The sequence below is a fragment of the Schistocerca piceifrons genome, chromosome 7, assembly GCF_021461385.2.
Source record: "Schistocerca piceifrons isolate TAMUIC-IGC-003096 chromosome 7, iqSchPice1.1, whole genome shotgun sequence".
NCBI classification, from domain to species: domain Eukaryota; kingdom Metazoa; phylum Arthropoda; class Insecta; order Orthoptera; family Acrididae; genus Schistocerca; species Schistocerca piceifrons.
In genome coordinates this window covers 230,282,238-230,354,326 of record NC_060144.1, presented here as the reverse complement: position 1 = coordinate 230,354,326, position 72,089 = coordinate 230,282,238, and the positions used below count along the sequence as shown (strand labels likewise).

Here is a 72,089-nt window from a genome sequence, read left to right as displayed (position 1 = left end):
TAAAGTAGTAAATATATTTTGTTATTTGGGAAGCAAAATAACTGATGATGGTCGAAGTAGGGAAGATATACAATGTAAACTGGAAATGGAAGAAAAGCGTTTCCGAAGAAGAGAAATTTGTTAACATCGGGTATCGATTTAAGTATCAGGAAGTCCTTTCTGAAAGCATTTGTATCCAGTGTAGCCATGTATGGAAGTGAAACAACGATGATAAACCGTTTAGGCAGGAAGAGAATAGAAGCTATTGAAATGTGGTGCTGCAAAAGAATGTTGAAGATTAGATGGGTAGATCATGTAACTAATGAGGAGGTACTGAATAGAATTGAGGAGAAGAGATATCTGTTGTAAACCCTTACAAAAAGAAGTGATCGGTTGGTAGGACACATTCTGAGACATTAGAGGATCACCAGTTTAGTACTGGAGGGAAGCGTGTGGCGTAAAAGTCGTAGAGGGAGACCAAGAGATGAATACAATAAGCAGATTCAAAGGGATATAGTTTGCAGTAGTTACATGGAGATGAAGAGGCTTGCACATGATAGAATAACATGAGAAATTGCGTCAAACCAGATACAGTCAAACCAATAAAAACATTTAAGAAAAGATTTTGTAACATAACGCGCCGTCACACAGTAATTCAAGTCTTTTGGGAATAAAGTACCTGGTAGTAACAGAGTGCGTAGAGATAGCAGCGTGACCGTGTGTCTAAGGACAGGGAGCGTCCGGGATTCATAGCCGTTGATTGAAGAATTAAGTTCTGTTGGTAGCGCTACGCCAGTTTATTTGAATAAACGTCTGTTAATATTTAGTGGAATATTTAAAAGATAACTGGGGATTAACGAGGCACAGTACTTGCAATGTTTATTTCTCAGGAATACACGTTGAAGTACGTTATTTCAGCAATATTTTACTTTTCTTGGTGTTTTTGAAAGTATGGGTGACTGCGTGAACCTTGATTTTATTAAATGCAGTTCGGGATCTCTACTGAACTGAAGATTACACGTGAATTTAGTGCAGTGTAACTACTCCATGCAATTGATGGACATTTTTTGCACTTCAAATTTTTGACTAACGCTCGTTTGACAACACCCCACGCACAATACTGGCGACCGCATGATCTGCTATCGATTTTGTAATAAGGTGTAATATGAATGATACTGCTCCGCGTTTCACTCCCAGCAGTTCAAGCTATCTTCTTAGATTCCTGCCTAACCACACAATCGGAAACCGCTAAATGTTTATTTCACCCTTCTTATTCTAATTAGACAGAAACGCAAAAAAAATCGAATACTGCAGAACCAACTTGTATTACTTCCATAAGAAACTCCCAAATGTGTTAACAACGCTCTCACGAGAAAACAAAAACATATTTTCATGTGACGAGATGCGAATGTACACCGTCCGACTCCTGAACCCACGAAGTTATCTGTTTTAGTAGCACTTAGGCGTATGGTAATTTCTTCTGTCTTGGTTATCGTAGTATCTCTTGAAGTATTATGTCATTGATGTACTATTAACCGACATTTAATGATAGTGATGACGGGTTTGTGATAAATAATCAATGTTACGTTACCTTGATATGACGTACTGTACGACCGTGTCTCGTGCTTAATTATTGACGATAACAACTCTCACCTGAAAGAGCACTCTTACCTTGACGATTATATGGAGGATGATCGACGACAGTGAAGCTGCTGCGCTAGTATTATTAGTCTTAGTTGTAGAAATGGGGAATTTTGTTAAAATTCAGTAAAGGGGAAGTTGGTCGATGAAATATGGGGCCACTGGCAGTGACTGGTAATAATCGGCAGCCAGTAGGCCAGACAGGGTAAACATGGCGTCGAGCTGTGGCGGCGTATTCCCCGTACGATTTGTTTGGTGTGAAGCAACAGCGAGGTAGGGAACTGCAGCATTGGTTGAAGTTGTTGCGATGTATGAGGTGGGGGCACTAGGCCAGAGCTAGGAGGGCGATGTGTAAGAGGCTGACGTAAGGGAATCTACCCCTGGCACAGTTTCTGTCTCTCACTGGCACTACGTCTGAAGTGAAGGGAAAAATCAGTATAAATAGTCAGGCACTTTTATCTAGAGGTGTGTGCCAGGTCAGTCGAGAGTCGGGACGGACCTGTGCTGGTCAACGCATATAGGGACCAGTATGGCTGCGATGTTGTAAACATTCTGTGTAACCTGTTCTTTATTTCTATGTACTTGTTCGAGCTGTATTGTGCTTCTGGGGACACAACACCGGGGGGGGGGGGGGGGGGGGGGCACAGAATGGCATCCTGGTACTTGGAGATTACACGGACTGCCTGAAGGAGGGCAGTGACAGTGGTGTGCAGCACGTCCACGAGGGGTCACTTTCACTTCCCACCTGACATACCGGGGTCCGGGCGAGCCGTACGTTGCGGAGGGCGCCGCAGCGCTGCAGCAGCGCCAGAGGCGGCGGCGGGTGTTGCCTTCCAGCAAGCACCACTAGAAGCAACTTGCGGCACAGCATCCAGGAAGGTGTCGTTCAAGTCCGGTCCTGTCCTGAGAGTAGCGGCGGCCTGAGGGCTACGGGTGACCAGTAAATCCACATTCGTTCCATGGGCGGACAGAGCATACCGAATGGGGCGGGGGCAGCGAGGACCAGGGACTAGCAGTCTCAGGAATCAAGAACAGCCACGCGGTGCAAGACGCTACGAATCGACGAGTGCGGACTGGGCGGGCCTGGCTCACTCCCAGCTGAGCGGCCGTGATGACGGAGCAGCGGTGTCGGAATACCAGGAGTTGCTGAGCTGGTTGGACTCGCGGGACAACGCTGCGGGCGGCACGCCGACACTACACTACAACCATTGTAATACTGCAAATTATGTGACTAAAGAAACGCTTGCGAAAGCCGCTGTATCACTCTGCACTACGCCTTGACGCTATTGAACTTGCTCACCCTCCTGACCAAATACGGCGTGTTGAGTCTCGGCTTCAGCTCGGCCATGTGGAGTCTCGTGATCGACCATCGACGCCCCACATCAGTGGTGCCCGATATGGTGCCGGTTACAATGCTGGTACCAGATTTCTACTCCCACGTCTTACGTCAAGCAAGTAGCATTGACGTGTGCCTGTGTAGTGCGGTAGTTGGGGTGTTTGGCTGTGTTCGTGATGGGTGGTCGTACACTTCTTGTTACTTCTTGTCGTTCGGGAAGTGTTCGTCCATATCAGTACAGGGAGGAAAGTAGTACTGTCACCTGCGCAAGAGTACGATGGGGATTTCTAACGTTTGATTAATTATCATGTGTTATTCTCTTCTGTTTTAAGGGGTTAAGCGTCAATTAGGATGGACTTTCTGAAGATGTCTTTTGTAAGGCCAGAGGAGCCTGTAGATTTATCTGAATTCAGGGGAAATGGGGGACATGATGACATAGCGCCTAAGCGACGTAATTTTTGCAACCCATCAGGTCACGGGTTACCGTGTACAAATGGGTGCCAAAGAGTTCTTCTACTTGTAACAGATTTGGCACACAATTGTTCAAAATGTAGATGGGCGATGATTCGCCGCAAGAACTAAGTTTTAGGAGAAGCAGAGTGAAATTAATACTAACAGTAGAACTCTAAGCAAGAATGATGGAAACATGGCAAGCAGCGGAGGCTGCGGCAGTGACTACAGCGGAAGCTGTAGCTAATCTAACTGAGGAAATTCGAGTACTGTCGGAGGCAAGGATAAGTGACGAAGAAAAATATGAAGAATTGGTGGGGAGATTTGAGGCATTGCAATTAGGGGAAGGGACATCGGCTGAAAGTTAATTGCAGGTTGGGGAGTGTCATAGCCCAAATGACCCGACAATCACGGAATTTAACCCCTTTTCGGGTAAAAGAACAGAGGATGTGTCGGTATTCCTTAATGACATTGTCACAATGGCTGAGGCCAATGTGTGGTTGGATGTTGTAATGTTGAAAGTGGCGCAGTTACGCTTGATAGGAGGTGCCAAGTGGTATGTACTGTACCATTAAATGTTGAACCACGTGGGGACGTTTGCAAAGCTTCAGGCTGGGTTATGCCAGAGGTATCAAAAACAGAATAGTACCAGGTTTTTCGGGAAAAATTAGGTGCGTTAGTTATGAGAAGAAATGAGACTGTGGAGGTTTTCTCAGACGGGATTAGAAAGCTAATTGCACAAACGTTCGTACTGTCACCGAATGGGGAGACGAATAGAGTGCTGTTGCAGGAGGCCGAGAACAGGGCGTTAGATGCGTTTTTGCGGGGAGTACCGCCGGAGATGTCACGTCGGGTGCGAATGGAGAATCCCAGTGATCTTGCGGCGGCTCTAAGGATTATCACATACTTAGAGGAGGTAGATTAGGTGACGAAGCAAAGGGTGGAGCAGCGGAAATTAGGTGTTTTGGTTGTGGCCAGGTAGGGCGTATTAGGAGGTAGTGTCAGAATCAGTTGCGGTGTTACCCATGTGGGAAAATGGATCACCGGACAGTGAAATGCGGGAGTAAAATTAGGGAAGAACGTCGGCGACAGCAGCCGTTAAACGAGAACGGGACTGTTTCAACCGTCGGAGGGTGGTCCCACTGAAATTAGGTAATGCGCTTGTAGGTGCACAGACGGAATGCTGCTTATTAGGATCGGTGAACGGAAAGGAACAAAGGATTCTGGTTGACACGGGGCACACGTGTCTGTCATTAGTCTAGACCTGGTTAGCAGGAGAAGGCACGAGCCACCACGTTATAGGTTACGTGGGGTGGGGGATAAAGAAAGTGGAGGCCTTGGGTAAGATTGTACTTCAATTTCTGATCGCAGGGACTAAGGTTAGTGAGCAAGTAGAGGTGTTACCATGTGTCGGTGAGGGGTATTTGGTGATTCTCGGACTGGACTTCCTTAACAAACATCGTGCGAAAATAGATCTTTGGCAACAAAGAGTGGAACTCAGTGGAACAATGTTTTGCAAGGCGCACTTAACGCGAAGGTGACGTCAGATAAACTGCAAACGGATTCATTAAATGTCGATCAGCAGGATAACATACTGGCAAGTACAGTGAAGGTAGTCTGGGTTTCGAAATGGTTCAAATGACTCTGAGCACTTTGGGACTTAACATCTGAGGTCATCAGCTCCCTAGAACTTAGAACTACTTAAATCTAACTAACCTATGGACATTACACACATCCATGCCCGAGGTATGGTTCGAATCTGCGTCCGAGGCGGTCGCGCGGTCCTAGACTGAAGCGCCTAGAACCGCTCCGCCATTGGGTTTCGATAAATACGGACTTACCAAAGGAGACGCTGTATATACTAAAGCCACTCTCGAGTTGGATAATGCTCACTGTTTTGTGCGGAGGAGTTTAGCTCACGCAAGTTATATGGAAGGAGATTATAGGGTCCCTGTAAGTATAGATAACTTCGGCAGAGCGGATTTTAGCTTGTCGAAAGTATAGTTATTGGCCACATTGGGGGTTTCTGATGAAGATGACCTCGATAGGGAGAACTTAGAGGCGAGCCATAAGCAAAATCTCGATGTAGCGCAGTTGAGGGTAAAATTACAGCATTTGCAGGGAGACGACAGGGTCGCGTTGGAGGAATTGTTATCGACATTTAGAGGTTTATTGGGAACGGAGGGTAGGTTACTGGCTACATCGATTACGAAGCATCACATACCAACGGAGGATAATACATCAGTGTTTAGGAAACCACATAGGGTAGCACGTCATATGCAACTGCTACTAGAAGAGTTTATAGAGCAACAACTACAGGATGGAATCATAGAGCATAGCGATAGTCTGCACTCAAGCAATGTAATTCTCGTACCTGAGACGCCAGTGGATGGTACGAGGAAATATAGGTTTTACTGTGATTATTGGTTTCTGAACGCGAAAACCATTTCGGATTCATATCCGATTCCAGATATCATGGAAACATTGGACAATCTGATACAATGTAAGTATTTTACAGCGATGGATTTCCGGAGTGGATACCATCAGTTGGAAGTAGCGCCAGAGGATTGGGCAAAGACAGCTTCTACGGTTCCTGGGGGACACTGTCTGTATATACGTTTGCCTTTCGGGTTGTAGAATGTACTGGCAAGTTTTCAGCGATTATTAGATGGGATTTTGAGGGGATTGAAACCAAACACTTGTATGGTCTAACTTGATGACATTACAGTATTTTCGAAGAATATATCAGAACAGGTATAGCGTTTAAGAGAAGTCCTTGGAAGATTGTGGTTGACATGGTTAACATGAAGTTTAGAAAAATGTAATTTTACATAGACGCAGGTCAAGTATTTAGATCATGTAATCAGTGAACAAGGGGTTCAAACTGATCCTCGGTTAACAGAGGCAGTTCAAAATTTTCCGACACCACGTACAACGAAGCAATTACAATCGTATATTGGAGTATGTTCATATTATCGTAGATTTGTAAAGGATTTTGCTAAAATAGCCGAGCCGCTAACAAAGCTTTTAAAGAAAAGGGTTAAATTTCAGTGGACGGAGGAATGCCAGCGACCTTTCGATGAATTAAAAATGAGATTAGTTTCTGGTCTGGTGTTGGAGTTTCCGAATTTTGAAGAACACTTCATCTTTTCACGTGACGCTTCAAATGGCGCAGTAGGATGTGTTCTGGGGCAAATGGTGAATGGACAGGAGCATCCAGTGGCGTATGCTTCCAGACAGTTAAATAGGACAGAACGGAATTATTCCACAACGGAAAAGGAAATATTGGCTGTAGTATATGGAGTAACGTATTTTCGTTGTTACCTTTATGGTAGGAAGTTTAAGGTCGTGACAGATCATGCAGCATTGAGATGGTTGCTGGGACTCAAGGATCCTTCTTGTCAGTTGACACGGTGGGCTCTAAAATGAAGTGAGTTTGACTATGGAGTAATTCATAAGCCAAGAGATAAACACGGGAATGCATATGCATTAAGTCGCAAGTTAGACACATTAGAAGTAATGGGTGAAAGTGTCGCGGAATGGCAAAGGGCACAAGCAGAGGATGAGGAGTGCCAGGGTTTCAGAACTCAACCACATTTCATTGTGGGCGGAAATTTGTTATGTAGTGTGACCAGGTGTGGACCATGGGTAGTGGTACAAAAGAGTTTAAAAGAGGAAGTCTTAAAGAATGCCCATGATCATGTGCTCTCATGCCATGGGGGTCGTCGAGCAACGGAAAGATGAATAACAGAACGATTTTGGTAGCGCACTCAGAGAAGGGATGTGGAACAGTATGTAGTAAATTGTGTACCGTGCGCGCAGCGAGCGCATGTGACACACGCAATAATTCCATTGCAACAGTTACCAGACGATTCAAAAACTTTTGAGTTTATCGGGCTAGATATCTGCGGACCATAAACAAAACAATGGCAAGGAATCGTTACTTTCTAACTACAAATGATCACTTTTCGCGGTTTCTAACCATGGTCACAATGCCAGACCAACAGGCAAGTACGGTAGCACGAGCTTTAGTCAATAATTGGTCAATTAAGCTTGGGGTGCCTGATACCATAATTAAAGATCAGGGAACGCACTTCATGTCCGAATTAATGACACAGTTGTGTTGGCTATTGAGAATTAAAAAAATATGGACCAGTCCATTTCATCTGCAGGCGAATGGGAGAACGGAGTGAGTACATAAGACAATTTCAAAAAAGCGTTGCAAAGGCAGGGGGAACAGAATAAGCGGTTGGGACCTTTATCGCAATACAGTGTAGGTCAATGGATACTGATCACGAATCCATATGCACCTAAGGGTAAGACGAAAAAATTCTTGACGAAGTACCACGTACCTACCAGGTCAGCTGCCAACAAAAACATCCGATGTGCACGTAAGTAGAGTAAAGACTTTTAAAGGAATGGTGGACAGATTACCTCAATTACAAGGAAGTGACCCAATTGCAGAGGCTAGGCAAAGCAAACGGAAGAAGAAGGTCACAGCAGAGGACAACAGTGGATGCATAATGTTCCGTATGTGTTACAGTCAAGGAGGGAGAAATAGTTATATGTGTAATATTGTATGGCATGTTTACATTTTGTGGTTTTGTATCAAGGGATAATATACGTTTTTTGTGAGTTTTCGTGGATCAGATAATAGTTGCATTTTTCTTGTTTGTTGTTTTAGCTTAATTTTTTCATTGTATGGGGGAGACTATTATCAGAGAGTTCGATAGGGGCAAAGTGAACTATTGGGAATGTTTGAGGATATCGTACGATGTTGTTGTGACTTGTAGTGGGAAGGGGTTCAGGAGATATTACCAATGCAGAATCTGACATATATAAACTCCACGTTAAACTCAGAGTTTTTGGAAACGTTGCATTCCTTTACTAATGCACAGGAAGTATCTGTCGTTGTTGATACAGTATTAGAACACGTTCGAATGTTACAACAGCATCGCACTGACAGAATAATGACAGTGAGCATTTCAGCCACAGGATGTGCCGTTTTCCTAATTTTCTTGAGTATAGCTTTGTGGAGAGTGTGGAAATGTGCACCAGTAGAGGAGGTGAGAACAGATCAGTTGCCAATGGCATGGGAAATCAGTGTAAACAGTGTATAGGGATAGCGTTAATATTTTTATGTTCTCATTAATCTTTTTCTGAAGAATATAAGTTTTGTGAACAAGGTTTGTTTACGCAGCCCCAGACCACGTCTGTTATATTTCGATCGGGACGAATCTTGTTGAAAGGTCGGAGGTGTGCTGCGCTATTACTACTTTTAGTCGTAGAAAAGGGGAATTTTGTTAAAATTCAGTAAAAGCGCGGTTGGGTGATGAAGTATGGGTCCACTGGCAGTGTGTGGTGATAATCGGCAGCCAGTAGGCCAGAAAGGGTAAACATGGCGTGGAGTTGTAGCGGCGTATTGCACATATGATTTGTTTGGTGTGAAGAAACAACGAGGCAGGGAACTGCAGCGTTGCTCGAAGTTATTGCGATGTATGAGGCGGGGATCTACGCCAGAGCCGGGATCGCGATGTGTAAGTGGCTCACGTATGGGAATTTACCCTTCTCATAGTTTCTGTCTCTCTCTGACACTGCATCGGAAGTGAATGGAAAAAGCAGTATAAATAGTCAGGCACTTTTAGCTAGAGGTGTGTGACAGGTCATTCGAGAGTCGGGACGGACCTGTGCTGGTCTACGCTTATAGGGACCATTCTGGCAGCGTTGTAAATATTCTGTGTAACCTGTTCTTTATCTCTATGTACTTGTGTATTCCGCCTCCGAGGACACAACACCGGGTCAGGACGGAACGGAAGCTGGGTACTTGGAGATTGCACCGTCTGCCTGCAGGAGGGCAGTGACAGTTGTCTGCAACGGTTCCAGGACGGGCCGTGTTGCTTCCCATCTGGTGTACCGGGGTCCAGGCGAGGCGTACGCTGTGGGGGGCGCGGCAGCGCCGCAGCAGCGCTAGAGGAGGCGGCGGATGTTGCCATCCAGAAGGCACCACTAGCGGCAAGTTGCGGCACAGCGTCCATGTGGACGCGGGTTCGAGGCCGGTCCTGTCCTGGGAGCAGCAGCGGCCCGAGGGCCACGGGTAACCAGCACATCCACCTTCGTCCTATGGTCGGACAGAGCATGCCGAATGTGGCGGAGGGCGATGAGGACCAGGGACTGTAGCAGTCTCTGGAATCGTGAGCAGCTACAGGGCAGCCGGCCGGAGTGGCCGAGCGGTTAAAGGCGCTACAGTCTGGAACCGCACAGCCGCTACGGTCGCAGGTTCGAATCCTGCCTCGGGTATGGATGTGAGTGATGTCCTTAGGTTCGTTAGGTTTAAGTAGTTCTAAGTTCTAGGGGACTTACGACCACAGCAGTTGAGTCCCATAGTGCTCAGAGCCATTTGAACCAGCCAGCTACAGGGCACAAGATGCGACGCATCGACGAGTGGCGACTGGCTGGGCACGGCTGACTCACAGCTGAGCAGCCCTGATGAAAGGGCAGCAGTGTAGGCATACCAGGAGTTTGTGAGCTGGAGAGACTCGCGGGCCAACATTGAGAGCAGCACGCCGACACTACGCTGCACCCATCGTAGTATAGTAAATTATGTGAATAAAGAAACGGTTCCGAAAACCTCTGTATCACTCTGTCCCACCCCCTGGCGCTACTGAACTTGCTCGCCCACCTCACAAAATACGGCAAGTGGGTCCTGGCTTCAGCTCGCCCACCTGGAATTTCGGGTTCGACTATCAACACCCCGCAACAAAGCCAAGCCACCGGTTCGATGCATCCGTCGCTGTGCACGTGTGTGGTCAGGCATTGTCATGCTGAAAAAAATGGCGCTCCAAGTCTAGATGCCTAGAAACTCGATTACAACACGCTGTTCCTCACGCGATGACATATTTACATTACACACTGCCATGTTACGTGATATTTGTCTAAGTCCTCTGGTGGCAGAGGACTGTGAAACGATTCTTGTAAAGAAATGTACTAAATTTTATTTGAGAACCCCAGAGATCAAGGGGTCTAAGTGACAAAATAATAGTTTTGAGAAAACGTAAGTCAGAGTTTAACAGTTTTCGTGGGAGTGGACATGAGATTTTCACCGTTTCGAACATTTATTACCAATGATAATAAGTAAGTAGAACATAGTTGAACATAGTTGATAGTTACAAATAATAGACAATACGTACTTAGACCCCTTTACCTCTCACTTACAATAGAGGAGATCCCGGGTTCGAGTCGCGGTCGGGGCACACATTTCCATATCTCCCCGTTGACTTTTGTCAACGCCTGTAAGCAGTTAAGGGTGTTCATTTCATTGTAATTTCACTCTAAATATTACTTCCCCCTGCTCATGTGGAATATTTTCATTACATTTGCACCTACACGCGTGACTGTATTCACGTAACTTTTTAGCCCTATGCAGTGTCATATTACGATCAACATAAGCCTGTCCGGTATTCTTCAATGTCATCCTCTCCTGATATTTCTAGCTGTGCTCCCTTCACACACTTTTTGTCCTGGGCTGAGGTTCAGGGGGAATAGCATTGGCCGGCAAGTCCTCAATTTGACCAGGTCTTCGTTCTGCTTCTTCTTCTGTGCCGTCTAAAATTTATGTGTGCTAAATCAAGGTTTTTGTAATATCAGTTAACAACGTTGTGGTATCTTAAATCGTATTACATTGAAACAGATACAAAAGCCCCAAGATTGGCGATATTTTATAGAAGCTCGAAATTTAGCGCGGACGTCAATGCGAGGTGCTATAACAGTTTCCACAACGAAACGTTGTCTCTAAACCTGCCAGAAAATCCTAAGAGATTCTGGTCGTACGTGAATTATGTTAGCGGCAAGAAACAATCAATGCCTTCTCTACGCGATAGCAATGGAGATATTATTGAAGCCAGTGCTGCCAAAGCAGAGTTACTAAACACAGTTTTCCGAAATGGCTACAGAAAAGAAGACGTAGGAAATATTCCAGAATTCGAATAAAGAACAGCTGCCAACACGAGTAACGTAGAAGTAAATATCCTCGGAGTGGCGAAGCAACTTAAATCACTTAATGAAACTAAGTCTTCTGGTCCAGACTGTATATCAATCAGATTCCTTTTGGAGTATGCTGATGCATTAGCTCCATACTTAACAATCTGTAACACTTCTGATACTAAATGTAACTGGGTTTTCTCTTTTGATGGTAGTCAATTGTCAGGATGAGACTTACTGTAAAGGGCATTTGATTCTATAGCAATATGTTAGGGTGAAAATACTAAATAAATTTATGTTTCTCTCTTAACAACAGCTGGGCAGGGTGGGTTCTCCCTTGGCTCGGACATGAGGTAGAATGAAACAGCATTTTTACATAAGATATCTTTTATTGAACGTTTTGTACAACTGTTCCCTTACTGGATGTTCTGGCTCGGAGAGCGGCAGTTGTGTCGATTGCGAAGCCTTCTGCTGCAGCAGCAGCGGCGTCTGATTACGCGTGGTGGTGTGTATCTCGTGTCGCCGTCTCGCCCAGTTGAGTGGAGACGCGCAGCGTGACGTGGCAAGTTTAATTATTGAGAACGAAGTCCTGCATCGGTGATACCTTGGATGTGGCGTCACAGTTCTTCTCTTCTCTAAGCGGCCGCGTGTGTCAGTGTTGTGCGTCGGCCAGCAGAGCGGCCCGGTGGGGGAAGGCTAGTGTCCCTGACTCGAACAACGGACTCCAGCTCGACAGTCTTCGGCTGTTCGATCTTCATTCCAGCTCACAGGTGACTGTTGATGTGAGGCCGTCTCCTTCCCATCCTCACGAGTCACCCGGGTATGTAAAAATCCGTCTTTAAATACCTTCTAACTTCTGTCTTCTGGCGACGAGGCTGCTGCTTGCTATTCCATTACAGCAGCGGACTTAGTGCGTCTGTGTATGATGTAGTCTCTTCTTGCATGACGGTCTTCAGCACTGAAACTGACTGAAAACTACTGCTACTCTTCTTGTCGGGCCCACTGCGTCTCGCATATTTATTCACTTCAGTTCACTGGAGGTGAACGACTTCACGGTCATTGCCTCTTCTGTCACGTTGAAAAGCTTCTCGAAGAATCTTCTTAACGTCGGTCATTGGCTCTTGGAATGTAGGCGAGGGCCTTTGATCACATGTGACAATTGAGAAACACGTGAGCCGGTCGGGCGATGCCCTGACGGCTGAATCGACAGCGTCCGCTTATGTGGGGAGGGCGATGGCTTCTTCTGTCCTTGCTGGCTTCATGGTCATTGTCTCTTCTGCTCTGCTGTTCTGCCCGCTGTTTGCCAGTGTGTAATTCTTCTAAACTAAACTAAGTTTTTCATTTATTTTCTACTTTCTACTTCACTTCACACTGATTTCACTAATTTATTTACCTATCTTAAGTACCACTCAACAAATCATATACAACTGTTCGCTCGACGAAAGATTCGTACCCAAAGACTGGAAAGTTTCACAGGTCACACCATTATTCAAGAGAGGTAGTATGAGTAAATCACTAAATTACAGGCCCATATCGTTAACGTCGATATGTCACAGGATTTTAGAACATATATTGTGTTCGAACATTATGAATTACCTTGAAGAAAACTGTCTATTGGGACATAGTCAACATGGGTAAAGAAAACATCGTTACTGTGAAACACAATCAGCTCTTTATCCACATGAAGTATTGAGTGCTATTGACAAGGGATTTCAGATCGATTCCGTATTTCAGGATTACTGGAAGGCTTTTGACATTATACCACACAAGCAGGCTTGGTTCAAATGGCTCTGAGCAATATGGGACTTAACTGCTGAGGTCATCAGTCCCCTAGAACTTAGAACTACTTAAACCTAACTAACCTAAGGACATCACACACATCCATGCCCGAGGCAGGATTCGAACCTGCGACCGTAGCGGTGGCGCGGTTCCATTTTGTAGCGCCTAGAGCCGCTCGGCCACTTCGGCCGGCACACACAAGCAGCTCGTAGCGAAATTGCGTGCTTATGGAAGATCGTCTCAGTTATGTGACTGGATTTGTGATTTCCTGTCAGAGAGGTCACAGTTCGTAGTAATTGATGGAGTAAAACAGAAGTGATTTCTGGCGTTCCCCAAGGTAGTGTTATAGGCCCTTTGCTATTCCTTATCTACATACACGATTTGGGAAACAATCTAAGCAGCAATCTTCTGTTGTTTTCAGATGACGCTGTCGTTTACCGGCTAATAAAGTCATCAGTAGAACAAAACAAACTGCAAAAAGATTTAGAAGAAATATGTATATGGTGCGAAAAGTGGCAGTTGAGCCTGAATAACGAAAAGTGTGAAGTCAGCCACGTGAGTGCTAAAAGGAACTTGTTAAACTTCGGTTACACGATAAATCGGTCTAATGTAAAAGCCGTAAATTCAACTGAACACCTAGGTACTACAATTACGAACAACTTAAATTGGAAGGAACACATAGAAAATGCTGTGCGGAAGGCTAACCAAAGAATGCGTTTTATTGGTAGAACACTTAGAAAATGTAACAGACCTATTAAGGAGACTGCCTACACAACGCTAGTCCGTCCTCTTTTAGAACACTGTACGTGGTGTAGGATCCTTACCAGGTAGGACTCACGGAGTACATCGAAAAAGTTCCAAGAAAGGGAGCACGTTTTGTATTATCACGAAATATGGGAGACAGTCTCACAGAAATGATACAGAATTTGTGGTGGAATTCGTTAAAAGAAGGCGTTTTTCGTTGGGATGGAATCTTATCCCGAAATTCCAATCACCAAATTTCTCCTCCGACTGCCAGAATATTTTGTTGACACCGATCTACATAGAGAGGAACGATAAAATAAGGGAAATCAGAGCTCGTGCAGTAAGATATTGGTGTTCATTCTTTCCGCGCGCTATTCGAGATTGGAATAACAGAGAATTGTGAAGGTGGTTCGATGAACTCTCTGCCAGGCACTTAAATGTGATTTGCAGAGTATCTATGTAGATGTAGATGAACATGTAAACGACTCTTCCCACAAATGTGATATGCTTTTAATAACGCGACACTCTAGTTCATAAAGAAGTGATCTAATGTATAAGATTCTTTCGCAGCGAAGACTAAAGCGGTTATATCCGTGTTGAGCTACAGTACCATTTATAATCCCCAACCTAAGTGTAAGACTCCTGCACTACTACGAATACTGGATAAAAATAAAGGAAACAAAGCAGAATAAGAAGGAAATTTTCACTCTGCAGAGGAGTGTGCGCTGATATGAAACTTTCTGGCAGATTAAAACTTTGTGTCGGGACCTTCGCCTTTCGTGGGCAACTTCTCTATCATCTGAGCTCCCCAAGCACGACTCACGCCCCCTCCCCACAGCTTTGCTTCTGCCAGTACTTCGTCTCCGACCTTCCAAACTTTACACAAGCTCTCCTGCGAACCTTGCAGAACTAGCACTCCTGAAAGAAAGGATATTGCGGAGACATGGCTTAGCTACAGCCTGGGGGATGTTTCCAGAACGAGATTTTCAATCTGCAGCGGAGCTGAAGTGTATGTTTGTAAAAAGTTTATGGTAGCAGATGTTTTTTCAGACCTTCCAGGACGGAATGCCAGGGAAAACTAGAAAAGCTTGCGATTCGACTAAGAAGGGACGACGCAGAAAAATAAGTGCACTCGTTATTTAAAATTCTACCTTTCTGTTATTGAAAATAATAGTGTCTTTCATTCTGTAAACGTCAGTGTTTGTTGACATAATTTTGAAAAAAAAAATTCCGCACATATATATAATTATTCCTTGTAAACTGTACATGACAGCACGGGAAAACACGGAGGTATTAATCATCCTTTCTCTGCCAAGGGAGAAATTTGATCCGTTCATATTCCAAAAGGCTTGCTAGTTAGTTACTGGAGATTTTGGGCGCAAAGTCTTTTAAACAACAGCCTGTTGTGAGAAACATTTATTGTTGTAACTATTATCGACTGCTAAATAAATGATACAGATTTCATAGAACTGAAAAATCCCATTGTACATGTCTGGTTATTAGTCATTTACAACGTCAGCATTCGAGCCATCATAGGTCAATTGACGCTGTGTTGGTATTTTGTACATGTATATAATAGCGTGGATTCGTGACATCGTGAATATGCAGTATCCACTGCATTAAACTACTAATACCAATACGACTATATATATGAAGCAAGAAAACAATTTCCGTTGCTGCACTCATTTGTTGTTTTTGTGGTCATCAGCCCGAAGACTGGTTTGATGCACCTCTCCATACTTGTATATACTGTGCATGCCTCTTCATCCCTGCATGACTAACGCAACCTACAGCCATTTATTCTGTTTAGTGTATTCGAGCTTTGGTCTGCAGGATTTACTTCTCACACTTCTTATCATTACGAAGATGAGAATTATGTGATGCACCAAGATATGTCTCGTCAACCGATTACTTCTTTTAGTAAAGTAATGCCATTTCTTTTCCTTCCAGTCAGGTTTTTTGTTCGATCCACTTCCGCTTCCTTCTCTGCTGAGGTGACAAACGTCGTGGGACAGCGTGCATGCACGTATAGACCTACAGATGGCGGTAGTACCACGTATACAAGGTATATAAGGACAGTGCACTGGCGGAGCTGTGCCCCTCCCTGATGATGCCCTCGTCCCCTCCATCTACCCCTCCTACCAGCTTTGATCCTCCCCTTCCCCCTCCTGTGTTTTTCCTCCAGGGCACCCTCTTTCCCTTCTCTCCCTCCTCACTTCTTCCCCCCAACTCACTCCCACCCATACCTCCCTCCCCAGTCTTCCACACACCCCACTACCCTCTCCCCTCCCTCTCCCTTCTTCTCACCCACCACCCTTTCCCATCCCCCTCCCTCCTACCATCACCACAACCTCTGGCAGGCCCCCAGGTTTTTCGTGTGCACAGTGTGTTTTTTGTATGCCAGAGATCTTTGCCACTGTGCTAGTGTTTGTCTTCCTGTCAGTTACTCAGTGTGTCTCCTTCAGTGCTCTTCCGTTCATGTGTGAAACTCTCTGTCTCCGTTGTGTACAGTGCTGAACGTTTTTATACAAACAGTACGTCCGTGAACGTATGTCTCCTGTTTTTATTCTCCATGAATGTTTGTTCCTATGTCTTCCTGATTTATGTATGTTTTTTCTGTGGCCGAAGAGCGGCATAGATGGGCTGCTGCCGGTCAACCTTTCTGTAAAGGTTTTAAAATTACAATAAAGAAAAAAAAAAGCGGAGCTGGCACTTGTGGTCAGGTGACTGATGTAAAATATTTGCAACATGCTTAATGCTGCAGTACAGACGTTGACAGAGTTCCAGCGTGGAACGGGAGTTGAAGCTAGATGTATGGCACATAACGTATCTGAAATAGTTAGGGTTTTCATTATTCCGAGATACTCAGCGTCAATATTGTTCTGAGAAAAAAATTTCAGGCATTACCTCTCACCATTTACAATGTAGTGAATGACGACCTTTACTTGACCACCGAGAGCGGCGGCGTTTACTGACAGTTGTCACTGCTAATAGACAAGCAACATTGCGTGCAATATTATAAAAAATCAACCTGTGACGTAGGTGGAGCGATTCCTTTAAGAATGTGCGGCGAAATTTGCCGTGAATGGGTATGGAAGAAGATGAAAGACGTGAATGCCTTTGCAAACAGCACGACATCGCCTGCACCACCTCTCTTGAGTTCGTGACGATCTCGGTTGGACGCTAGATGGATACCGTGGCCGCGTCAGCTGAGTAAAATTTCAGTTTGTGAAAGTTGATGGTACGTTTCGTGTGTGGGTCAGACCACATGAAGCCGTGGAACCAAGTTGTCAACAAGTTGCTGTGCATGCTGGGAGCGGCTCCATAATGGTGTGTGCTGCGTATAAGAGTACATGGAACAGACTGGGTCCTCTGGTCCAATTGAAGTGAACATTGACCACAAATGGTTATGTTCTGCTTCTTGGAGACCATTTGCGGCCAGTCACCCACTTCATGCTCCCAAGCAAAGATTGAATGCATATGGATGGCACTGTGTCATGTCACGATGCCACAACCGTTCGCGGTTGGTTTGAAGAATATTGTGGACAAGTCTAGTGAATGATTTGGCAACCCATATATCCCGACATAGAACATATGTTGGACATAATCGAGAGGTGGTTGCAGAGACAGGATGACTCAATATTTCTGCAGGGAACTTTCTACGATTTGTTGAGTCCGTGCCATGTCGAGGTGATGCATTATGCCGGGCGAAAGGAGCTCCGACACGATATTACACAGTGTCCTTGATATTTCTCGCCTCAGTGTATAGAAAGGAATTTCAAAAACTTTTTGTTTCAAGTACTTGTCGTCCACGTTTCACACTACACATAGCTGCACCCAGACAAATACTTCCAGAAAATATTTCCTAACGCATTTATATTAGATGTTTCAGATACCTTTTCATGCTATCTTCTTACTTTGGCCACCGTCAGTTATTTTTTACCGCAAACGGTAAAATCCTTCTACCAATTTTAGCGACTCCTTCTCTCAGCTTCCGCTGATTTAATTCGATTACATTGCATTTCCCTTTCTGTACTTTCCTTGACGTTCAGTTTATCATCTCTTTTAGATACACATTCCATGCCGTTCAACTGCTCGTCCAAGTCTTATGCCGTCTCTAACAGAAATACAGTGTCATTGGCAAACACCAGTTTCGTTTCGTACCCCTTATGCGTGTACTGTAACTCCATTTCCTGGATCCCCCTTTGATTCCTTCACAGCTTGCTAAGTTTAGCGATTGAAATGCGTCAGAAACAGCCTGCAACATCATCTCACTCCTTTGTCAACTACAACTTTCCTTCCACGTGGTTTGAGTCCTATAGCCGCAGTATGGTTGCTACATGAGACGAAACTGACATTTCGTTCCTGGTTCTTATTCCAGCTACCTCCGAAATTTCAAAGAGTTGTACTCCTGTCAGAGACGTCAAAAGCTTTCAGTATCTCTACTATAAGTCTCACAGTCAGTACTACCTCGTGTATTTCCTATAGTGCTCCGCAACAGAAACTGATATTCCAAGACATCGGTTCTGCCAGTTTCCCTTGCTTTGGCAGATAAGTTATGGTATTATTTTGCAGCAATGACTAATTAAACTGATGCTTTTGAAGTATCACATTTGTCAGCAGTAGGAATTATTCCATTCTGCCTGGAGACTCGGTATTTCGCCTAATTCTGGTGATCAGACGTATCCGGACAGCGGTATGTATTAATCATTTCTACCTCCCTGGATAGCCGTGTGTTCTAAGGTGTCTTGTCACGGCCCGGGTGGTTCCCCCCGTCGGAGGTTCGAGTCCTCCATCGGGCATGGGCGTGTGTCGTCCTTAGCGCAGGTTGGTGTAACTCAGATTAAATAGTATGTATCTTAGGGACCGTTGACATCAGCACTTTGGTCGCATAAGACCTTAAAACAAATTAATCATTTCTTTCATGTGAAATCACTTGTAGAATAAGCGTATATAGTAGTTCATTGAGGTCAGAGTAAACAATCAGTTTGCACATAGAACTTCAATGAATTAGCAAATGCTACGTGATATTGCTAGCGTAGTCTAGATTACCCATTTATTTAATTTCTGTATTTGAGATATTTGTTATTGCCATTTACTAGCTTTTCCTATGATGGCTTTTGGAACATGGTCGAATGAGTTACGTAGTTGCTACATCATCGTATCTATGCTTTCACTGCCTGCATTAAAATCAAAGAAATTCGTCATAGGTGACATCTCATAATACAAACTGACACTTTCTTGTGGCATGAAAACCCATCCACGTTGATGAGCTACGCTCTTTGTCAAACAAGCATTTTACTTGTGTTACAAATGGCCATTATGTCTATGGACCACATTGTCATTGCTCAGTAACAACCTCAAAAGGAGAGCAAGAATATTAGTCAAGAAACGATAGTATTATGAACATCTAATTCAGCTGTATAATTCTGTTACAAGTATCTTCTAGAATATCACTATCGTCTATGAGATTATTTACGTCCTTTTCCGCAGCATCTTATACACTGCCCAAGACACGGGTTCACTTTGCTTTCTACGGTCTCACAGTGACGAGACTGAAGCCATGCCACTGCACATGTTTGTCTGGATTTTCGGGTGTGTTATGAGTGGCGCGTGGACAGCTAATTCTGCTGAGATTGTGGGCCATCGCCAGTCCTGCCATGAAGCCTTTCTCGAAGTCTTTTGAATTTTGCTGGCGCCATGAGAGTAGTGTGGAAGAAATACATATTATGAAGCTTGAGCACATACAGCGCGAGTAACATTGGTGTGGCATACATTTGGCTCAGGGAGAGGAAGGCAATAGTAAGAATGGAGCCACTTTGAGGATGAAGGTCAGTTGACAGCGGAGAAATAATTTACCGTTTTGTATTCCATTACAGCGGCGATCCTGCTAGACGAAGACTGGAGGCAATTTTGTCACCGGTTAAGTAACACAATGAGCAATGCGCCGTTGCTGCCATAAGCCTACATGCCCCAACACTATGAATGGAGGTGGTGCACTGGACGAGAGCAGTCCGCCATTGACGTCATGCCACACTCTCAAGAGCCTTGTAGACCGCCTGGTGCCGAATGGCCGACAACAAGACAGTCAACACCCACAGAGCAGTTGTGAATGGGACCTGCCAGACAAGAGGATAATCCTTGATACGACACATGCAGATAAGCCGCCACCACAAGTCCCAGAGGATTACCCCTGGTGGACACACCCTCTACAGACAGTGTGCGGAGTGTGGTGGCCATGATACAGATGAGTTGGTCATGCAGTCATGTCCTACGACACATATGAGCGCTGCCAACAGCCCAGCTGCCATCTTGATGCTGTCAAGGACAAAGACAAGATGGGGGTCCAGAGACAACCTACATCAGGCGCTGAGTGAAAGGCAGCCCTAACTCTGTATCATCCTCCGTGCACCTTAGATCTACAACTACTCCAGAGACAATTTGCCCATGTATCTAGTGCCATGTTTTATCCATGTGACTTTGTAAATGTAAACGAGTCCCCAGGGACCTTTGTGGATACGATGTTTTGTGTAACTCTTTATTTCATGTAATTGTGTATATTTTCTTGTGAAAATGATCTAATCTTTGATACAGCTCTATTTGTAAAGATAATTTTTCATGGATATATGCAAATTTATCTGATAAGCGTAACATGCAAATGTCTTTTAGGTAGTAGAAACAATATCACGTAAATAAGAACACCTGATGACACATGTTACTTGCTTGTTTAGATTTTGGTAGTGAGTGTGTTTCTTAAATTATTATTATTGTCTCTTTATATATCATGAGTGACTGAAACCATGTGGACAACTGAGCACAGGTAAATCACCGAGGCTGAGAATGGTTCGAGCTCCCCAGAATTGTAATCTGATTCAGGACATCAGACGTCTCTGACCACAGAAATTGTATGAATGTGTAAAAATACTTCTGCAAGAGCTTTTTAACCACTTAGTAATCGTTCATTTGAAGACTGTGGTGTAGGACCGATCTTAGCGTCCTCATGAAACATACTGCACAAAGAAATGCTCATATATTCTTCTTGCAGCATTGTGCCAAGATAGCATGGCTTTTTCATTTGTGTTTTTGGTTGGTAAAATCGCCCTTTCACTTACGTTATCATTAAAAGATCTCAAAACTGTTTGGTGATTTCCTGTGTTCTACATTACACTATACCATTTTGAAGTGAGACGGTATCCATGTGGAAATAAACTATATGTGGAGGGAATGAGAGAGGACAACCCACTGTCTCGCTTATTATCATATTCAGTGCTATTCTTCAATGTTGTCATTACATCCTAGACATCATTTTCTTTGAGAAAACATGACGATGTCGACATGAGCAGGTGTTGATGGGAGCCTGTACAGTGTTAATGCACGCAGAAACTTTATGGGATCTCTCCTTCGAGTACTATTTTCTGGAGTATACAACAAGCAGGTGGTTTGGTTATTCAGCAGTACACCTTGCAGTCGACATTTGGGGCTTGGAAGCCATATGCAGTTGCTAGGGAGAGAAACATTTCTAATTACTTACCGGGGAAAGAACGCTGGCCCTAAGAATTTCTTGAACTGGTGTGCAGTCAAAGCTTTCGACCGAAGAGGCGGCAAACAGCCTACCTATATCTACTTGTTAGGCGTTTCTGGCCACAGCAGGGACAGGAGTACGGGAGACAAAGTAATTCATCATCCAAGACGTTTCATCAGTGTCATGAGCCCCCATTGTCTGCAGAGCAAGAGTCTATAAAAGTCCACAACTTACCATGTTCGCCTTGCACCGGACGCTTTCGACAGAGCCCTCACTTGCTATAGTCCCTCTGAGTTGTAGGGAAGCTTTAGCCTTTACTTTAGGACAGAACAAATCCGTCAGTGTCCATGTCTGTCTTGGAATGGTCACTAGATGCCACTTTAATGTGGTGCCATTCTCTGCCACTCTTCTGTGTGCAGAGTTTCTCTGGAAGCCTCAGGCCTTTGGAAGAAATTTAGGATGGAACGCTACATTTATGGCGGGACTGAAATGACCTGTGTTGGAACAGAGAAGCACTATTCTCAGCTTATCCGTGCCACCTGGTCGGAGGTACTGTAACATTCGCCCTATCAAGAAAATGGTTTCTGCAATGAATCTGTTGTTAAATTTAGGGCTAAACGAAAACTCTCAAAACATACTGAACAGTGGCCGTAGAAACACAATTTGGAACGTAATGTCTTTTCCTCCGCACATGGAAATTTATGGGGCAGAGATCAGTTGCTTCCCCACTGGAGAAAATAATATTGCTAACTTTGGTTACGACTGAGTTCGAGCTTCAGCGGACGAGCTAGAGGAGACATGTGGCCTTTGTGGAGGGTTGTGATTGGCGCAAAATCATGTGGTGGTGGCGTTTGCGTTGGTGCATTTTCCGAATGTATGCAGTTTTGATGGAAAGGTGAGAAGAGGAGAAAAATTCTGATTCAGACTGCGGTCTGGAGAGGAAAGCCCGCTCTTAACTTTTGTTATGAGCGGTTTACGCTTCGGCCATCCGTGCTGTGAGTATCTTCGCTCTGGCACTGCACTTCACTGCCGAGCCTGTGGTGAAGGCTTAGCTGTACTCACAGTTCGGACGTACTTCATCTCGGTCAACTGCAGTGCCAAGGACAATCGTATTTATATCAGTTTGCCGCCTTGATGTTTGATTTCCTTGTCCACACTGCCGATCAGAGAATCAAACTGGTCCATGGCAGGATTGGCGAATGGGAGTGTCACAAGCTGGAATCTCCCAGTATATCAGGGCTCCAATTGAGAGTAACTGTAATCCGTCTGACAGATCACCTGGCAGCGACTTTGCCTATTCTGTGTCCGTGATAGCGAATTACAGGCAGAGCACATGACTACTCTGACAACGTTTGCGCCACGAAGTCACCTGAGACAGCGCTACGCATAGAGAAAGCGGTATACTATTACAGTTCCAGCTTTATAAGGCAAAAAAATCACAGTCCACCAATTTTTCTGGGCCGCTCCCACGTAGTGCAACATTTTTATTTATTTATTTACATGTCTAGTCTCGTAGGACCAAATAAGAGCAAATCTCTAGTCATGGGACGTGTCATTACATGAAATTGCAACATAAAAGTAATAACAGATGAAATAAAATGTTTATGAGTCCAAAAAAGTCAAGCCATACGTTTCAGTAAACGCAATCAACAATATAACATAGGAATCAGCTTAATTTTTCAAAGAACTCCTCGACAGATGTGACCGATGAGGAAACTGTTCAGTTTCGATTTTAAAGCGCGTGGTTTACGGCTAGATTTTTGAATTCTTATGGTAGCTTATTGAAAATGGATGCAACAGTATACGGCGCACAAGAGTTAAGGAAGTGCGATCCAGATGCAGACTGAATTTCTGCCTAGTATTGACTGAGTGAAAGCTGCTAATTCTTTCTAATAACCTGACATTGTTAACAAGAAACGACAGTAAAGCGTGTATATATCGAGAGGCCAATGTCAGAATACCCAGACTAGTAAAAAGGGGTCGTCAAGAGCTTCGCGAACTTAAACCACTTCTGTGTACTATAAACCCATCAAAGACTATTCAGCGTTACCTATTTTCAGATTGCATTATCCATAATCTGAGCCAGGGTAAATTCATTGTACAGGGGAACTTTTGTCTTTGGGAAACAAATGTCAGCCAGTGGAGTGCTAATTATTTGTGCTTCTATTTGTGTCGCCTAAAGTTCATGATTTCTTTGTCATCTCGCTTAACATATTTGTCCTGTTTTACGGTCAATAAACTCGTGCCATGTTTATAAAATATTAATTCCGTGTTGGTATACATTAAAAACCAGTCACAAATTGAGTACAATAATGGCATGACCATCTATTTATTAGCTTTTCTTAGCATTCAATTTTTTAAACATTTTGACAAAAATGATAATCTACAATGCAATAGCGACCATTGTCAGAACGCTGATTTAATTTAGCAGACGCATGGCCAGGTAGAGAAGCAGAAGGCTTAAATATTAAAGCGACTGCTCTCATGGTGTAAACTGGCTGTAATGTTTCAGATCAAACCGCAACTCCAGTGTAGTCTTGCAATCTCATCTACAAATTTTCGGGCCGTTTCCACAATTTGCCCTGCATCGTCAAATTCATGCTTTGTTTGAAATTTCGTTATTTTACATCCTCCAGTTTGTAGTACTGTTTGAAGTTATACAACCACCTACTGCTTCCCTTGAAGTCAATGTAATCTATGTCGCGCGAAGTTTGGTGTGCGTAACGTAGTAGGTCACATTCATGAACATCCTATAAATTGTACTGTGCATCCTTGAAGCGTGCCAACACCAGTTATTGTAACAAGTGAGCTTTGTTCTCCCTTGAATGTCCGTATTTTCTCATATGCACTACACAGTAATATTGCTGTGAACTTATTCGAAATCTGTTCGTACTGTTTTTTGTTACTATGCTGTAGATGATCTTCCACGTGCTTAACTATGTTGAGTACCCACTACTTGGAGAGCGATTGGCATTTACTGCGTTTCGCTGGTGACGGGTGTTTTGGCTCCCTGTCCAACAAGGATGTTAAACGAGATGGCTCGATACCTATTGTAATGTCAACTTCACTTATTAAGCACGTGTCGTCATCACTGTACTCCTCATTTACATTGTCCGCACTGTCGAGCATATACGATACCAGACATTTCACTGACGCGTTTTGCAGAAACACTAATATTTCATCTGCCACTTCTTTCTCACTCTGCAACATTCATTGAGTTGCTTTCTGACATAGTGCCAACTTTGGCACCTGTCGTACATATCTTGAAATGATTGCTTTGTTTATCGTTGCCTTTGCTCTGTTTGTATCAACACCACCAGTACCGTATCACCGTTGTGAATTATTCGTCAACTAAGCAGTTCAACTACGCTCCGTAGCCTAATGCTGTGATCACCATTAGATACCACCAGTCCCGCTCCCTGTTGCCATTAGAAGCAATTATTGTTGTTCCATGGTACACAGTATGTGGGGTGGCGAATGCCGGAAACATCATTGACCTTTTACGGCCTCACGTTCTAGGAGTTTCTTATGAGCTGTTGTGCATCCGGAAATGATCTTGAGTTTTGGGTCCAAATATTTTTTTCAGTAGTTGTCTTTCTATTTGAAAGTTGGTAGTTAATAATGACGTCTTCGTTGGGGAGAGTGCCTACGTGAGGACGACTGTGCTGTAGTGACAAAGATTGGCTTAGATAGACAAGGATTTCTTTTTGCATATATTCCAGATAACTGATTAGACTTAATGCAGTTTTTCTGCACGCATTTTGCTAGCCACTCTTTCGGTTTTAGCGTTTCAGACAAGTTCACCTAGGTATTTCAAGTGTTTTACTTGTGTGATATTGCCATACGTTGTTGCAAGTGATGCCAAGTTTGCACTCTTGGAGTGTGGGTATTGTATATTTTTGTAAGGGATATAGATTCCGGGCTAGATGGCGGTCTTATGAAGGTTCTTAATGGCGTGGGTGGCATCCTCGGAAGTCCGGGTAATTAGTGCTAGGTCTTCAGCAAGAAGAAGGCACTTAATGTTGATTCGTTTATCTATTGATCCCGTATTTATTCCAGATATATCATTCTCCAAAGTTCTGATGACCCTATGGACTGCTTTGTTGAACAATTGTGGGGACCGTCCACCCAAGACTCCAACTCTTCCTCATTTCACTTTTCTCTTTAAAAAGAAATAGCCTACATTTTTGTATATATTTCGATTTTTGTAAAATACTTTGTGCAGACTAGAATATGTGTACGGATATTTTTTACGTCACCAGTCTTGCGACCAGTATGATGTTAACGCCCATTTTTCTTATTTTGTGCTTCAAGTGAGACTGTGAGAGTACTACTTGCTCCTGTACCATCTGAAGTGAAGAGAAACAAGATAACAAAGTACGACGTTTATTTTTAGAAACTTGTTTACATAGGAAGTATGTCGACGTAACTACATTCACATCCGTTGCTAAATGTAACTGCATTGTGTTTGGTAACTGATTTAATTAAACACTACGTTGACATACTACTCTATGGCTCGTGTGGTGACCGCGCAGTCTAATACAGGTTGTACTGGCTGGGCAGTTCCTTGGTGCGGAACACTTCTGACATGAAGGCAGCCGATTCCTTGGGTGTCCTCGTCTTGTTTGGACTGGTTTTGTCCACCTCGCACAGCCCGTACGTAACCCTGTATAAAGAAATGTGAAAGTTTTTATTCAGCGATGTTTGCGTGAAAAAATGACACAATCACTTATTTGGGATGAGGAAATCACCACATTACAGTAGCAGTTACTACAAGTGGTTATATTACACTGAACTAGACAGTAAATAAGAATATTATTCGGTTTTATGCCGTCTTTGGGTTTGCTTTTCGGTATTCCACATATTCAGCCACTAGATAGTAACGACAGATATCGATTCATTTTAGCGACTTTTGAGTTTCAAATGTCTTACCTTACGAATACGGGTAGCTTACTGAACAGATGTCCACTAGCATATACATGATGAACCGACAAAATGCAGGCACCCTTCCCTGAGTGCGAATGGATAGGAAAAGGTCCTATGAACATGTGTCCGTCAATGCACGGTGTGCATGCAACAACCAATCGTCCCGAAACACACTACAGAGTAGCATCGCATGCAAGTTCTGACAGATGTTCAAAGTTGCCTCCTTGTTATGCAATGTACGCGTTCACATGTTGCATCATGGACTGCCGCAGTTTCACCAGTTCCAGCCTCTCTCCGAATAGCGTCACAGGCGTCGTCAACTTGCTATTTAAGGTTCTGAACACCAGGAATTGGTTCAGTTTAAACAACGCTTTTCAAATACACCCGGAGGTAAAAATGTAGGGAGTTTAAGTCTGGTGATCTAGCAGGTCATGCTTGAGGTCCTTCGCTTTCGACACAACGTCTGGGGAAGATGTTGTTAAGGTGTCGGCGTACTGTAATGCAGGACTGGGTGGTGCTTCTCACGCAGAAACCACGTAATTTGCCATGTTACCAATGGCACATTCTCACGCCCAAGCACAGTATTCCAGGAGGAAGTACACGTACGTTCCTCCGTCGAGGCGTCGTGGAATAAAAACCGGTCCAAGTATGTGATTGCCTAGGATGCCTGTCCACGGACTGGTGCTGAACCGATGCTGATGAGATGCCTCAGGCATATCCCAAGAATGGTCTGTAGCCGTAAAATGACGATTATGCAGACTGATTATGCCAGTTCTGGTAAGGTTGCTTCGTCGGTGAAGATGACTGATGACAGAAAACCCATAACTGTGATGGTCTCGTGCGAAAACCATCCACAAAATTCTTCCCATTGAGCGATATCTGCTGCTGATAATCCTTGCACCTGTTGCATATGATGGGCATATTAGTGGTTGTCACGCAGAGTACACATAATCGTAATTTGGCTTACACCACGTTGGCGAGGCATACGCCTGGAGTTTGTGTTAGTGTTCTTGTCAATATCCCGTAAAATCGGGTCCTCCAAATTTGGTGTATGTACAGTCCGCCGCCTCCCTGTGCGTTCACCTATCTGAAAGGACACGTGATCACACAAACGCCAAAAAAAGCCTAGAAATGTTGTGTGATGAATTTGGTTTCTGTGAGGGTGCTTATTTTGGCGTAGTCGTGCTACCTCTCGATCGTTTCTAACTACTTGGCAGTAGACACACATAATCTCGGCTTGTTCCTGTCGTTAATATCGGACCATTCGGCTGCTTACAGTTTGCAGCGTCAAACACATAGCCTGCAATACACAAGGCGCAGACGGCACTTGGACATAGGAACTTTGATTACTCTGCGCCATTCACTGTGGCGACGATGTACTTGCTTACATATGTTCATAGGACATTTATTCCTCCATTTGAAGTCAGGAATCCGTCCCTGCATTTGTCGGTTTTTATTTTATTTTTTTATTTTATTTTATTTTATTTATTTTTTTTTTTGTGGTTGAAATATTTTGGGACTTAACTGCTAAGGTCTTCAGTCCCTAAGCTTACAAACTACTTAACCTAAATTATCCTAAAGACAAACACACACACCTATGCCCGAGGGAGGACTCGAACCTCCGCCAGGACCAGCCGAACAGTCCATGACTGCAGCGCCTAGACCGCTCGGATTTTTATTTATGTTCAACCCATATTTCTTCACACTGAATGTCAGATTACCATGCAAAGTATATACGGAAAATTTTGTGAATGGTTGCGTGGATTAGGGATACGTGGACAGAATTATTCTAACCATTGATGCTATCTCTGACTTAACATATACAATGAGGTGACAATAGTCACGGGGTTGCAATATGAATACACAGAGTGTTCGGAAATTTCCGTTACTCACTTCTAGGGCTTGTAGCGGGGAGTTCGTAAATGATATTCTCAATTAAAACCGATGTCCGTAAAAGTACTGCTTCTGTGCTATAACATTTTCAAAACATGTCTGTAATGTGACCACTTTCACAAGTAACTGATTAAACGTGACCCAGTACATACTTTTTTTGCAGTTCCACTCATTAATAGACAAATAAGTGGATCGCGTACTCGCTGAGGTGTTCTCTTCAACGTGATGTATTATAGATTCTTCCAGTTCGTATGTGTGGTGCCTCCTTTTAGCGCTACATTCACGCCTGCTGACGGTGGAGATACCCTGTCTCGAAACTGTTGCTTCATTAGGACAAAAAGTATATGAGATGGAGTCGCCCATTTTAGATAACGAACTTGATAATGAAAACGAGCAGCTACTTCAGAGCCATGAGCTTGACCATTCAGAAGGATCATGTCTGTGTATTCCGCAAACGTATGCTCTGGGATGTTGACCTAACACTTACAGACACTTGAACGAGGCTCGAACCATGTCAGAGATATAGGACAGACGACAAATAAAATCAGACGATCCGACGTAACCACGCCCCACCAGGACTACCTTGTTGCATGTTTACCTGGGAAACATCTTTGCAACTTGCTGTTGCACGAAATGGCACTTTTCCGGACATGGGTTACTATTCAAATTATTATGCTCTCAATTTCTTTTTATAAGTCCTAGAAGTTTGTAACGGGAATTCCGAACACTCTGTTTACAGATGGCGGTAGTGTAGCGTACTCAAGGTATAAAAGAGCAGTGGAGTTGTCATTTGTACTCAGGCGATTCATGTGAAAAGGCTTTCGATGCCCACACGGTAGGGATTAGCGGACTTGGAACGCGGAATGGTAGTTTGAGCTAGTCGCATAGGACATTCCATTTCGGAAATTGTTAGGGAATTCAATATTCCGAAATCCATGGTGCCAAGTGTGTGCCGAGAATACTAAATATGACGCATTACTTCTCACTATGGACAACGCAGTGGCCGAGGGCCTTCACTTAAAGACAGAGAGCAGAGACGTTTGCTTTGAGCTGTCAGTCCTAACAAGCAAAATAACCGCAGAAATCAATGTGGGACGTACGAGGATACTGACGTAGTTTGTTGGGTCTAATAAAACAGCGACAGTAACGGAAATTACCTCCTAGCCTTAATGTAAGAAGCATTTGAGACATAGTTATGTTATTCTAACAACGATATTTACCAGTGTTTTTGTGAGGCAAAGGCGGTGTTGCAGCATATGGTGAGAGTGGTCGGATGATTTGGAACGACACTTGTTCGGGAGCGTTGTCCTATTCATACAAATGCTATTGCTGTCTACTTTTGAGAATTTACATGTCCAATCCTACATGCGTAATACGTTCTCTCCGTTATTATCCACTTTCCTATGTCAAACGAGCGTATAAGAAAGTGAAAAAGGAAGATAGAACCTCAAGGGGCCGGGAAATTCAGTTTCTTAGCCTGTGTTATTTCTTTGTGAATAGTAAGAACGTTTGAGAGGACACGCTTAGCTCACGTGATTGAAATATTGCAACTGATGAAAAGATAGTAGGTGAAATGCAAGTTATCCATGGATCAGCGACACTGGATCTCGTACTACTGACGGCGCAATGGAGGCAAAGGGTATCCTGATACCACTGCTTAAAGCTACTTTCACCAAAAGTGAACAGTCGTAGTCAAAGGTGGAAATAGAATGTAGGCAAAGCGTCCTGGAACGCTCGGTTTTGGGAGGAAGTGAAAGCTAAACGGTAGTAGCACCAGAAAATAAGAGACTACACATATTCCTAAAGTAGTGTTATTCAGTGGATATACTGTATGATGTTTCGCCTTCAGTAAACAGTGTATGAGTTGAACATAAATCGCACATACTTGGAAAAAAGGAGGATAATTATTTAACGTTACATTGATGACTAGGTCATTACAAACGCAGAACAAGCTGCGATTGTGAAGGTTTTGGAAGGAAACTGGACGTGCTTTCTGAAACAAACCATCCCGGCAACAGATTAAGAGATGTTAAGGAAGGTACTGGAAACCTTAATCTGGACGCTTCGACGGAAATCAGAACTGCTCCCCACACAACTGTGAACTAAGTGTCGTAATAACTGCACCATGTCGTTCATTAACAGGCCTATGAAAAATGATAAACCTGAAGATTACTAGTTACAAGGAACACGTGACATTAGAACAGTAGTCATTTTGGTAACTGAGGAAAGAGAAACTGGAAGAGAATAAGATGTCAAAATCTGATTACTCGCTTATGGACCAAAACAACACGCCCACTGCCCTATGCGATTATAAACGTGGAGTCGTTCCAGAAGCAACACATAAGGCAAACGGCGAAATTCTCTGACATACGCAGCTTTGACAAAGGCCAGAGTTTTTGGACCCTGAAGCTGCGAACGAAGAGCTGGACGTCTGTTCGCTTACTACTGCCGTGATCATTTATTGAAGATGGCGCAATGAGTGTGGAACTACGAGCTGTCGACAACGTGTTGGGCATCCATGCCTCTAGAGCGTAGAGAAAACGCTGCTCTGTAAGCGGGAAAAGGTGGCGGCCTGTAACAGAGTACTCTGCCTGTCCGAGCAGGAGTATTTTTAAGCACATCGTTTAGCGCACTTTGTTGAACACGGGACTGAACAGACGACCCCTACATGTTTCCATGATCAACCATTCATCGTCAGTTACGATTGTAGTGGATACCGAATCATCAAGAGTGAGCCGTGGCTCATTACGAACGTGCCGCTTAGCCGGATGAATGATTTTCGTTTTACACCATCTTGATGTTCATATGTGGCTACACCGATTTACAGGGGAACAGCTCATCGAAACAATCACATATGTAGGCGGGTGGTTACTCTATTTTGTACTCTATTTTGCTACGGGGTGTCTGCATATGGGCTTCCAACTGATCTGTGATAGCGACCGAATGCACCATGATAGAAGCCGACGATCTGAATATCATTGGGAGCCATCTGTAATCCTTGATGCTTGATGTCTCCTCTGACTATGACGTCTTCCAGCAAGATTTGTGCCCATGTCACAAGGTCAGAATCAAGCTGCAGTGATTTTGTAAGTGAACTAGCGTTAATGACTTGGATCACATATTCGACTCTTGTGAACCCGATGGAACACATCTGGGACGCTATCTGGTCTCACCTCCGCGGCCACAAGAACCGGCCCCTGATTTACGGGAAATGCATGTAGTGTGTATAAACATCCGGTTCTACATACCACCAGGAACTTAGCAAACACTTGTCAAATCCATTGCACTCAGAATGGCTTCAGTATTGTTGAGATTATAGGATGTTATAACTGTTACAGAATAGGAATATATAACAAATGACTGAGACGCGTTCATTTGGAAGAAAAGACGATGATGAATTCTTCTAATCGTTCAGGTGTGATATACATCGCAGTTGCTGATTCAACGAGTTCCTTTCTGTAAACTGATAGAGAAATAAGTTAATATGCTTAAAAAGCCGGCGTAAGATCGAATAAAATCCATTGGTGTATTAAGTCACCCCATTGTGAAACATCAAAACAGTTACACAATCACCGTTTCGGATGTCATTGTAGCGGTCCTCTTCAAGGCGAATAAACTGCTTGCCAGAGGAGGATCTCTGAATAGATCGGCGAACCTTCATTTGTATAGTTGTTTTATTATTTTGCAATAACTCTTCCTAACACCCTAAATGTGTTTATTTGGACTGCTAGAGATAATTGATTCGCTTTGTAGAGACGCCAAAGTACTTCGATTGGTAAGTTAGTCAAGTTAGTCAATGTACCAACTCATGGCACTTTAAACCACCCTGCTGAGCACATCTCACCGCTGTACTCTTTCTCTCTCTCTCTCTCTCTCTCTCTCTCTCTCTCTCTCTCTCGCTGTCACACACAAACACACACTGTCTAACTATCTGTCTCTGGTTGTCTGTATTTTTCTCTCTCTGTTTTCAGTCCTTGTCAACTCCCTCTAACAAAGTGAAGCCTTGTATAAAATTTCAGAGTAATCAACTTGACAATACGTTACACTAAGCTCACACAGTTACGTAATGATTGATAAGGGAACATATTGGTGTTTTATCCGTATTATGTCAATTAACACATGAAAGTATTACAATTACTCACGTGAATCCCATGTTCCATTCGATAGTGTCTATGAGACTCCATGCGGTGTATCCGATAACCGGAACACCGTCAGTGTTTATCGCCTCTAGCATAGCTCCGAGGTATTCCTGGAAATGATACACCAATACAGTACGTTGCAGGTAATGAAATGGTTACTATAATTGTGTGGAAATTACTACTTACAGTATAGTATTCGATGCGGTCAGTATCATTCCGTCCTCCAAAATTCAAGCGACCGTTCTCTGTTATAATGATAGGATATCCTGGGTACTGACTGGCCACCCAGTTAAGTTGTTTCCGCAGTCCCCAAGGAAGTCGCTGAAAGTTTGGATACTGATTACACAAATTATTCTTATTTCCACCTGATTATTCAAGATGGGTGCTCAGTTAAAATATATAGTTTGTTGGCAGTTTTTCCACACTAGTTACAAACTGGTGTGGCTGTATTGTTTCCATCCAATTAATCCAGTCCTCTATTTGAACAGAAAAAAACACTAAAAGCTGTCCACAGTTTAAAATCAAAGTAATTATTTTTTCACTTTCTTAAAAGTATTAATACAATGTAGTAGTTCCAACATATTTCTTTTCTCAGTACCTCCCATATCCATATAGTATAGAACACATGTGCACAAGGAATATGTCTCAGCAAGAAAGTCAATGTCAGTCCTCTACTCAGGTAATGAGACATGAGTAGAGCCGAGGATCCAAAATTAACATCCAGAATAAGTCGCTAGTGGAGTTCATCTGTCGTTCCCCTCTTCTGGCATGTTTTGAAGTATCAAGTGTTCTGAGCACGACAGTGATGCGTGGTTTTGTAGTGTAGTGTTGTGTTTATGTTGATCCCTATGAAACGAAGCCGGAAACAGAAACACGATGCAAGCGTACACTGCTTCTCTCTAAGGTCAACATGTGGTTGTCGATCGTGTTACGTTCCCTTACTCCAAGAGGCACTGCGGAGTGAGTTGGAATATAATCCAACACAGTGGCGCAATGTCTCCTGATCATGAATTTACGCCATCACCTTTCGTCTTCATAGTAGCCAAATACTGGCTCAGAACATTGCTTTTTCAAATTCGACTACGGACGACTACCTCCAATATGGGGGCTACTGCACGCGCGTGCGTTAGCAACCTCAGAAACTGAATCTGTTTCTTCGACCATCAATGCGACACTATATTTGGTTGCTCCAAATATGTTTTTTATAAGTTTCACTCGTTACCGTTATCACCCCCCAACCTTCGCCTAGTGGAGTACATAACAAATAATATTACCTGGAAGAGGTGTACAAAATGAAGACATAATTGTTGCAGGCGTTGCCTAGATAACACCCATCTCTCAGGCTGTAGTAACTTGGCAGCAACAAGACTATCGTCTTTGCTCTTGTTGACGGAAATCGTTTTTTTTGTGTATTTATAGTATGAATTATAGTACGTGAGCCTCTAGTATTCCCAAGTTTCGTATTACAGTTATTTATGGTAGTATTTTTTATTATGCTTGAATAAATAACTAGGCTTTATCAGATTACTACATTGCTCCAGGGTTAACTGTAGTATTTTTATTCAGTTCATTAGCTACAGTTGTTTCTATTTCTTTGTTATTTTCATATGGTACTAGCTCTTTTACATATGCTGCCTGAGTCTTTGTTATTTGTATGACACCATGCTTCTGGATACTTAATGTACACCGGAACCGAACGCTCCATTTCCATTAATGTAGTTGTCAATGTAAGTTGTAAAACGTGGTTTGCGGCAAATTACGTGTTAAAATTGCTATAATCAAATAATTCTTTTAGATATAATACTGAGTACAGTACAATTTATTGTGTAGTGACAAAATTTACTAGTAAAATAGTTTGTTTCCAATTTCGTTATTTAGTCTATCATTGTTTCTTTCAGATTTACGGGACATTTACGAAATATTCAACAAAAATAACTAATATTACACTGCTGCCACTGAAGATATTATTTCGCAGTAACGTAAATCCTCTTATTTAAAATCCACCTTCACAAATAGTTGAATCTAGTGAATGGGTCATTCAACTAACCCATCAATTATTTACTTTTTTAAACATTTCACTGACTTATTAACAGTTATTGACATCGGATTGTATCTGGATAGATTATTAAGAATAAGTAAATCCAGGGGTGGAATTACAGAGACCACTCAATTCTATCGATTTACGAAACAATTGGATCATTCACTAGTGCCCGAATATAGATGTATTAAAGTATTTTTTTTATACAAAAACCCTACCATAGTTTTTAAACTATCAATAGTGCTATTTGTGATTCTTCTTTTGAATTTGTAGTTCTGTATTATTAGTCTACTATATATGTGGAGTAGTATTAATTTTTTGTTGCGTATCCGTTAATTCTAAAATGGCTGTAACTCACTGTCTCTTCTGAGAAAATGATGAAGCTTCACATGTGCTCAGCTTAATTCATCTCTGTATGTGTGAATCAGTGGTCAATACATAAGCGTTTGAAAGTTAAATATGTTTGTACTATCTTTCGTGGCTGTGATAAGTTGTATTTTGTCCAAATAAGACATTCGTTACAATCGGAAAAAGACGATATTAACCTACATAACTTGTAAAACTGAGATTGTGAGAAAAAGAGAACGAGAAAGAAAGAAGACAACTTGTAAATATATATTTTCATAATTAAGTTAACAAATGAACTTTTTGTGCAATTGTTCAGTTTCTGAAATGTACATATTGAACAAGAATGACATAGACAAAACTAAAAATTCTCGTAACCTACCTTTGAGATAATAATAATAGTAATCATAACTGCAGTCTTTTCCCAAAAGCTTAAATACTGGAAACTTCAATTAAATTTTTACCTGCTGTAGAGATTCACAAAAATGTAAAAATAAAAATAAATTAATTAATGCTACGTCAACACGTTCAGTCTGGTTCTACGTCACGTACTGCACATTGCTATTATAACATGTTTGGATAGAAATTCTCGATGAAACCCAGTTATGAAAGTCTGTACCGAATCTGAGAATACTTTCTACCGGAAAAATAGCTGTTGATTATTGGGAACTAAACGGCAGCGTATCAGGGATTGAGACATGTTTTGTTCCAGTTTACACCCATGACCTACACTGTTTCAACGCAAAAACGTCAAGCCCTGGCTGGCTAGAGCTGTGAGAAATAGCAAATGTTCTATCACCGTTTTCTTGCCTTTGCAATCGACAATTTGTGAACGCTCTGGTGCCCTCAAATGTCTTTTCACTAACACATCATGGTCCCTTGCACCTCTGTGCAAACAGTACTTTCAGCTTACCACAGGATCAGATGTAATTACAGCGGTGTCCCGCGTTTTGGAAGGTGATTCGCCTGTGAGACCTGGCGTCACGAAAGTCGTGTTGTAGTGATTCATCCCAAAGAAGTCTGCCGAACCTGTAAGAAAGTATGTTTCACCTGATTTCATTTAACTGATAAACCGAGACGAAAGGTCTAGTCTTACCAACAAATTTGTTAGGTTTTGCTTGACACTCAATCAAGTAAAGAATGCTTTCATTGTGCAACGACAATTATATGAAAATTGAATACTAATAAAGATTTCCGTCAATGTGTATTATAAAGACAAACACATCAGGAAGTAACCGGTCGGTCCCTGAGATGGACTCGGAGAGTGCAAATGGTAGTTCACTTCGCTCTAAAGGCTCCTATCGAAGTACAATTTTTGTCCGGTTCACTGTTTCGTCATGAATAACTTACCTTATATTTAACTACCGCAGTCGTGTAATAGCTCTTTTGTATCATCAACAAATATACACCTATAACCATGGAATTAGAAAACAGATAGCGAATACTTACAAACAACGTTTGTATTTTCTATGTTTTTAAGAGAGTGTATGATCAAAACATTGGATACCACCTATTTAAAAAAAAACAGTTTACCAAAAATTTAAATGTTTCAAGAAGCTTTACAGCAAATCGAAATCATTTTCTATATTACAATAAACGCTTGGTGAACGCCATGCATGAAATGGTACAGAACACTTCTGTTGCAAGAATCAGTCGTTATGTGTTACAAGAAGATCGAATACCAAGACGTACAAAATAAAAATGTAGTGGTCAATATTGTCATGAATCTTTTTGAATCACATCACTTTAGTTTTTTTTTTTTTTTTTTTACAGCAACTTCCATTACTTCTGTAAGCTGAAGTTATGTGTAAGGTAGTGTGCTACTCAACCTTGATGAATACCTTCAACTAAGTGCGTATGCACTGACTGTGGCGAATGCACTGACCGTGGAATTTGTTTCAGTTCTTCGTTGTGAAAGGTGGAAAGTGGTTGTGGTGATGTGAGCGAGCAAATGGGCAACATAAAAGGTGTTTTCCGTCGAGGCTTTGGGAAATCCAGCCTCCGCACATAGTTCACTTCATTTTCTCGGAACCACGAATCAGTAGACGTTGTTTTCTGTTGAGATTGTTGTCACGTCAGAATAAAACATATTCAGTTTCAAATTATTACAACCCGCAGGAAACAAGCACTTTTAGTACCACTTTCACCGAGTTTCATCGTCGCCACTCGCATGTTGATGAGAGTACCACATCGTGTACCTAGACTATATAGCCTATCGACACGTTTTTGTACTGCTGCTACCACAGTGCTGTGAGAATATTTTCTACAGAGTGTTCCCTTGATGCATACTTTCAAGGTTGGTGCATAGGGGCTCATGGAACGAAGATGAAGTGGCACATGTCATCAAAATAAAAAAAAAGTATGTTTCGCAGACGTTCAGTGAACGCTGATGCAGTTAATCGATAAGGAGGTTGATAAAGACCTATTAAGCAGTCATTGACTGGTTAACAGGCCGTACCAGACATTGACTGGTTAATAGACCGTACACATGCCCGGAAGTTCAGTGCAAATCAGTCTTCAAGGGGTCAAATTCACGAGGAGAAATACACGGCGCTTTATATAATTGATAGGAATGAAGCTGCTTTTCCCACAATGCTTGTTACACAGTGCGCAGTTTTCTGTTAAGCTGTAACTTACAGTGTTGCTTCCGGTCTCCTCATCCACTTGAACAGTCAATTTTTCTTTAGACGAGGACCCTTACACTTATTCCCTGTCTTACACTCTTGGCTGCGTAGGCAAGAGTAACACTGAATTGTTCAGATGTTGAGGAATAATATTTTCGTCACACACATGGAGTGATCATAAAGCTTTAATCTTCATTTCGAAAAAAGTCAGGTCGTGAAAATAGTTTTGCGTTTTTTGAAGCTGGTCGTTTTGGCCAAGTGGTTCTAGGCGCTTCAGTTCGGAACCGCGCTGCTGTTACGATCGCCGTTCGAATCCTGCCTCAGGGATGGATGTGTGTGATGTCCTTAGTTTAGTTAGGTTTAAGTAGTTCTATGTCTAGAAGTCTGATGACCTCACATGTTAAGTTCCGTAGCGCATAGAGCCATCTGAACCATTTTTTACGCACTTTAATCACCATGGTACAATACAGCAGCTCCCCACTACAGGAGACAACTACTGTAAAACGTTTGAAGGACAACAACGGTGGAACATTTCACATCGAGCTGAAGGAATTTTACGGTAATTAAGCACCTTCATATGACACAGTCCCCTTGTAAGAGAGACGTATGTAATACAGCGAGACTACAGGGAAACATTACACAGTGTGCTACATTTATAGTCGGACATAAAATCTATTCACTTTTACTATAAATATTCAGCTATCAAGAGACCTACTGAAGTATATGCCCGCAGAGCGTGACCAGTTGTCAGTTATTTCTGAACTACTTTATTTGCTGTCATATTCACTATTTTTTTAATCAGCTAAGACCAGTTTTAACATTTACTTCTTCCACAGATAGCTTATCCCCATATTTTCCTTTGATACATCTCGGGAGTTCTTATTTCTTAAACGATCGGTAGTATCAAAAGGCAGCTGCCATATACGTGTACTCTTGGTACTGAAACTGGTTACACAGGTAAACGTTGACTCCCCACAATGAAGCTGACTGCAAATAAAATTGACTTAGAAAATATTGTTAGAACTGAGGAGTCTATGATGGACGAACATATGAGAAGATCTGTTTACATCACATTCATGTAGTGGCAGTATTCAGTAAAGTTACGCCCCCAGTTGTTGAAACGCAATGTACCGGGTGATCAAAAAGTCAGTATAAATTTGAAAACTTAATAAACCACGGAATAATGTAGATAGAGCAGTAAAAATTGACACACATGCTTAAAATGACATGGGGTTTTATTAGAACAAAAAAAAAAACAAAGTTAACCAAATGTCCGACAGATGGCGCTGGACAGAAAAACTGCTACCGTGACGGGTGAGAGGTACCCCGATATGTTACGGAGGCGCATCGTCCCCAGCCTGGCTGATAAACACCTGCTGGAACGTACGATGTTTATTCAGGATAGCGTTACACCCCATATTACTAGAGGCGTGAAAGATCTCTTTCGCGTGTCGTTTGGTGATGATCGTGTGCTCAGCCGCCCCTTTCGTCATGCTTGGCCTCCCAGGTCCCCAGACCTCAGTCCGTGCGATTATTGGCTTTGGGGTTACCTGAAGTCGCAAGTGTATCGTGAGCAACCGACATCTCTAGGGATGCTGAAAGACAGCATCCGACGCCAATGCCTCACCATAACTCCGGACATGCTTTACAATGCTGTTCACAACATTATTCCTCGATTTCAGCTATTGTCGAGGAATGATGGTGGACATGTTGAGCATTTCCTGTGAAGAACACCATCTTTGCTTTGTCTTATTTTGTTTTGCTAATTATTGCTATTCTGAGTAGATGAAGTGCCATCTGTCGGACATTTTTTTAACGTTTGTATTTTTTTGGTTCTAATAAAACCCCATGTCATGCGAAGCATGTGTGTCAATTTGTACCTCTCTATCTACATTATTCCGTGATTTATTCAGTTTTCAAATTTGTACTGACTTTTTGAACCCCCGGTACTTCCACAGCTGACAACTTGGTTACTCACCCCTAATGTACTCGATCTCCTCTTGTGTGAATGTTGGTAGCCTTGATCGGGGTCGTCCTTCAGCCGCACTATTGGCATCCACTTGCTGTCGTACCACAGCCGGATAATCCCCATCCTGACTGTAGATAGGGTGTGCGAACATACCCATCTGCAATATACAATTACACGTTCGTTTTCTCTACATATATACATTTTACGTCACGTGATTACTATACGTTACACCCTCTAAGAAATCACGATTACACTGAAAGGTTACAGTAGATACAACTGGTTGATGTCAGAGCTGCAATACCCACCACAAACTGTCGTGCTCTATCCGCTGCTTCTGCATCCTCTGTCGAGTTAGTCTCTGGTTCAGGCCAGTCCATATTAAGTGTAATTCCCACGCTACCTGCAAAGTATATCAAAACATCCATGTACATACAAATTATATCATGTTACTAAAGGTAACTGTTTATAGTTATTAAACTGGTGCACAAAATAATACTGATGGATCAGAAAGTATAATTACATTTTATCCAAAGTTCTCCGATATCAGACAGACTTATATCCCCATTTCTATCATGGAAATAATGTTGTGTACATTTTTTCATAGATACCAACACTTTTATTTCCTTGTACGAAATTATTGTGAGGTAAGTGAAACAAAGTTCGGCAATAAGTATTATACTAAGAATTTTATTTCTTTTCTGTAAATTCTGGGAATATGGCTTATTTACGTTAATTTCGTAATTTAGAAGAGCAAATGAAGCCACCATTGGCATTCACGCCCACAACTACGTATTGAAATGACCCTTTTAAAAATATAAATTGAAAATGTGGAAGATAAATAGTTTAGAAAAGAAGAGAATAGAAGCTTTTGAAATGTGCTGCTACAGAAGAATGCAGAAGATTAGATGGATAGATCACATAACTAATGAGGAGCTATTGAATAGAATTGGGGAGAAGAGGTTTTTTGGCCCAATTTGACTAGAAGATGGGATCGGTTGGTAGGACACGTTCTGAGGCATCAAGGGAGGGTAAAAATCGTAGAGGGAGACTAAGAGATGAATACACTAAGCAGATTCAGAAGGATGTAGGTTGCAGTAAGTACTGGGAGATGAAGAAGCTTGCACAGGATAGAGTAGCATGGAGAGCTGCATCAAACCAGATGATCACAACAACAACAACAACAACAACAACAAATTCAAAAACCAAAGACACTTAAAACATTCAGTTTCCTTTACAACATGTAGAATAAAATGACCTTTCACCTTTTTACAATTTGAGGACTGGAAGTGCATGCAGCGAATTCTAATGCTCGTAAGAAACAGTTTACTGGTTGTAAAATACTGTTGTTTTCGCAAAATTATTTACACTGTCGTTCACGGTTTAGAGAATGAAACGTGCGTTATGTACAAAACGACGGAAATTTGCAATCTCATATATTTAGTCATAGATTATTAGTGTATATTACAGAAAATAAAGAACCTATAGCTTGATCTTATGGCACCCACGATTTGACAGCATTTCTTCGAGATTCAAACTCATTCCATACATACGTAGAACATACACACTGCGGACAGCTTTTTACTTCCAGGCTGCTAGATATCGATTGAACCATTGGGGAACTTTTTCTATAATTCTAAAATATCCTAAGTATAACATGAATATTGTTAAATAGAATAAGGTATCTAATGGCTTCTGATTATCTGCTAACCCTGCAAATTTGTCACACAGAAAAGAAAAGAGAACATCTGATTCCTTCGTGAATACAAATTGTAAATACGAGAGTGGTTACGTACACTAGATAGCTCTGTATAACATTTAGATAACACGTGAAGAGAAAACAAGTACATAATTGTCTCTTCCATTCGTGACATACTTATACCTGTGACTAATCTCTCTGTAATATTGTACACTGGAGTTCACAAATCTGTTTCATCTTTCATCATATTGTAGCAGATGACAATGCTACGTACTGTAAAATAAACTTGTATAGTGGGCAGGTGGAGGAAGGGGAGACATATCAAGTGAACTCTGAAAAATTCCTAGTGCATGCATATTCTTCTTAATTGGTATTACACCAAACTGACTTGTTGTTATAACGGAAGGAAGATAATTCTTGCCATTATTAGCTTTTTCTCCAATTGCAGGTCTATTTCTTCTCTTTGTCCATCCACAGTGGAAACCCATACTGAGGGTAATTATAATATCTTCTTGCTGATTATTTCGTCCTTTGAATTGGCACTATCTATGCTGACTACAACATAGTGCAGTAGACGCATCAACGACTAAGTTATAGATAGCTTTTGTGTTAGAAAACAGGTCACCTGCGCCGTGGAAAATGGAAGTGGCTGCAACAATTGCCATATCGTGGAACTTCATACTGGTCCATAGCGTAACACTCAAGCACAGAAAGTGCAACACTTGGACCATCATCGCACTTCATCACCGTAATATTGTGATTGAACGACCTTCGAAAGTGCAGGGACTGTCCGTTTCAAATCTTACTTTGTCAGGGATGCTGTAATTACTTTGATTCACCGTAAATTATAGTCTAATATTGATTGCTGTGAGGATCTATTCGTTGGGGTATGGGCCGCCATAGATTCTCGCGAACAATAACGGCATGTAGGCAATCAAATATGCAGCAGTCTTTCGTAGATTCTATTCTGGGCCTAAACAGTTGACGAGTAACCATCCTTCATCGCTGGTGGATACGTCGAAAGAAGGTGTAGAATGGGAACCAGTGGTTATATCCTGCGTCGACTGGAGTCATGAGTCGTGGAATACATTTGCTACAGGACTGTGAAAGAGCATCGGTTTTTCATAAATAAAGTAGGCCATTAATGCGAAAATTTCAGGCAGTTAACAACTTTATTCGAAGGTGGAAAATGTTTGGATAGTATTAGTGTCCCTTCAGATGGGCTCGCCAAAGCCTCCTCTCATCAGTGGAAGGTAAAGAAACCAACTGGCTAATCATGTGCGTATTTTCATTACAATACAGCACTCCAGAGGCCACCTTCAATTGTAGCAATTGAATAGAGCATCCCATTACCCTAGGTTTCGTTATTTATTTTGTGAGCATCATTCCAATACATCATGGGCATCAGGTTGCAACAGTAGGACTAAAATTATTTTTTAAATGACACTTCACACCTGGAAACAGACTTTTAGTCGTGGAACACGAACTGTTCATCACCCACAAGAAAGCGTCTGTTCACTTCCATTCTTCGAGTAGTGCGGAGGGAAAACAATCTGTATCCAATGCTGGCTGCCCGCTCCTTGTTACCTGAGGCTTAACAAAGGCACACGTGGCAGCGCTCTAACGACATGTGATACAGCTTAGGTAACAAGTAGTTTTAGTCACAGTAAGGTGGGGCCGTAATGGAAACGGGATCGAGCGAGGTGTGTACTCTTTAAATCCGGCCACGACCAGTCACCTTGACACGAAGGCAGCAGTTGAGCAGTAATTGGTCAGAGTGACTCCCAACACTTTCATTATCTGGAGCAGTCCATGCCAAAATGCATCGCCGCCGCTGTCAGGACAAAACACATTTATAAAAGATGACTAATTCAGTTGGTAATATATGTGCATCTTCTTCAACCACTGTCATCCACTGTAGAATGACTCTTCCACCCATGTTTTGCCGGCTTGAGTAGCCAAAACAATGCGACTACCTGGTTAATGGCATATTGGTACACCTATTTAATGCGTTACAGCAGCTATTGTAATTGTCATGGAATTAACGCGTCTTCCGAAGTTTTCGAGAGACGTGTAGCACCCAATGTCTACACACAGGTCATACACAGTCTGTAAATTACGAGCTCGTAGCTTGTGGGTGTGGAGCTAGAACCAGACAGCATCAGAGGTGAGTTTCATCTGGTTCGGATGAGGCTAATTTGCAGGCCAAGATATAAATGTGAGCTCACTATAATGCTTCTCAAACAACTGTTTCACGGTTCTGGTCTTGGAGGTGATCCTCACACCTCCACACCTTTCGTGGTACCTTAGTTGACTCCCGCATATTGGATGGAAGCGCAGGGGAAACGCTAGCCCACCAGTCCGTGGGCATGGTGTGGTGCATGTATTGTACAGCCTTTCGCCTGTTTGACTACATATGAGACACAAACATCGACCTAGAGTAGGAAGAAAGGTTATTCATCCGACCAGGTGATATGTTTTCATTAGTCCACATTTCAATCTTGATGATCGAGCAACCACTAGCAGTCGTTATAGACGATGTCACTAGGCCAACACTGGAACCCACGCGGTTCTTCTGTTCTGGAGCCCTATTTTCAACAATGCACTACAATCTTTTTTCCTTGATACACTTGAACTTACTCCATCATCAAGTCTGCCGCAGATAGCCGTCTACCAGGGTATACGGAACTGAAAAGTATGTTATGTCACCTTCCTGGGAAGACATACAAAACCTCGTCGCCTACTCGGTGTTTCACAGTACTTCAACCATTTTTCCACGACAATTGCACCATTTCCTTCTGTTTCCAGACGCGATGCCATAGTAATCAGCTCCTTGTCAAAGTCACCTATGTCAGCACATTTCTCCACTTTCAGACAGTATCATCGGCAAACTGATTCCTCAATCATCGCTGCTTCGCTTATATTATCGGTCCATAAGTATCTTCATTTAATGTACGTAGTGTCCCACCTTCGTCCTTATGACGACTTGAACTCTCCTCTCCGGGGACACTTTTATTGATATGTATGGATGGCAGCTCATTCTTCTTCAAAACCCGAATCAGGGAAGATAGCGCTGGATACCATGGTATGGTGCAAAGTAAATTTTCTAGTTCATCCCATATTGGTTTCAGGTGATAACTTTGGCCGGGCCACTACATTTCAAGAATGTTATTGTCCACTAACCACAGATGCTGCTTAATGACACGTTTCATTTTCATGCTGATACGGTCACCGTTTCCGAACAGTTCTTTTACTGTAAGGAGTACCCAATGCTGTGTTCGCTAAATCGGTACTTTACCGTTAGTATTACAAATCACGGCATGTAATTATTTTCCAGGTATTCGCCAAATTGAAATCCTTCCATTTATTGCACTGTTCATCGCTCCTAGTTGCTTGTTTACAGTCACCCTCCATCAGGTGGCGTAACTCTTCACACCCTTAAAAAGTCTCTTAGCATTGGCTACAGAGATACACAATTACGAGGAACTGTTATACTACTGTACCCCATTTTAAACTTTCTGCGCTCAGGTACTGTGCTAGTCGGACTGCTGGAAACACTTTGGAACTCATGAGTGATTCCTTCCACTGATTTCATGCAATTTTTTACAACAACCCTCCGCAGTGTTACGATTCCTGCCCATCCGTATAAGATTTCTTCTGCGGTTGTTCGTACGTGGTTCCACTTAACAATCATATCACCATCAGTTGTCACGGGCAACTTTAGAAAGGTTGACATATTCCTGACTGATTCAGTGCCTAGATGATATCGAATGCCTGCTGCAGCTTAGAAGTCACTGAACTCTCCAGATCTACCGATTCTGCGGTTATTGCTTATCTACTGAAAATGCAATACTCTTCGCCTACTTTTATACTGGCCCGTGTGTCTCTCTCGTGGCATGCAGTGCTCAATTACGTATTACATAGGGCTGTCCGGATACTTTTGATCAGATATTGTACACGCTTCCCTTATCACATCATTTTCCGCAACAGCACAAAGCCCCATTAGGTATCGCGGTGGACTGTGGTCACTGGCTCGTCATACTATTTACCTACTGTTTTTACCTACAGTTATACACTCCTGGAAATTGAAATAAGAACACCGTGAATTCATTTTCCCAGGAAGGGGAAACTTTATTGACACATTCCTGGGGTCAGATTCATCACATGATCACACTGACAGAACCACAGGCACATAGACACAGGCAACAGAGCATGCACAATGTCGGCACTAGTACAGTGTATATCCACCTTTCGCAGCAATGCAGGCTGCTATTCTCCCATGGAGACGATCGTAGAGATGCTGGATGTAGTCCTGTGGAACGGCTTGCCATGCCATTTCCACCTGGCGCCTCAGTTGGACCAGCGTTCGTGCTGGACGTGCAGACCGCGTGAGACGACGCTTCATCCAGTCCCAAACATGCTCAATGGGGGACAGATCCGGAGACCTTGCTGGCCAGGGTAGTTGACTTACACCTTCTAGAACACGTTGGGTGGCACGGGATACATGCGGAACAGCAAGTTCCCTTGCCGGTCTAGGAATGGTAGAACGATGGGTTCGATGACGGTTTGGATGTACCGTGCACTATTCAGTGTCCCCTCGACGATCACCAGTGGTGTACGGCCAGTGTAGGAGATCGCTCCCCACACCATGATGCCGGGTGTTGGCCCTGTGTGCCTCGGTCGTATGCAGTCCTGATTGTGGCGCTCACCTGCACGGCGCCAAACACGCATACGACCATCATTGGCACCAAGGCAGAAGCGACTCTCATCGCTGAAGACGACACGTCTCCATTCGTCCCTCCATTCACGCCTGTCGCGACACCACTGGAGGCGGGCTGCACGATGTTGGGGCGTGAGCGGAAGACGGCCTAACGGTGTGCGGGACCGTAGCCCAGCTTCATGGAGACGGTTGCGAATGGTCCTCGGCGATACCCCAGGAGCAACAGTGTCCCTAATTTGCTGGGAAGTGGCGGTGCGGTCCCCTACGGCACTGCGTAGGATCCTACGGTCTTGGCGTGCATCCGTGCGTCGCTGCGGTCCGGTCCCAGGTCGACGGGCACGTGCACCTTCCGCCGACCACTGGCGACAACATCGATGTACTGTGGAGACCTCACGCCCCACGTGTTGAGCAATTCGGCGGTACGTCCACCCGGCCTCCCGCATGCCCACTATACGCCCTCGCTCAAAGTCCGTCAACTGCACATACGGTTCACGTCCACGCTGTCGCGGCATGCTACCAGTGTTAAAGACTGCGATGGAGCTCCGTATGCCACGGCAAACTGGCTGACACTGACAGCGGCGGTGCACAAATGCTGCGCAGCTAGCGCCATTCGACGGGCAACACCGCGCTTCCTGGTGTGTCCGCTGTGCCGTGCGTGTGATCATTGCTTGTACAGCCCTCTCGCAGTGTCCGGAGCAAGTATGGTGGGTCTGACACACCGGTGTCAATGTGTTCTTTTTTCCATTTCCAGGAGTGTATGTATCAGAAGTGACTTTCATGCTGTCCGGCGGCACTGACCGTTCTGTGTGGCTCTGAACTCCTCATCGTACATGTGCCAGACCCTGGCGTGAGCTTTGATGACGGTATGTGTCGCCAGGTAGTCGCCGATGCCCGGAGCTGGTTGAGACGGTGCAACCCCCAACATAGCGTATCCCATCGTGAACTGATGTGGCTCGTTGAAGGTGAGCCACCATTTCACCTGTGGAACAATAGATCGTCAATTATGCTGCCAGGTAAAGTAATTGTAAAACGAGGCTACTAGTGCACTGGAACTTACCCTATCTCCGAAGGTTTGGAAGAGTAACCTGGCGTATTCAACGAAGTAGTCGACCAGCAATTCGTTGGGCCAGCCTCCGATGTACTGCAGTGCTTGAGGAAGGTCCCAGTGGTACATTGTCACCTACAGACGGCATACAACAATTTCAAACTTCATGAAACGAAGTAGAGAGCGTATGTTTTTGTGAAGTAATTAGATTCACTTAATTATGCCTAGATCTTCTGAGGAATTCTGCCAAACAAGAACGATGGTAATTCTTTTACGATATCTGTAAAAAGTTTGTAGCTGGTGGTTTGGAGATATTGATGGTTTCTATGTGATGTAATAGTAACGTCGAATGAAGTATCTTTGATAAGAAACGGTTATGTCCTCGTTCTACACATCAGGTTTTTATCTTCATTGGAATTTATAGGAATGTAAATCCGTAATCACTGCAGAACGTAGGCATCTATACACATGTAAATAGGCAAGGATGCTAGGAGTTTAATAATTTGCGGATAAACATAACCTGATATGCGGAATAAATTTTCACATCTCGTAAGATTTATACAAGATATTTATAACTGGCAGGATTGATAGGTTTGCGCTAGATTGATTCAAATGTGGCTTTATTTGTTAACCCTTTAACTACTCTGGACGTGTTTACGCGCGCCACCAGTCCTTTGACGTGGTACTCTGAACGTGTCTACCACGAGCCAGTGGAGGTCAAGGGGCTCTTATACCAAACTCCTCACAAAATATCCCTGAGCAGCGACCGAAATTTTGTCGGTGCAGTTCATCATTTATATACAGAAACAGTCTGCTGTAAGCATGTTACAGAGTGGGTTGTGGTGAGAAATGAATTTAAGAAGAAAATTCGATTCGTTGCCTTGTTTCCGAGTTAATTAGCACTGAAGTTAGCCAGGCAGGTTGTTGGGCGTGCGAATTCAATCGAACCGCCAGGGACGGTGTCGTCAAACGTGTTCTTCGTGTGATTTCCTAAAACCGAGAGAGAGCGCGATAGAAACATTGGACTTGGAACGATAGTAAGAATCGAACCAGAGCCGAAGGCTGAGCAGTCTCGTGCGCTATCAACTACGATATGAGAACAACGGACATCCACCGAGACGTTCGAGTTTGAGCGCGATATCCTAACTGGCTACCTTTAATGCTGATTAACTCTGAAATGGTGCAACGTAGTGATTTTTTTTTTTTTGTAACAATTATTTCTCAGCAAAACCTACCCTGCAACACCCTTACATCCTTTTCAGCTTGTTTGTGACCACCTTGCATACCGCTGGAATTTTCTCTATCTCTACATATTATGAACTTAGGTTCCCCATGTCACATTCGTTTTTATGTTACCGGTTAATATCAGGAACCACTGCTGGGATTGTGATGCTTTTCCCACTGATACATAGACTGATTGACGAGGGAGGTTTGCGCATATCATTTGTTACCGCTTCGCTGGGAAAGTCATCCTGTCGTAGGTACTAGGCGGTACCCATGCAAATCCGAGGCAAAAAGTCAGTCACGAGTAATATTTTTTTCCTGATTCATTTGTATGACTATTTACCGCCAAACGCCTCAGGACAGACTTTAAAAAAGTAGTAAATGGGGCAAGTTTATTCAAATTCCCGAAGAGTACGTACGGACAATCTGTTATGTTTGTTTTTCCGTTCTGGAATAGTCTTGGGACTAATCCAGTCAAGAACAATATTCATTCGGATTATTTGGCCACAATACTGCAACTCTGCCATTCCATGCTATCATACGAAGGTATGCACATTCACAGAAACTACTTTTCTGATATCACTCTCACTGACGCAATGGACCATCTAGGTAGCGCTTTCTTCGGTGGTTGCTGGCGACAACTGTTTTCTGTTAACCCACATGGAACGCTCACTTACAGGGAAAGTAAAGTACAGTCGCACGGTTGAATTTCTCACCATCCCGTTTCTGTTCTCCTTGGTCTCTACGCCCGCTATGCCGTCAAAGACACGCATCACTGACTCGTTTCTCGGAGTATTTTGTAAGCAATTGCCGTTAATTTCACCCAAGAGCCAGTGAATGTGGGTTGTGCTGTTCATCTCGTATAATACCATGTCATCAATGAAAATTATCGTTTATTAGTCATTTTTACAAAATAGGTGACTGACTATGGTCTATGGCAATTTATTTTGTCAGCTAGACAGCCTGACAGTAAAATCAAATCTGGTCTCATTTCTTATAAGACGTTGTAGAAAATTAGCCTCTAGTTACGCCTTAAGTTTGACATAACTGTAAAGAATCAGTGCTGCTTCTTTTTTTTCGTCTCAGGATCAGTTACATTTATACTATATGCCGCTTATTAGCGTTTGAAAATGGTAGAGAGGTTCACTGCATGAGAAAGAGTACACGAAAATTATCATTCTCTACTTACCAGAGGCTGAATTCCGTTGGCGAGCAAGGCGTCGATGAGGTTGTTGTAGTAGTCGATACCAGCCTGGTTGATGAAGTCGAGGTCCCCGTTAGGCAACACACGTGACCAGGCGATCGAAAATCGATAGATGTCCGCCTGATCGATAAAGAAGTATTAATGGTTGCAACGAAGTGTCTGGGGATTGACAGCTGATATTTCATTATTAAATCATGTATTACTGCTGAACCCACTAAGGCATATCTACAACGGTAAAGAACCGGTTAAACCAACATAACAGAAGAATAAGTAATGTGCCGGAGAATGGTTACACATGGATAATATTTTTGCCGTTTGTTGACTAAAAGGCCAGCCGGAGTGGCCGAGCGGTTCTAGGCGCTACGGACTGGAGCCGCGCGACCGCTACTGTCGCAGGTTCAAATCCTGCCTCGGGCATGGATGTTTGTGATGTCCCTACGTTAGTTAGGTTTAAGTAGTTCTAAGTTCTAGGAGACTGGTGACCTCAGAAATTAAGTCCCATCGCTTTCGGAGCCATTTGAACCATATTTTTGTTGACTAAGCCAAGAAATTGAAGACATCTAACTTAAAACCACACTGCCTTTTTGTGATCAATGACAATATTTAATGAAGTGACCCTGAAAATTATTTATCATTCTGGAAATATATAAGAATCATGAACAGAGATTATTAAAGAGACAGTGATACAAAGGAAGAATGCGATGAGGTTCAAATTCAAATGGCTCTGAGCAGTATGGAACTTAACAGGTGAGGTCATCAGTTCCCTATAACTTACAACTACTTAAACCTAACTAACCTAAGGTCATCACACACATTCATGCCCGAGGCAGGATTCGAACATGCAACCGTAGCGGTCGCGCGGTTCCAGACTGAAGCGCCAAGAAGCGCTCGGCCACTCCGGCCGGCAAGCGATAAGGAAGTTTGTGTTAATTGCAAGAATGGTACCTTCAAATTATTAAATGGATGATTTTATTCGACAATGGAGACCGAAAATTAAGGACTACGCCCACACCTTTGAGAGTAATCTATTACTATAATTCCTCGCCACTCTTCTTACAAAGAACCCCTGGTAAGAAAACCAGAAGTAAATTAGTGAAATGTAGTCACTGGAAATAAACATTCAAAACGAGTAAATTGATTAAATTTCCTAAAGTACAATTCCATCGTTTCGAATATGAATGGCTAGTTATAATTCATTTCTTCTGGAAGATTTTTTTAACTTTTTGAGATCCTGCTATTGCAGCTCTTCTGGTTCACAACATTGCCAACGGAAGCTCGTACGCTCTCTCGACAATATGGAAACGAGTAGACTACGTGGCACCATTCGATTTCTCCGACTACCTTGTCTTCCATTCCATAACAACCCACAGTTACACAATAATACCAAGATACTCCACATAACAACCCACAGTAACACAATAATACCAAGATACTCCACAAGCACTCGTCACTTTCTCAAACAAGAAACCAATTCATATCCGACAAACAGGGAAACAGAGGAATATTGTATGTCTGTATATCAGCACCTAACATGAACATCGCTGAAAGTTTCGGGAGAAGGGATAAAACATTAACTCACAAAGGTGACGCGAGGGTTTCTGATCCCGTTTTCATAACACTTTTCCATAGTTTCCATGAATAGAGTAATTTGAAGACAATTTTATGTTTCGAAAGTAGGCGACCAAACTCCTCTGCCATCCTATCTGTTTCAATACTTATTTCCATGAATATTTACGTAGTCGTTGGCGACAATCATCTCTCCTCTTGTTTTCGTTTTAAGGAAAGTATTTTACTTTGTTGTACTCGTACGTTGTCTACTACAGCGTAAAACCTGTAACTGCTTTTGGAATGTACATAATATTTTATTTTCCTACACAAACTGCATGCTGAGAAAAATCAATTCCCGACAGAGCGCTACATGAATCTGAAACAGGTAGTACAATTTCTGTAGATACGGAATACTTTGTACTGTACTAATAATCAGTAACTCAGTCACTAGCTTTATTTTATCTCGAATTCAATCAGGAGACAATATCTTGAGGACAAACGGTGTGTTGCAATCTGCAATGCCATTTGAAATTGTACTTACGTTGAGCGTTTTCAGCATCTCCACATCTTGCAGGTACTGATGGTAAGAATCGCAGGCGACGTCTCCGTTGTCTTCTCCTATCATGTATTCCGGATAGTTGTGGAACATGTAGTCCTGAATGCTCTCTCCCTTGCCTGTACAGAGATGCAAGAACGTCACAATAAATAGTGTAACCTATTAACTACTGTCATGGAAGTATATTATTGACTTGGACAAGCGACAGTAAGGAACGTACTGAACGCACATGTTATTATAAACGCTAAACATAACAGCACGTTTTCGAATAGATAGTTTTCTTTTACACTTTTTAAAATTGCCTTGGAATACACTTAATGCTTCGGAACCCACCATCTTCATTCCAGGCACCTTCGACCTGATACGCGGCTGTTGCAGCTCCAAACATGAAGTCAGCCGGGAATCGGTTGGTGGCATTCTGTGCAGAAGCGACGGCCAACACAGCCGTAAAGGTGATCAGCAGCCTCATCGTTGGGAGTGTCCAGAGCCTTTGTACTACCTGCTGCAAGCTGTACATATATATATAGTGTAGTTGGGCTATAATTTCGTAAGTTGTTTGTAAGTCCGGAAATAGATAAAATCAGTTAATTTTCTTTTATCGTCCGTTAATCAGCATGTTTCTATAATGATAGCGCCTGTTCTTACCGATATTATCGGAAAGGTACCGAAGTACCTTGTTGAGCATTACACAGTGATATCAGCACAGGCTTTCTTATCAGTTATGTTTAATTTATTCTCGTCTGGATAATGCGTGAGTCAGATCATTAGCACCGCTGATACTGAGAAAAAGAAAGGTCATGACTCAGTACCTGGAAATAAATGATTCATTGCTTAGCTAAATAATAATTCCAAATTGAAAAGGCAATAACTGTTTATGGTTTTGGAAAAATTGTACCGGTTGACAAAATTCTGTGAACAGGCAATTTCCTAATAAATGAAGAATAATTATACACTCCTGGAAATGAAAAAAGAACACATTGACACCGGTGTGTCAGACCCACCATACTTGCTCCGGACACTGCGAGAGGGCTGTACAAGCAATGATCACACGTACGGCACAGCGGACACACCAGGAACCGCGGTGTTGGCCGTCGAATGGCGCTAGCTGCGCAGCATTTGTGCACCGCCGCCGTCAGTGTCAGCCAGTTTGCCGTGGCATATGGAGCTCCATCGCAGTCTTTAACACTGGTAGCATGCCACGACAACGTGGACGTGAACCGTATGTGCAGTTGACGGACTTTGAGCGAGGGCGTATAGTTGGCATGCGGGAGGCCGGGTGGACGTACCGCCGAATTGCTCAACACGTGGGGCGTGAGGTCTCCACAGTACATCGATGTTGTCGCCAGTGGTCGGCGGAAGGTGCACGTGCCCGTCGACCTGGGACCGGACCGCAGCGACGCACGGATGCACGCCAAGACCGTAGGATCCCACGCAGTGCCGTAGGGGACCGCACCGCCACTTCCCAGCAAATTAGGGACACTGTTGCTCCTGGGGTATCGCCGAGGACCATTCGCAACCGTCTCCATGAAGCTGGGCTACGGTCCCGCACACCGTTAGGCCGTCTTCCGCTCACGCCCCAACATCGTGCAGCCCGCCTCCAGTGGTGTCGCGACAGGCGTGAATGGAGGGATGAATGGAGACGTGTCGTCTTCAGCGATGAGAGTCGCTTCTGCCTTGGTGCCAATGATGGTCGTATGCGTGTTTGGCGCCGTGCAGGTGAGCGTCACAATCAGGACTGCATACGACCGAGGCTCATGGTGTGGGGAGCGATATCCTACACTGGCCGTACACCACTGGTGATCGTCGAGGGGACACTGAATAGTGCACGGTACATCCAAACCATCATCGAACCCATCGTTCTACCATTCCTAGACCGGCAAGGGAACTTGCTGTTCCAACAGGACAATGCACGTCCGCATGTATCCCGTGCCACCCAACGTGTTCTAGAAGGTGTAAGTCAACTACCCTGGCCAGCAAGATCTCCGGATCTGTCCCCCATTGAGCATGTCTGGGACTGGATGAAGCGTCGTCTCACGCGGTCTGCTCGTCCAGCACGAACGCTGGTCCAACTGAGGCGCCAGGTGGAAATGGTATGGCAAGCCGTTCCACAGGACTACATCCAGCATCTCTACGATCGTCTCCATGGGAGAATAGCAGCCTGCATTGCTGCGAAAGGTGGATATACACTGTACTAGTGCCGACATTGTGCATGCTCTGTTGCCTGTGTCTATGTGCCTGTGGTTCTGTCAGTGTGATCATGTGATGTATCTGACCCCAGGAATGTGTCAATAAAGTTTCCCCTTCCTGGGACAATGAATTCACGGTGTTCTTATTTCAATTTACAGGAGTGTATTTCATAAATTGAGAACTCGTGCAGTAATATTTTAATTGTAAAATTCTCTAACAAAGAATCTTAAATCCACAGGTATTAGAAAAATGGTTATATAAAGAGTAGTCAAGTGAAAACCTAACACCCGGAACAACCGGATCATGGAATGGATTGAAAGGCGTAATCGTGCTACGAGAAGATGCTGTCCGACGGTATTCCTAGTATTTTTGACTCTGTGAAGTGTCACATTTTCTGCAAAGTGTCTTCATAGCTCTGAGCATTGATTGTGGTTCCTAGCTCGTGCAGAGGACCCCTGCAGTCCATAACGCGTGTCTGAACACTGCCAATTTGACGAAAGCAAGCTTCAGCCGTTTTCTTGGGAAACACTGCAACGTTCACCGTACAGCCAAGACATTTCATCGTGTGTTGTTCACATGTCTGTCGGTCTGAAGAAGACAAGCGTGACCATGGTTTCAGCTGGACGAGGTAGCGCAACAATGGGTGTGGTTGTAGGACCGTCGGTGGCCGACGGCGTTCCAAGACACAAGAACTGATCGTTTCGCCTCCCAGTGGGATAAATGCCTTAACGCATGTGGTAATAACTTTTGAATGGGACCGTTCCACAATACCGTTGTGATTGGTGTTTGATTTTCAGTTGACTGCCCTTATATGTATACATAGGTGTACCTCCAGTGGTCTAGGGCACAGCGAACAGGCTATATCGTTATATATCATGTCCATAACTGTGCGGGATCGCTCTACCTCCACACTATGCGCTGTACGTGGCCCTCTGCCCACACCAGTCTGACTGGCACCCTGATACCCGAAGTGGGAACACGCTCTCTAAAACCACCGATTTCTGTGCGACACGTTTCACCGTCACTCGCCCACATCAGAGAGTTCTTAATTTACTTCAGCTACTCAAGAGCAGATTTTCCGTCTGTACGTATGCCCATCATGAAAGACTATTATCACGTTTAGTACCAGCAACACTCATCAATATGGTCGCACACCGGCGCCCCGAAATTGGCTGGAACACGGTGTGGCGAGCAGTACACACGCCTTTTACACCTACGGCGGCGCGTGCATTGTGGTACGGTGCTACGAACGGTAAATTCCCTCTTTGTCTGACGGACGATCTCCTGTGTCTCAGATACTCAGTCGATGATTCGGATGGGCACCGCCTGACTTGTGACGCGACCGGCGGCTGCTGGCTCTTCACGCAGCTCATTCTGGCGTTACTCTTGCGGCTGTTGCCTGAGTTTGTCTCCCCTGACTATTATTACGTCCGGAAAGGATTTATTTTCCACCTGCCAGGACCAATGCTGACAACTGGCTAATATTCATGGCTCCTTACTACATATTTCGTGATGCTCACGAAGGCAACTCAACTCTTGGTCCCTACTGATGACGACATATGCTTCTTTCAGCGGCCACCTGGAGTACAGGACCCACTTCGCTAATTATTCAGGTTCACTACTTGTGAACCCTCCTGGTCACTGGTCGTTCTGGGTATGAGACGCGGTTACTAAAATTGATTTTGGAGCATATTGATCCGCTACAGACAGAACAGGGGGCAAAACTTACCAACAGACGAGAAGACGGCTCGGACGCTCGTTACGGCATTCTTAGGGTGTTTTGTAACTAATAAATAAATAAATAAATACATCTGCTTAATCCTGCCCCTGATCTAGACCACGTTGTCTCGATGTTGACCATTGTCCTATCCGTCGTCCTCCTTCCGCAGCCTTCTTAAAAGGCAGCGTCTTTGATTAGAAATCCGAAAGTCCTCGGTCCTGGCTTCGAACCTCGTCACTGCCTACATTTTTGGCAAAAATTATTAACAATGGTGGCCGAAGACATGCGCCATAAGAAGTCACATTCATTCGGACAAAGGCTTTTTCAAAGAGGGCGGAGGAGTTGACAGAGGATCAGGGCACTTTTTGCCCTTGGAATGGGAAATTGACCTTAAAATACGAATTATCAACGGCATTAGGACACAGAACGCAATGGAAACCACTTCATTAAATACACGTTACTTGTATCCACAGGACGTATGGCCTGTAATCGAAAAAGGGTTGTGATGATGGATCCATTGGCGATAGATCCTAGACTAGTCGCCTATTCGGATCTCCTGTAGAGGACTGCGACCATGAGAAAAAGACTGAATGCCTAAAAAAAAAGGATTACGTTATAATAGTTGGGGCACTGAATGTCAGAAGTTTGAACGTCATGGGGAAACTAGAAAATCTGAAAAAGAAAATGCTAAGGCTCATTCTAGATAGAGTAGGCGTCGGTGAAGTGAATTATAAAGAAGGCAAAGGTTTTTGGTCAAATAACAATAAGGTAATATCAGCCGTAGCAGAAAATGGTATAACGGTAGTATGATTCTTTATGAAGAGGAAGGTAGGACAAAGAGTGAGTTACTATGAACAGTTTAGTGAAAGGGTTGTTCTCAGCAGAATCAATAGGAAACTAACTCCGACAACAGTAATTTAGTTATCCATCCCGACGTCGCAAGCAGAGGATGAAGAGACAGAGAACGTATATGGGGGTACTGAACGGGTAAATCAGTATTTAAAGGGAGACGAAAATCTAATAGTTTCGAGCCGCTGGTGTGCGGCTGTACGGGAAGGAGTGGAAGTAAAGGTTACGGAAGAATATCGGCTCGGTAGTCGGAACGACGATAAATTTCAGATAATAATAGCGCATACTTTGTTCACAAGAGAAGGAGGTATACGTGGAAAAGACAGAGATTCCGAAATCAGGTACTGGATTGTAAGGCGTACCCAAAAGCAGATATAGATCCAGGTTACTATTTAGTAGTTACGAATAGTAGGCTGAAGGTTATGAGAATAGTAGGGATTAATCAATGTGCAAGAAATGGGATGGTTTGAAAGAATTAGGAGATACCCTGGAAGTTATCTGAGGCTACAGAAACTGCGATAGCGGAAGGTTCAGTAGGCAGTTCAACTGAAGTGGAATAGTCATCTCTTAAAAGGACAGTCACAGAAGTTGTAGAGAAAAACATAGGTACAAAATATGTAACTGTGAAGAAACCATTGCTAAGGGCTGAAATATTTCAGCTAATAGACAAAAGAAGGAAGTAAAAAAAAAATGTTCCGAGAATTTCAGGATTTCAGAAATACACGTCACTGAAGAATGAAATAAACAGAATGTGCAGGGAAGCTAAGGTGGAATGACTGCATGAAAAATGTGATAGTCAGAATGACTGACTCAGAATGTAGAAAAGTCAAAGCATCCTTCGGTGAATCTAAAAACAAGGGAAGTAACATTAAGAATGCATTGGGAACTCGGCTGTTAAATGCAGAGAACAGGCGGACAGGTGCAAAGTGTACGTTGTGGCCTCTACGAGGGGAAAAACTTGTCTGATGACGTGATAGAAGAAGAAACAGCAGTCAATTGGGGAGAGGTGGGAGAATCAGTATTAGAATCAGAATCAGAATTTAGATGAACTGTGGAAGCTTTAAAAGAAAATAAGGCAGAAGGTGTAGATAACATTTCATCGGAGTTTCTAAAATCACTGTGGGGAGTGACAACAAAACGATTATACACACTGATGTGTAGAATGAACATCTTTCACACACTTCCCAGAATTACAAGGACAGAGAAGTGCGAGAATTGTCGCACAGTCAGCTTAACAACTCATGCATCCAAGTTGCTGACAAGACTAATACAGAGAAGAAAGTAAATTTATGGAGTATATGCGTAACTCCAATGTCGTTACTCAGAAGGACTTAACCGTAGTACTAGCTGACAAGCCCGGCATTGCCTAGATATACATTTTGCCAGTTTTCTATTAGAAACTACAATATAAAATAAACTGGATTTGTAGTGTAATACCAGAAAAAGTGATTTCCATGTTTTTGTGAATACACCTCTGAAATTATGAAAGAGTCGTACAAAGAAATATGCACAATGTACTACTGTGTAAATACTGGTCCGGCCGCTGTCGCCGAGCGGTTCTAGGCGCTTCAGTCCAGAATCACACTGCTGCTACGGTCGCAGGTTCGAATTCTGTCTCGGGCATGGATGTGTGTGATGCCTTCAGTTAGTCAGGTTTAAGTAGTTCGATGTCTAGGGGACTGATGACCTCAGCTGCTACGTCCGATAGTGCTTAGAGCCGTTTGATCCATTTGTAAGTACTGTATCCCTGAGAATTTCTGTAAGCTGGGTGCAGCTGCTTCGCGTGTATACAACGTGATTTTGTAAATGTCTCTACGACAATAACTCTTCATAGCTCTTCATAGCCAGAGCATTATGACCACCAACCTACCATCGACATTAACCCGTCCAGACATTAGCATCATGACTGCCAGTCAGGCTCACGCACGGTGTATCTAGTATCAGTGAGGGTGCTGTCCATGTGTAGAAAGGGGAAAGCGCGAGATCTATGTCAGTTTGACCGAGGGTAGATTTTCATTGCCCCGAGCGGTCTAAGACGCTGCAGTTGTGGACTATGCGGCTGGTCCCGGCGGAGGTTCGAGTCCTCCCTCGGGCATGGGTGTGTGTGTTTGTCCTTAGCATAATTTAGGTTAAGTAGTGTGTAAGCTTAGGGACTGATGACCTTAGCAGTTAAGTCCCATAAGATTTAACACACATTTGAACATTTTTTCTCATTGCCCGGAGACACAGCACTAGCATTTGGGAAGCTGCACGATTTTCGGGTGTTCGAGGAGTGCTGTATCGAGTGTCTTCAACACGTAGCGAAACCAAGCTCAAACCACGTCCAGACGACGTGGGACTGGACAGCCACTCCTCATTAAAGATGTCGGGCACCTTAGAGTGGAAGACCAATAATAGAGGACACTCGGTGAACTGTGGTGGAAATAACATCAGACTTTCATACTGGGCAGAGAACCAGTGTATCTGAAATCGCAGTGCGCCGAACATTCCTAGCGATGAACCTACGCAGCCGACGACTCATGCATTGCCAATGTGAACACCACGACATCGGCAACTACGACTGAAATGGTCACGTGACCATCGATACTGGACGCTGGATCAGTGACAGAGTATTTCATGGTCTCCTTTATCGTGCCGATCGGAGGGCGCGAAACTGTCGTCTTCCAGGGGAACAACTCCTTGACACCTATAATTCGGGAAGGACACAAACTGGCGGTGGCTCCACTATCCTCTGGGGAACATTTACGTTGGCATCCATGGGTCCAGTGGAGCTCGTACAAGGTACCATGACGGCCAAGGAGTATCGTACACTGTTTGCAGACCCCTTCATAATGATCATGTTTCCCGAAGGTAGTGGTATTTTCCAAAACGATAATGCCCTATGACACAAGAACAGGATTCTGACTGAGTGGTTCGAGGAACACAGCGGCGAGTTGAAGTTGATGTGCTGGTCCAAAAATTCGCCAGACCTGAAATCGATAGAACACATCTGGGATGCGATTGAACCTGGCGTTAGAGCGCATCGCCCCCCCTCCCCGCAATATATGAGAATTATGTGTCTGGTTCGTGCAGAACTCGTGCAACTTCCTCCAGCGACTTACTAAGGCCTCATTGCTTCCATGACACGACAGATCGCCATAGTTATCCGTGCCGTACCAGATATTACGTAGCTAGTCATAATGTTCAGACTGATCAGTGTATATGTCGTCTTTTCTAGTCAACGGCGGCACTGGTCATAACCGTGTCGACAGCTGAACGATATATATTGATCAGCCGAAACATTATGACCACCTTCTTAATATGTTACCACACACTTGGACTGCCGTAGATCACCAGTTAGTGGAAGTTTTCCGAAAAATTTGTGGCACCAGGAGTCAAGGCGTAAACCACGTAATTCCATTGTATGGGCTGTGGTTGGTGGGCTAGCTGCCGCCCGGTAGCGTCCCAGATGTGCTAAATAGGTTCAAATCAGGGGATTTTGTTAAGAAAGATACCAACGTGAATTCGCTATCATGCTCCTCAGGCATCAGCACCAACCTTCTGGCCTTGTGACACAGACAGCGCTCCTCCAGGAAGATGTCATCATGGGCATGAAGGGATCCATGATGTCTCTAAGACCGTTCACGTGACCCACATTGGTCGTGATGTCTTCGATTACTACCACAGGCCACATGGAAGCCTAGGCGAATTCTCCCAAATGCACAAGACTTCTCCCACCGGCCTGTCCGTTTCGGGTTGCCGTTCGCCTGGATGACGGTTATCCAGTCAGAACCATCGATCTGGCGTAAGAAGAAAAAGCATTCATCCGACCAACCGACTCTTCTGATTATCCACGATCAATCTGGAGTATTCTTTCCTTGAAATCGTGACTGAGTAGTTGGATCAACATAGTAACACACTATGGTCTTTCGTTGTGGAACTTCATGTTCAACAGTGTGCATGGAACAGTGCGTTCCGAAACCCCTGTGCCTGCACCAGCATTGTACTCCGAGGTCAGATCTGCCACACATCCCGCTTGTCCTGGTCTACAGAGTGGGAAAATCTGCGACTTCCACTTTACGTGATGAGAAGCGGATGTTCAACACGTTGTGCTCAGCTCCTAGTTATCCATCTTTCAATCACTTTCGATATGCTTACAACAATAATAGGTCAATAACCAACTAGCAACGCTGTTTCCGAGATGTTCGTCCTCAAGTGTAGGGCTATAACCCTCTGCCTATTATTAAAATCACTTATGTCCGTGGATTTCCCCAGTTTTTGCTCGTATCGTCATTACAGTGATGCTCAAGTGGCCTCTGCTCAACATACGTATTTTCCTTACCGCATCGTGTACCTACACTGCCACCAGGTGGCATTTAGTCTAGTGACAGACATCACATACAGAAATAGGGCAATGATGGTCAGTGATCCCTTCAGTGCAGACACACATCAAGGTCGAGCTCTTGTGGGAACTGGGGAGATCCCGTGATTAATGAGGCTAATGAGCAGGGCACTACATCAGTAGTGTGTGGTTTATGTTGAAACTTAGGGACTGAAGGGAAGCGTTCTAGGGTAGCCCATGCAGTTGTGGTGACCAACGTGTTCGGATGGCGCTGTGGTGAGGGCATGTATCTAGAGTACAGGATACCAGGATTCGATTCTCAGACTAGCTTAAGTTTTCAACTTGGCCGTTTGATGTAAATCAGTGCCCACTGGCAGTTAATGTCTTTAACTCCTTTACGTCTTACGGTAATACTGTTTGGTTCATCAATATATACTGATATGAACCCTAATGGTCTCTGCTGGTACGATAAACTTTGTATGCTTGTTCTTCTCTTCTACCACTACTGACCGCTGAGTGGAAAAAGAGCACTTCAGGTCTATAACTTCTCACTGTGTGACAATCGGCTTATATCGGCGGTCCATTGGCCACTTTGTTTCCTCAAACTAAGAAATCAATGAACAGAGAGATGGAAAAGTGATGCTGAGCCGCAGATTTAGAAAAAATGAAGGATAAATTTCGTGTTAATCATTTAAAAATGTAAAAAAGGATATAATAACCCCCAATTTCTAAGAAAGCAGATGCTGATAGGTGTGAAAATTACCGAAGTATCAGTTTAATAAGTAACAGCTGCAAACTTCTGACACGAATCCGTTACAGAAGAATGAAAAAATTCGTGGGACACAACATCGGGGAAGATCACTTGGGATTGCGGAGAAATGTAGGAGCACGCGAAGCAATACTGACCCTACTACTTCACATAGAACATAGGTTAAGGAAAGACAAATCTACGTTAATAGCATTTCTAGACTTAGAGAAAGCTTTTGACAATGATGACTGAAAAATTTCCTTTAAATCCTCAACGTGGCAATGGTAAAATATAGGGAGCAAAAGACTGTTGTAAGAGTCGAGGGGCTCGAAAGGGAAGCAGTGGTTGAGAAATAGTGAGACAGGGTTGCAGCCTAGCCCCGATGTTATTCAATCTGTATATTGAGCAAGCAGTAAAGGAAACAAAAGAAAAATTTGGAGTGTAAATTAAAATCCAAGGAGAAGAAATAAACACCTTGAGGTTTGCCGATAACACTGCAATTTTGTCAGAGACAGCAAAGGGCGTGGAAGAGCAGCTGAACGGAATGAACAATATCTAGAAAGGAGGATATAAGTTGAACATCAACAAAAGCAAAACAAGAATAATGGAATGTTGTCAAACTAAATCAGGTGATTCTGAGGGAATTATATTAGGAAATGAGGCACTTTAAGCAGTAAATGTTTATTTGTTAATTGGGAAGCAAAATAACTGATAATGGTCGAAGTAAGGAGGATACAAAACGTAAACCGGCAATGGCAAGAAAAGCGTTTCTTATGAAGACAAAGTTGTTAATATCGAGTATAGATTTAAGTGTCAGAAGTCCTTTCTGAAAGTATTTGTATGGAGTGAAGCAGTGTATGGAAATGAGACATGGACGATAAGCAGATTAGACAGGAAGGGAATAGAAGCTATTGAAATGTGGTGCTGCAGAAGAATGCTGAAGATTAGATGCGTAGATGACGTAACTAATGAGCAGGTACTGAATCGAATTGGGGAGAGGAGACATTTGTGGTATAACCTGACCAAACGAAGGGATCGGTAGGTAGCACATATTTTGAAGAATTAGGGGATCACCAATTTAGTACTGGTGGGAAGCGTGTGGTGTAAAAATCGTAGAGGAAGACCAAGAGATGAAAACAATAAGCAGATTCAGAGGTCTGTAGTGTGCAGTAATTACTTGGAGATGTAGAGGTTTGCACAGGATAGGACAGCACGGAGAGCTTCATCAACCCAAACTTTGGACTGAAGACCACAACAACAATAAAAACATTTATAAAAAGAATTTAGTAACATTACGCGCCGTCGCACAGTAATTCGTGTCTTTCGTGATACCAGACAGTAGCAGTGTGCGTGGAGAGGGCAGCATGACATTGTATCTAAGGACAAGGAGCCTCCAGGATTCATCGCCTTTGATTGAAGAATTGTGCTGAGTTTTGTAAAATACCAGCCTTTGATCTTTATAGGTAGGAGACTGACGTAATGATATTAGTAGTGCTTGTCCAGTTTATTTGGATAAAAGGACTGTTAATATTTATTGGAATATTTAAAGGATAGCTGGGGATTAATGAGGTGCAGTACTTGTAACGTTAATTTCTCAAGAATAAATGTTCAATTCCAGAAAAAGTGACGCCATTTTGAACCCACGAATAATACTGATGACCGCATGACCCGTTATCGACTTTATAATAAGGAGGATTATGACGTTACTGCCCCGCCTTTCACTCTTAGGAATTCAAGCCACACTCTTAGATTCCTGTCTAACCACAAAACCGCAAATCGCTAAATATTTATTTCATCCTTCGTATTCTAATCCGACAGAAACGTAAATAAAATCGAATACTGCAGAACACACTTGTATTTCTTCCATAAGAAACTCCCAAATGTGTTAACAACGCTCACGCGAGAAAACTAAAACATGTTTGCATGTGGCGAGATGCGAACGAGCACCTTTAGACACCTGAACCCACGAATTTATCGATTTAAGTAGCACTTAGTCGTATTTTCTCTTGTTTTCGCTATTATAGTATCTCTTGAAGGATTATTTCGTTGACGCGTTATTAACCGACATGTAATGAAAGTGGTGACGTTTTTGTGATAAATATTCAGTGCTACGTTACCTTGACACGACATACTGCAAATTATAGTACGAGCGTGTCTGATGCTTAATTTGCAAATTATTGGCGATAACAATTCTCACCTGAAAGGAACTCTTACATCAAGGCACTAAACTTCGATAAATCATTGTGTGACGTTCAAATATAGCAATGATTATAACAAATCATTCCAAGAATAACTTGTTTTTATAAATATGGGACACACGTGCATGTGGGAGGCTTGTAGCTAACGCTAACGAAAGTCGATAGTAGTTTCTACGTCCATCGATACTGCGCGTGACGCCAGAATGACTTCATGTTTGGAGGAAGGGGTCTGAAATGAGCGTTAGCATAATTTTTTTGTAGGGAAGAGATTCATTTAAAATGCAGTCAGATCCACATTTAGGACCATAAGTAGATGGTTTAGTCAGCTATCAGCTGCACATCTGACACATTTTACCTGAGTCAGAACCACATGTTTTTAAAGCACTCAGGAACGGGAGTGTGGAAGAGGCAGCAGGTGTGTGCAGTTTCCAGATAATCCTAGAAGATAACCGACTCGCCACACTTCTACAGCGAGAAGAAATATTAAGGAAAAGTGCTTTCACTGTACTGCGTAGTGAGGGAGAGAGTCTGAACTGCCCGGTCGTGTTCTGTTATCAACACTTCCGTCGGCTCTATACACAGAGAGATAATACTGTGCGTAGGACGTTACATTTCCTGCGAGACTTGGGAGTGCTTTCCTTCAAAAGATAATTTGACCATTATAAAAAGTGCTGAGGTATTGTCTGGAAAATTTTTTACGAGGCACTCGGGTGGTTCGAGGAGGGGTGCCAGGACAAGGTTATGTAATGCGCATGCATTACAAAGAGATAACCAGGCCCACTGAAGAACTTTGTCCTCAGCATTTCTAATCTCTCTTATCCTCTTTGTCGGTGTAATTACCGTAACCTGCTGCTGTAAACAACGTCTGTTACGAACTTTAGTGCTTGACCCAGACGAGGCCTTTTGAAACAGACTTAGTGGAAGAAACTTTCATCAAAGTATCTTGCCGATTTGTTGGTGACATTTAAAAGGCAATAAAAAAATCACACATTACACACCAAAGTTAACAGTTTCCCAAGATGGAGCACGTATATCCATGTAGTCTAAGAGTCAGAATAGATAAAAAGGAGAGGGATGGGTTGGGGGACATAGCTCACTATTAGTGTTATGCAAGCCTCATGTATCTTGACGAAGAGTAATCTTCAGATGTAAATGTAACTTCGGACGTAAACCAAGGGAGTCTTATAGGACCATTAAAGCAAAACTCCGTCCGAACAGGGATTCGAAGGCCCAACAGTACCGACCGGCCGCCGTGTCACCCTCGGCACACAAGGTCACTGGATTCGAATATGGAAGGGCATGTGGTCAGCGCACCGTTCACCCGGCCGTACGTCAGTTTGCGAGACCGCAGCCGCTACTTCTGTATCTAGTAGCTCCTCAGTTTGCCTCGAAAGGGCTGAGTGCACCCCGCCTGTCAACAGCGCTCGCCAGACCCGATGGTCACCAAGCCCGACAGCACTTAACTTCGGTGATCTGACGGGAACCGGTGTTACCACTGCGTGAACGCCGTTGGATAGGACCAGTACTTTTCAGAATATTAACAAATCCCCTACAGAAATGAGGTCTGTCGCGAATGATGCTGTTATATACAGAGACCTCGCAACGCTAGAAAGATGTAGCTAAAATCAAGTACTCCTGCAGGGCATTAACGAACGGTTGGTGTAGGGCTTGGCAGTTGACAGTCAAACACATGTGCATAAGCAGGTACAAATATCCATTATTGTATGACTACACAACTGTAGAACAATCACTGGAAACAGTTACATACATTAAATAGCTAGAAGTGTGCGTACACTGCGATATAAAGTGTGACGACCACATACAACTAGTCGCAGCTAAGACAGATTCCAGATTCAACCATCACTGAAGAACTGTCAATGTCATCCTCAATAAGGGAGATACAAAACCATAGGTTGATCAGTACCTAAATAACGCTCGTCAGCCTGGGAACCATGCCACATAGAATAGATGCAAGCAGCAGAGGAGGTCCAAAGAACAGTTGCACGTTTCTTTACAGGTTTAAATGGTAAGCGCGGAAGCGTCACAGCTATGCTCGCCTAGCTACAAGTGGCAGAAGCTATACGAGTCAAGCAGTATATTACTTTCATCTCGCAGAAATAGTTTGCAGGGCGGCAACCCATCAGTTGTTTTACACGGGTGCAATTTGTGACTGGACGAGAACACATTCCACCAAACGAGAGACCAGTTTGTTGTTTCCGTCGTTGTAGAAGCTACGGTTTGTTGACGAATCCACACCACCACCTCTGCTTGCACTGCTTCACTGCTTCATCACTATCAAAATGAAATGAAGTCATTTTGGAATGATGAAAATAGGACAGGGCCAAGTCAGGATTGAATGGAGGATGATCGATGACAGTGAAGCGAAGGCGTCGATTCATTGCAAACGTCGCTGAGCACGTGTGTGGTGTGTCACTGTTTTGCTGCTAAAAATGGAGGTCCAAATCTAGATGCGTAGAAACTCGATTGCAACACACTGTTTCTCACGCGACTATATTACACATCCCCATCTTACGTGATAGAATTACGTGGAACAACTCTTGTAAAGAAATGTACAAATTCCGTTTATTCTCTGTGTTGTGATGAATTATTCATGCTATAAATGAGATATGTCGTCGAAGATATATGTAATGGTAAACTGAGTAGAGAAAATATAAATTTAAATTCACGGACAGTATTGTTGTTGTTGTGGTCTTCAGTCCTGAGACTGGTTTGACACAGCTCTCCATGCTACCCTATCCTGTGCAAGCTTCTTCATCTCCCAGTACCTACTGCAGTCTACATCCTTCTTAATCTGCTTAGTGTATTCATCTCTTGGTCTCCCTCTACGATTTTTACCCGCCACGCTGCCCTCCAGTACCAAATTGGTGATCCCTTAATGCCTCAGAACATGTCCTACTAACCGATCCCTTCTTCTAGTCAAGTTGTGCCACAAACTTCTCTTCTCCCCAATCCTATTCAGTACTTCCTCATTAGTTATGTGATCTACCCATCTAATCTTCAGCATTCATCTGTAGCACCACATTTTGAAAGCTTCTATTCTCTTCTTGCCCAAACTATTTACCGTCCATGTTTCACTTCCATACATGGCTACACTCCATACAAATACTTTCAGAAACGACTTCCTGACACTTAAACCTATACTCGATGTTAACAAATTTCTCTTCTTCAGAAATGCTTTCCTTGCTATTGCCAGTCTACATTTTATATCCTCTCTACTGGGACCATCATCAGTTATTTTGCTCCCCAAATAGCAAAACTCCTTTACTACTTTAAGTGTCTCATTTCCTAATCTAATTTCCTCAGCATCACCCGATTTAATTCGACTACATTCCATTATCCTCGTTTTGCTTTTGTTGATGTTCACCATATATCCTCCTTTCAACACACTGTCCATTTCGTTCAACTGCTCTTCCAAGCCCTTTGCTGTCTCTGACAGAATTACAATGTCATCGGCGAACCTCAAAGTTTTTATTTCTTCTCCATGGATTTTAATACTTACTCCGAATTTTTCTTTTGTTGCCTTTACTCCTTGCTCAATGTACAGATTAAATAACATCGAGGATAGGCTACAATCCTGTCTCATTCCCTTCCCAACCACTGCTTCGCTTTCATGCCCCTCGACTCTTATAACTGCCATCTGGTTTCTGTACAAATTGTAAATAGCCTTTCGCTCCCTGTATTTTACCCCTGCCACCTTCAGAATTCCAGAGAGAGCATTCCAGTCAACTTGGTCAAAAACATTCTCTAGGTCTACAAATGCTAGAATCGTAGGTTTGCCTTTCCTTAATCTAGCTTCTAAGATAAGTCGTAGGGTCAGTATTGCCTCACGTGTTCCATTATTTCTACGGGAAACAAACTGATCTTCCCCGAAGTCGACTTCTACTAGTTTTCCATTCGTCTGTAAAGAATTCGTGTTAGTATTTGCAGCCGTGACTTACTAAACAGATAGTTCGGTAATTTTCACATCTGTCAACACCTGCTTCCTTTGGGATTGGAATTATTATATTCTTCTTGAAGTCTGAGGGTATTTCGCCTGTCTCATACATCTTGCTCACCAGATGTTAGAGTGTTGTCAGGACTGGCTCTCCCAAGGTTGTCAGTAGTTATGTCCGCAGCTCGTGGTCGTGCGGTAGCGTTCACGCTTCCCGCGCCCGGGTTCCCGGGTTTGATTCCCGGCGGCGTCAGGGATTTTCTCTGCCTCCTAACGACTGGGTGTTGTGTGGTGTCCTTAGGTTAGTTAGGTTTAAGTAGTTCTAAGTTCTAGGGGACTGATGACCATAGATGTTAAGTCTCATAGTGCTCAGAGCCACCTTTTGTCAGTAGTTCTAACGGAATGTTGTCCACTCCCGGAGCTTTGTTGCGACTCAGGTCTTTCAGTGCTCTGTCAAACTCTTCACGCAGTATCATATCTCCCATTTCATCTTCATCTACATCCTCTTCCATTTCCATAATATTGTCCTCAAGAACATCGCCCTTGTATAGACCCTCTATACACTCCTTCCACCTTTCTGCTTTCCCTTCTTTGCTTAGAACTGGGTTTCCATCTGAGCTCTTGATATTCATACAAGTGGCGCTCTTTTCTCAAAAGGTCTCTTTAATTTTCCTGTAGGCAGCATCTATCTTACCCCTAGTGAGATAAACCTCTACATCCTTACATTTGTCTTCGAGCCATCCCTGCTTAGCCATTTTACACTTCCTGTCGATCTCATTTTTGAGACGTTTGTATTCCATTTTGTCTGCTTCATTTACTGCATTTTTTTATTTTCTCCTTTCATCAATTAAATTCAATATTTCTTCTGTTACCCAAGGATTTCTACTAGCCCTCGTCTTTTTACCTACTTGATCCTCTGCTGCCTTCACCACTTTATCCCTCAAAGCTACCCATTCTTCTTCTACTGTATTTCTTCCCCCCATTCTTGTCAGTTGTTCCCTTATGCTCTCCCTGAAACTGTGTACAACCTCTGGTTTAGTCAGTTTATACAGGTATCGTCTCCTTAAATTCCCACCTTTTTGCAGTTTCTTCAGTTTTAATCTTCAGTTCATAACCAATAGATTGTGGTCAGAGTCCACATTTGCCCCTGGAAATGTCTTACAATTTAAAACCTGGGTCCTGAATCTCTGTCTTACCATTATATAATCTATGTGGAACCTGTCAGTATCTCCAGGCTTCTTCCATGTACACAGTCTTCTTTTATGATTCTTGAACCAAGTGTTAGCTATGATTAGGTTGTGCTCTGTGTAAAATTCTAGCAGGCGGCTTCGTCTTTCGTTTCTTACCCCCAATCCATATTCACCTACTACGTTTCCTTCTCTCTCTTTTCCTACTGATGAATTACTGTCACCCATGTTTCAAATGGTTCAAATGGCTCTGAGCACTATGGGACTCAACTGCTGAGGTCATTAGTCCGCTAGAACTTAGAACTAGTTAAACCTAACTAACCTAAGGACATCACACACCTCCATGCCCGAGGCAGGATTCGAACCTGCGACCGTAGCGGTCTCGCGGTTCCAGACTGCAGCGCCAGAACCGCGCGGCCACTTCGGACGGCACTGTCACCCATGACTATTAAATTTTTATCTCCCTTCACTATCTGAATAATTTCATTTATTTCTTCATAAATTTCTTCAATTTCTTCGTCATCTGCAGAGCTAGTTGGCATATAAACTTTTACTACTGTGGTAGGCGTGGTCTTCGTATCTATCTTGGCCACAATAGTGCGTTCGCTATGCTGTTTGTAGTAGCTTACCTGCGTTCCTATTTTTTTTATTCCTTGTTAAACCTACTCCTCCTTACCCGTATTTGAGTTTGTATTTATAACCCCGTATTCACACGACTGAAAGTCTTGTTCCTCCTGCCACCGAACTTCACTAATTCCGACTATATCTAACTTTACCCTACTCATTCCCCTTTTTTAATTTTCTAACCTACCTGCTCGATTAAGGGATCTGACAGTCCACGCTCCGACCCATAGAACGCCAGTTGGCTTTCTCCTGATAACGACATCCTCTCGAGTAGTCCCCGCCCGGAGATCTGAATGGGGGATTATTTTACCTCCGGAATGTTTTACCCAAGAGGACACCATCATCATTTAACCATACAGTAAAGCTACAGGCCCTTGGGAAAAATTACGGCCGTAGTTTCCCCTTGCTTTCAGCCGTTAGCAGTACCAGCACAGCAAGGCCATTTTGGTTAATGTTACAAGGCCAGATCAATCAGACTGTATACTAAACAACAATAAAAGGCTATACTTAAGTTTTCTACATTCCGTAAAACAAAAGAAAGAAAGGGTAATCTTCCTCTTCTGATGTAGCCTACGTCTGGTGTTTCCTTAGCGAACAGAAGTACGTGTATTTACTGAGGGTAATTTTTATTATTAAATAAGAAATTAATTTCTTACAAATGTGTCTGCAGTCATTTGAATAGTCCTTTGGAACCACATATTTTAATCTGGTTTAGAGTTTAACATTTAAGATGTGTGTACTAGGATAGTGTACGCTTTGTTTTTAAGTAAAATAGCCGATAGCTTACCGCGTTGGGTCGTACTACCATTACGTATATGAAAAGTAGAAGCTTTGCATCATTTTTCTGCTAAGTCCGATTTCATATATGTTGTCCATGGAAGTCAGTATAATATATTCTCTCGGTCAATGGTATCAAATAATGACTATGTACAATGGCCACCAGGACCTGGTACATCGAGAGGACATCAAAATCGCGATGCCTGAAATAAGGTACTAACCTAATATAAGGTTAAAAAATAATAAATTTTGTAACTGTATCGTGCCATCGCAGCTGTGACGTGCATTAGCTAAGCAACTGCATTATATACATTTTGGTAACAATTATTTCTGTCCAAATTTTATTCTCCCAATAATGAAAGATAATTAAAACTCGCAACGTGCATTATATGCATTTTGGTAAGAACTATTTTTGTACAAATTTTATTCTACCAGTAATGAAGGATAGTTAAAACTGGCGACGTGCGATTGGATTAATAATTGTATGTACATGCGATACAAATACTTTCTGTGTTACTTTTGACAAGGCAACAATTTGTGTTTACTGGAATTTAAAGAAGAGAATCTCCAATATTACGATAACATCTTGGATTCATCGCTACAAAAACAAAACTGACAGTTGAGGATATCCTTTGATGTTTCGAATTTTGCGGTTATACCGTAGACGTATCACAACCCATCAAGAATTGTTCCAATGGGTAGTTCAAAAAAATTTGTAATTGTACTAATTGTTGTATGTTCAAGGTTCGTAGCACTAAGATGGCCAGTATAGTAGAGCAAGTAATTAAAATGCCGGCGTGTACTTTGTTTTGTATTGTGGCGCTCTTCAACTGCTAAGTTCTGTCAGAAAATTCATTATTGGTAACGACACAGCTCACACGCAACCTTGAGTAAAGTTATTGTCCTTAAAATTTAGAATATTTGTTTTTATTGTGAGGAAAATTGATAGAATGGATACAAGAGGAGACGTGGAGGATATACCAACCCAAGAACGTGTATGTCGAAAACTAAGATATGGCGGAATCTAACGTCGAAATTACAGACACGGCCGCCGTTGGGACTGAAGTACAGCCAGACCGGCCACCACCCGAAGCAGTTCGACAACCTCCTTCTGTAACAGATCCATTCATGATGTTAGGAACGCGATTACACAATATGACGAAGATTAATACTGGACGTATTTCACAGGATCTTGACACGAAACTAACTGATCGTTCGATAGCCAAGACGCCCACATATAAACTAATTTCGGAAATTAAGCAATTAGCTTCGTGTGGTGTCACGGCGAGACACCACACTTGCTAGGTGGTAGCCCTTAAATCGGCCGCGGTCCGTTAGTATACGTCGGACCCGCGTGTCGCCACTGTCAGTGATTGCAGACCGAGCACCGCCACACGGCAGGTCTAGAGACACTTCCTAGCACTCGACCCCAGTTGTACAGCCGACTTTGCTAGCGATGGTTCACTGACAAATTACACTCTCATTTGCCGAGACGATAGTTAGCATAGCCTTCAGCTACGTCATTTGCTACGACCTAGCAAGGCGCCATTATCATTTGCTATTTATCTTGTGATGCATGTACCGTCAGACCGATGTTCACCAATTATGTATTAAAGTTAAGTATTCCAGCAGCTACGTGCTTTATTTGCTAGTCTCAATTACTTTACCTGTTCCAGACCTCACGCCAGCCTGCGTGAGCTTAAACGCGTGCCTTTCGGCTTCCTCTTAGTGGCTTTGCTGTCTTGCCAAGTCACAACACTTCGATACGTGTTTGACAGAACATTTTGTCCAAGTATCCAGAGAACAGTCAGATCAGATTAAATTAACATTAGATCAAGTATCCATAGAACTATCAGAGCAGATAAAATTCAGTCTGGATCAGTTAGCAAAAGAACAGGCAGATCACAATAACGGAAATCTTACAGAAATATGTCTTTGAAATAACCGAGTTGAAAAACGTGTAAAAAGTATACCGGAGACAGTACAGCAATTTTCCTTCGAAGTTCTTGAGTTAAAAATAGCATAGTCCGTGATGGAAACCTCTGTGCCACAACTTTCAAGCCAAGACACGAACGCTGGACCTTTTGCGCGGGTAGATGCTCTGCCACCTGGGATACTTAAGCACACCTCAAAACTCGTCGTTACAGAAATTTCCTTGCAGATTAAGGTAG

The 72,089-nt window shown here is 43.1% G+C and overlaps 1 protein-coding gene across 1 annotated transcript; it reads right to left on the bottom strand.

Annotated features, from left to right (window-relative positions):
* Window positions 1-25,964: 25,964 nt before the first annotated feature.
* LOC124805572 (myrosinase 1-like) lies at window positions 25,965-51,824 on the bottom strand. Its single transcript, XM_047266138.1, has 7 exons — window positions 51,689-51,824; window positions 51,341-51,474; window positions 49,237-49,371; window positions 46,836-46,958; window positions 46,577-46,757; window positions 39,615-39,762; window positions 25,965-26,094 (listed from the first exon to the last, which is right to left on the bottom strand). The coding sequence occupies exons 1-7, from the start codon at window positions 51,822-51,824 to the stop codon at window positions 25,965-25,967; spliced, it is 987 nt and encodes a 328-aa protein (XP_047122094.1).
* Window positions 51,825-72,089: the final 20,265 nt, after the last annotated feature.

Coding starts and splice junctions, on each gene's coding strand:
- LOC124805572 (XM_047266138.1), bottom strand. CDS start 51,824: ATGAGGCTGCTGATCACCTTTACGGCTGTGTTGGCCGTCGCTTCTGCA. Junction 51,475..51,688: donor AGGTGCCTGGAATGAAGATG/GTGGGTTCCGAA, acceptor ATCTCTGTACAG/GCAAGGGAGAGAGCATTCAG. Junction 26,095..39,614: donor ATCTACTGTAACCTTTCAGT/GTAATCGTGATT, acceptor TTCTTTATACAG/GGTTACGTACGGGCTGTGCG.